At 39.2% G+C, this 72,089-nt stretch overlaps 1 protein-coding gene and 1 pseudogene across 2 annotated transcripts; one reads left to right on the top strand and one right to left on the bottom strand.

Annotated features, from left to right (window-relative positions):
* The window catches only part of LOC110302032 (serpin B4-like), a 5,208-nt pseudogene extending 2,069 nt beyond the window's left edge, over positions 1–3,139 (top strand).
* Positions 3,140–23,569: 20,430 nt separating this feature from the next.
* Positions 23,570–49,479, bottom strand: Serpinb13 (serpin family B member 13). Of its 2 annotated transcripts, none has more exons than XM_021174487.1 (7): positions 49,315–49,479; positions 48,758–48,823; positions 28,443–28,571; positions 27,963–28,080; positions 25,670–25,812; positions 25,334–25,489; positions 23,570–23,971 (listed from the first exon to the last, which is right to left on the bottom strand). In XM_021174487.1, the coding sequence occupies exons 1-7, from the start codon at positions 49,477–49,479 to the stop codon at positions 23,570–23,572; spliced, it is 1,179 nt and encodes a 392-aa protein (XP_021030146.1). The 2 variants fall into 2 exon arrangements, with proteins under 2 accessions (XP_021030146.1, XP_021030148.1); XM_021174489.2 differs by having other exon boundaries at positions 48,767–48,823.
* Positions 49,480–72,089: the final 22,610 nt, after the last annotated feature.

Raw genomic sequence — 72,089 nt, 5'->3', positions numbered from 1 at the left:
TTAGTCTGCATCCTACGTCCTCCATATATAAATGGCCATAAATAAAAGTAACACCAGGCCGATTCACATAGGCAACACTTGCTTAAGGAGCACCAGCTTCATAATCAAAATTCTAACTGGGTGAATTGTCCAAGAGCCTAGTGACCTATGTGTGAAGCATAGGCTCAGGGACACTTCCATGAGAGAATGTAGGTCACCAGAACTTCCCATGAATCTTTAGTAATGAATCAGCACTGACTGGATCACAGAGATTACAGTGGAGATGTATGGCAAATAGGATGCTTGTGGAATGGGCAGGCCTGGGGAAATCCTGGAGAGAACTGGGGAGGTAGCAGATAATATAGCATTTCCTCCATTGAGGAATGCCCTCAGAGGAGATCACAATGGTTGAACTTAGTGGTAGGATGGCTCATCAGCCAATCAGCTCTTTCAGGAGATTTTACTATGAAATTTGCAAGTCAGGCCCTCTTTTCCACTTGTCATCTGCCAGATGCTATATTAGTGTAAGGTTGCCTTCAGTTTAGTATGTTTTCATATTGCCTGCCTATTACCTCAGTAAAAAATCTTTTTCTTCATAGCCTAACAGCTGCCATCATGATCAGCAGTCAGATTATAGTATCATCACAACTAATAAAATTTGAGTGTTTAAAAATTGTCCTTAATTCTTTTTGGTTCCTTCACATCTCAAAGACATTTTTGGAAGACATTAAGAAGTATTAAGAAGTGAACATGGAATCACTTGATTTTGCACATGCAGCAGAAGAAAGCCAAAAGAAGATTAATTCCTGGGTGGAAAGCCAAACAAATGGTATTGTGTGAAAGCGTCATGGAGGAAGCACCAGAGATTATTGGATTGTCTCCATGTATATGAAGTGAACCAAGAGGAAATATGGATAATTTAGCAGAAAGCCAATCAGTTTAAATACAACAGGAGATTTGTAGTTATTGGTATCTGACAATCTGAGGCCTTCACTCAGACAATTTTCATATCATATCAATTTATCTAAGTTGCAGGCAATTCTGGGAAACTAAGAATAATTGTTAGAAAAATTCCCCTTCTCTTTTGCCAGTCAGAAGTGCAAGGCATTTCTTGTCTCTACAGCTGGATCTCAGACCATTTCCTCTACACTGACATTTGGAAAGAATTTATTACATTGTCTTTACCACCTAGCACAGAGATCTCTCCATATACCTATACCATATCAAGCCTTGGGTAGAAGGCTAGAAGAAGAAGGATAAGAGTAAGTTGACAGCATAGATCCAAACAGTGTGTCTCAGTACTCACTGAGAGTTGACCATTATCACCCAGACAGAAATACTGACAGCCTTTCCTATGACAAGAACTGATGTGTCCATTCCAGATAGCTCACAAAGCACATTGAGGAAGGCTATATCCTATGAACAGATCAACAACTTCTTGTAATGACTTGGGTGAACAGTGATGAGTGATCAGTGGTGAACTCTTGTAAAGCATCCTTCAGGAAAGCTCCTTGTACTGATGATAGACACTTTGTTCTTTCCCTTGAAGGAAAAATCAAAGACTTATTTCCTAGTGGGAGCCTGAACAGTAGCACTATACTGGTTCTGGTGAATGCAGTGTATTTCAAAGGACAATGGAATCACAAATTTGATGAAAAGCATACCACAGAAGAAAAGTTTTGGCTGAACAAGGTACTGTTGGCAGTTTATTTACATAATGACATAGGGTGATGTGTGGATGGTTTAATTTCAGTAAAAGTGAAACCATGGAAAGTCCAAAATAAAATATATCGTGTGTTTTATTTTTATAACTTTATGTGAATAGGAATAACTAAAAAAATCTTTTGGATGGACTTCACTAAACATCAGGTTTATCGGTTTAAAGAATACTAATGTGTTTTGTATCTGCACAATATTATCTGTCGCTTCCTGTGTCTCCCTTGATATGTGTGTGACATGCTGATTTGTTTCAGAATACAGGTAAACCTGTCCAGATTATGAAATAAACAAACAAATTTAACTTCATGTTTCTGGAGGATGTGCAGACCAAAATTGTGGAAATACCATACAAAGGCAAAGAGCTAAGTATGATTGTCCTGCTGCCAGTGGAAATCGATGGTCTGAAGAAGGTAAGGCTTGTGTCTCCTTTTCTTCCTTTAATTACCTGATTTCTTCCTAATGTATCAATGCATGTAAAACACTAAGAAAAATAATTAAGCATGACAATAATGAAAAGTTTAAAGGGAGATATTGTGTCTCACCCTGTAATCTATGTATTTTACACACATCCTGAATCACACTGAAGATTTGTCTAATCAGGAATTAAGCAGAGTTATGAATATATTAAATATCAACATGATGATACTCATATGGAGCAAGTAAAACTTGGTTGAAAGAAATATATAGCACTCTAGAAAGTGTTTATAAATATTTTGAATGGTAAAGAAAAAACATAGAGCACTATATGGTAACTATAAAATATAATACTATGTACATGAAAATATAAAGAATATAAAAATAATATAGGTGGCTAGGAGCATAAACAATAATGTATACAGTTTATTTGTACAAAATGATGATTCTGCTTTTTGAATATTGGAAATAAAATCTAAGTTTAATTATCTAAATAAATATATCTAAACCAAAAAAATCAGTACTTATTTATTGCTAAAGGTTTCACTTTATTTCATTGTTCATGTAAGTTACAGTCTTTCAGTTAATTATGGCAATCTTTTTTCTTCCACTTTTAAAGCTTGAAGAACAACTCACTGCTGAAAAGTTACTAGAGTGGACAAGAGCAGAGAATAATGCATATGAGCGAGTTGTATTTATCTTTGCCTCGGTTCAAAGTGGAAGAGAAAGAAGTATGACCTCTCAGTTCCATTGAAACACATGGGGATGGTCGATGCCTTTGATCCACAGAAGGCTTACTTCTCTGGCATGAACAGCACTCAAGGTCTTGTGGTGTCTAAAGTTTTACACAAGTCCTTTGTGGAGGTAAATAGAGGGAACAGAAGCTGCTGCTGCCACTGGGATAAAATCCCATAATTTATCTTTACAGATTACAGAAGATTTCTATTGTGATCATCCATTCCTGTTCTTCATCAAGCACAGCAAGACCAACAGCATCCTCTTCTTTGGCAGATTCTCTTCCCCTTAAGTGAGGTGTCTCTGCCATGCTTCCAAAGAAGATAACTAAGCTAAATGAAGCCTGGAAACAACAGTTTCTCTTGCATTTATTTTATTTCCCATCTCAGAGTTCTTGCTAAGAATGCATGGGTTGGTGTAGTATACCTCTATTATTTCTAATTTCTCTTTCTTTTCTTCTTCTTTTTTCCTATACACACATACAAATCTGGTTTCTCTGTATAAACATTCTCTGGGGGAAAATGAAGGGATATATTAACATAATTTCTTCTAATCTAACATGTACCTATGGTCTGTGTTAAGTGAGCTAGAGTAAACCATACCATGTTTAAACTGATTACTATGAACAACTACATTGCTTTACTTGACTTTAGGAGATATCTCTCCACTTTGTAAGCTTATAAATGTTGTGATTTTACAAAAGACATTTTCAATAAAATAATAATCTTTTCAATTTATTTATTATTTTATTATCTTTTCAACAGAAAGTGTCAATTATTCAGGAGGAATATGGAGAGAATTTTCAAAGCAAATTCACCTATGCTAAATCTGGTTTTGTGTGCATATATATTTCTACACATGTTTATTTTTTTAATTTTAAGAGCAAGAAAACTTTGTGGATTTATGGCTTATGTCTTATAGTACCAGGGAACAACTCAAGACCACTTGAATACAGATAAATTCTCTACTACTAAGCCAAGCCTCAAGCACAAATAAAAATTTAAATACTACAATGTGAAATAATGATTTCATCAAAGATGAACAGATTAGAAACATATTAATATTGATATAATTTACTATATCGGCAGCCCTGGTGAGAGATCTGTGCTGTCCAATATAATAATTATTAGTCATCTGCCTTCACATATAAATTAAATGAAGATACCTTAAATTAATTAGTCCACTTTCTTCTTACTAGCTGATGTGGGTAGCATGAGGGACCTTGAGCCATGGAATAGTCAACACTTTTATCATTCAGATTCCATTACCACAGAACACATAACAGCTCAGCTTAAGAATCTAGATAATTCCATGACAAAATTTAACATCAGGACCTTAAGAGGGCTCTTAGTAAATAAAGATAGAAGAGATTGACTATTTAACAGTTAAGATAGAGCTATCCAAATTTCAAATCCAATCTCAAGTTGAATAGGAATCAGTGGCAAGTTTGTACCCAAAATACTATAAGAAAAACAAATGGTTTTCATTCTTAACAATTCTAGACAAGGTAGATAAAAGTGTCAGTCCATTTATAGAGTGTGGCACAGTTTGTGTTTTTACAAAGAACAAATAATAACCAGTACATACATGTATAAATAGAATCTATCTCTGGAGGAATGTTTAAGAAACTGCATCACCACAGCTGAGCAGACAGAAGTGGGGAATCTGGAATATCTGCCTGACCTTCAGGGATGTGTGAGATGAGAAAGTTCTCACAGTGCTTTAACCAAAAGACAGCTCAGCAACTCTGTTAATCTATTTCAAATGCAAGTTGACAGAGCAGGAAGAACCTGCTGCCTTCTCTAACTCTTCTGCTCATCTTTTAACCACCTCTCCTAGCTTCTAAACTTTAAAGAGGAGTGCCTCTTCTCTCAGCTCACTGGCACTGACTTACAGAAACTGTTAGACCTATCTAAAACTATGCAGATATAAGGAGTCTGACCCCCCCCCCCAGATGGTCCCAGATCACGTAAACATTGACTTTCAAAATTATTAGATATCAACTTCCCGTTCATTGCTCTTGAAATACTCCCATGTGTACTAGGAATGGACAGAGCTCAGGACCTATTTCCTTAGAAGAGAACAAAATCTTCCATTCTTGCTTAGTCTCAGAAAGACTTACAGCTATCAGGCACAACGTGATAAGCATCAAAAATTTATTTATTTTGATTTTGGGAGTATAAATAATTTGTAGTTATTTCAGTCAAGCATATTTAATATTAAAGATTTTTATTTTAGTAATCTTTGTATTAGCAAATATGGCTAAAATGAGAATGTATTTATAAAATTGATTCTATCTGTTCATAAATAGTGACGTGGCCTCAAGGCATTTCAGCTGAGAGATGCTGGTAGTGGGAAGTCATGGGTAAGGTAAAGTGCTTTGCTTGGGGTGCACTCAGCAGTTCTGTGATGGAGCATAAATAGCATCTTCCCTGATGTAGTTTTAAAACAGAACATTTGCAACTCATCTCTAGAGAACCACTGACCTTAAGACTAGACCAAATCTATCACTTCCTAAAACACAAATTCTCCCAAACCATGTAAAATTGATGTGATGTTGTCAACATAAAATAACATTTTTGAAGAGATGGTTGATTACAACCAAGTTGTGGTATAGATTAGAACTTATAAATAAACTGTGGCTTTTGAAGACTTCATTGGGAAGAGGTTGAATATACAGTAACTCAAAGTGGAATTCTATATTTCTTTAACAAAGCTTTTGGTATCACATGAGAAATATTAAAATGCAAACAAACAAATATGTCTTTGAATAGCTGCCTTCTGTGGGTTGAAGATGGCAGTTCACAGAACAAAGAAGTGACTCACACATGTTATTATCATCTCAGCAATATTCAAGTCTCCTTTTCTAATGCTTCTGTTACCAAGCAACTTTTTAAGCTGTAATTTGTTGGTGAGCGTACCTGCCTAGCCAGAAGATGTTCCAAGATGACTAAGCACAGCTTACAACTTAGCTCTTCTCTCTTAAGTCAATAAATGCATCTGATTTTAGTTCGCACACCACATACATGCCTTTGAGTAACGTGAAAACCCAATTCCAGAAAGTATTTATGATCCATCTCCAGTTTATGCTCTCTCACACGTTAACCTCTAACTGAACTGACTACAAGTCTCTTTAAGATTAACTACATTACTGATGTTAATCTTCTTACCTCTCTCTTTCTAGTAGCAAACTGGCATCCTTCAAGGCAAGAACTGTCCTGGATCCATGTTGCATTCTATGCTACAAGTGCTTAAATATATACATTGAATGTAATTAAGCTAGATCTATAGAATCTGGTTATCTATAGAAGCAGAAAAATGCATTTGGACCTATAAATTTTAAACTATGTCTTTAAACATCCTGATTCACCACTGGAAAAATTGTCATCCTATAGGGGAAAATTGTTAAAATTCCTGGATTCTACACAGCATGTTCCCTGGTAGTTAAACTAATACAACTAGCTGAGACTGAAATGTTTGAATATTGAGTACCTGTTAGTAAAATATATTCCATATCCACTCTAGAATCACTGAGTAATTCTAATAGGCCTGCCTTTATATGTTACTTGACCTTTTTCCCTTACTGCTTTTAATATTCTGTCTTTACTTAGTTCATTCGTTGTTCTGATTATTATGTGTCAGGAGGAATTTCTTTTTTGGTCCAGTCTATTTGGAGTTCTGTAGGCTTCTTGTATGTCCATGGGCATGTCTTTCTTTAGGTTTGGGAAGTTTTCTTCTATAATTTTGTTGAAGATATTTGCTGGCCCTTTAAGTTGAAAATCTTCATTCTCATCTACTCCTATTATCCATAAGTTTGGTCTTCTCATTGTGTCCTGAATTTCCTGGATGTTTTGACTTAGGATCTTTCTGCATTTTGCATTTTCTTTGATTGTTGTGCCCATGTTCTCTATGGAATCTTCTGCACCTGAGATTCTCTCTTCTATCTCTTGTATTCTGTTGCTGATGCTAGCATCTATGGTTTCAGATTTCTTTCCTAGGGTTTCTATAACCAGAATTGTCTCCCTTTGGGTTTTCTTTATTGTTTCTACTTCCCTTTTTAGGTCTTGGATGGTTTTGTTCAGTTCCATTACCTGTTTGGTTGTTTTCCTGTAATTCTTTAAGGGATTTTTGTGTTTCCTCTTTAAGTGTTCTCCTGTATTTCTTTAAGTATGTTATTAATGCCCTTCTTAAGGTCCTCTACAAGCATCATCAGATATGATTTTGAATCTGAATTTTGCTTTTCGGGTGTGTTGGGGTATCCAGGACTGGCTGAGGTGGGAGTGCTGGGTTCTGATGATGGTGAGCCGTATTGGTTTCTGTTGGTAAGATTCTTACATTTGCCTTTGGCCATCTGGTAATCTCTGGTGTTAGTTGTTATAGAAGTTTCTGGCTGGAGCCTGTTCCTCCTGTGATTCTGTTAGCATCTGTCAGCAGTCCTGGGAGTCCAGATCTCTTCTGAGTCTCAGTGGTCAGAGTACTCTCTTCAGGCAAGCTCTCCTCTTGCAGGGAAGGTGCACAGAGGTCCGGCATTCAGACCTGCCTCCTAGCTGAAAATGAAGGCCTGAAACAGGGCCTGTCCCAGAAGATGTGTTGCCTCTGCAGTCTGCGCGCTTGCCTGCACAGACTAGTCTCCGAAGGACTCAGAACACAAAATGGCTCCATTACCTGCTCAGGTGGTCAGATCCCTCCCAGGTGGTCACCTCTCCTCTGACAGCAAAAGTGCCCTATGTCTGGAACCTGAAATGAGGGTCTGTTGCAGAAGCTGTGTTGCTTCTGCAGTCTGCTCGCTCTCCCTCCACAGTCAGGGAGCTGACCTGCACATACTGGTCTCACAGTGACCAGGGAGACAGATGGCTCCCTCACCTGCTCTGGTGGTCAGAGTGCTCCTGGGCAGCCACCTCTCTTCTGGCAGGGAAGGTGCCCCCGGACGTCTGCAACCCAAAACAGGGCCTGTCCCAGAAGCTATGTCTCTTCTGCCTGTCCCAGAAGCTGCTTCACTTCTGCAATCTGCTTGCTTTCTCTCAGCAGTCCTCGAGCTGATCTGTGCAGACTGGTCTCAGGGGGACCCAGGAGACAAGATGTCTCCCTCACCTCCTATGGCTATCTTTTAACTATAGACTTAAGGTATTTCTCATGCTAAACTATATAATCAACTATCATATTTACAAGGTCGTCAAATTTTTGAGTTTCCTTTCATTGTCTTCTAAATATTAAGTCTCCTAAACAGAAGGAAAAAGCCCTTCTTGCTCCTTCCATTCCACAAAAAGTTTGTATTCCCTAAGCTCATCTTAAATACTTTCATGTTAACAAATGTATCTCTTCTGTAAACTTTTTTTTTCCACTGTTTTTTTTTATTACATATTTTCCTCAATTACATTTCCAATGCTATCCCAAAAGTCCCCCATACCGCCCCCCACTTCCCTACCCTCCCATTCCCATTCTTTTGGCCCTGGCATTCCCCTATATTGGGGCATATAAAGTTTGCAAGTCCAATGGGCCTCTCTTTCCAGTGATGGCCGACTAGGCCATCTTTCGATACATATGCAGCTAGAGACAAGAGCTCCGGGGTACTGGTTAGTTCATCATGTTGTTCCAACTATAGGGTTGCAGATCCCTTTAGCTCCTTGGGTACTTTCTCTAGCTTCTCCATTGGGAGCCCTGTGATCTTGACAAGTGGGACCTCATGAAACTGCAAAGCTTCTGCAAGGCAAAAGACACCATCAATAAGACAAAAAAACCACCAACAGATTGGGAAAGGATCTTTACCTATCCTAAATCAGATAAGGGTCTAATATCCAATATATATAAGGAACTCAAGAAGGTGGACTCCAGAAAGTCAAATAACCCCATTAAAAAATGGGGCTCAGAATTGAACAAAGAATTCTCACCTGAAGAATACCAAATGGCAGAGAAGCACCTGAAAAAATGTTCATCATCCTTAATCATCAGGGAAATGCAAATCAAAACAACCCTGAGATTCTGTAAACTTTTAAGCTATCAGAAACCCACTCAAATCTACCTCAGGAACCAGAGAGTAGACAGCCCAGAGTCCCAAGATAGAACCTAATACAACAACAACAACAAAAAATCAATTAAATGATAACTAATAATAGTCAGCTATACTCATAGATGGTGCCTAGTCCAACTGTCATCAGAGAGGCTTCCTCCACAACTGATGGGAGCAGATGCAGAGATCCACAGCTGACTCCATATTTTGACACATCACCACTGAGAGCCCCAAATCAATCCTCTCTTCTTCCTCTGAACATCATAATGTTGGTAAGAAAGAACCGGAGCTCCCTCTGGTGGCAAGCAAAGGAAATTCAAAGCAAGCAAGCCTGTAACACAGCATTCACCTTCCTCACCCTTGTTCCAACCTTTAAGCTTAATAGAAGTCAAAAATGTTGACCTTATTAGAGCTTCTTAAACTTTCTTGTGGCTGTCTCTATTCTCCCCATGAGGCCTCAGTGTATAACAATCTCTGCAAACCCCCTTGGTACATGGTACATGTGAGGCATCTGCTATCACATCACATCTCTTTGTGTTGGTAGGGTTTTCCAACTTCCAAGAGTGATCTCTACATCGAAGTATATGACACCCTTTCAATTTTCATTATAAATGTTATTAAAATTGTCAATCATGAATAAAACATGAAAATGTACATACCAAGCTAACACTCAAAAACAAAGGCCTGATTGGCTGTCAATTGAGGACAAATTGAGCTTTAAAACAACCCCTAAAATGATGAGATGTACACTGGAATTTGAATGAAAGAGATCAGACAGCTGAACTCTGAGGAGTTCTGACACAATCAGGATCAAAGGAAGGACAGTCAGCGGTCAGATATAGCAAGGTCAGGTAGGACTAAAGATAACCAGATGGGAGGAAGCAAGCTTAAGAACATAAGCAACAGAAACCAAGGTTATCAGAGCCCAATTCTCCTGCCATACCAAGTCCTGGATAAACCATTCCACCTTCTGAAGCAAGATTTGGATCTAAAATCACGTCTCATGATGATGATAGAGGACTTTAAGAAGGACACAAATAACTCCCTTAAAGAAATACAGGAGAACACAGGTAATCATGTAGAAGCCCTTAAAGAGAAAACACAAAAATCCCTTAAAGAATTACAGGAAAACACAATAAAACAGGCAAAGGAAATGAACAAAACCATCCAAGATCTAAAAATAGAAATAGAAACAATAAAGAAATCACTAAGGGAGAAAACCTAAGAAAAAGAACAGGAGTCATAGATGCAAGCATCAGCAACAGAATACAAGAGATAAAAGAGAGAATCTCAGGTGCAGAAGATAACAGAAAACATTGACACAACAGTCAAAGAAAGTACAAAAAGCAAAAAGGTCCTAACCCCAAACATCCAGGAAATCCAGGACACAATGAGAAGACCAAACCTAAGGATAATAACTATAAAAGAGAGCAAAGATTCCCAACTCAAAGGGCCAGTAAGTATCTTCAACAAAAATTTTAGAAGAAAACTTCACTAACCCAAAGAAAGAGATGCCCATAAGTAAACAAGAAGCCTACAGAACTTCAAACAGATTAGACCAAAAAAAGAAACTCCTCCTATCACGTAATAGTCAAAACACCATATGCACAAAAGAATGAAAGAATATTAAAAGCAGTAAGGGAAAAAGGTCAAATAACATATAAAGCCAGACCTATCAGAATTACACCAGACTTCTCACCAGAGACTACAAAAGTTAGAAGATCCTGGGAAGATATCATACAGACCCTAAGAGAACAAAAATGCCAGCTCAGGCTACCATACCCATCAAAACTCTCAATTACCATAAACGGAGAAACCAATACATTACATGACAAAACCAAATTTACACAATATATTTCTACAAATCCAGTCCTAAAAAAGATAATAGGGAGCATCTGTGGGAGACATCTTGGATCCCAGACTCCACCAAGACTACTCTGCACAGAGGATAGGTGTCCACCAGACCCGGGGGGGCTTTGCCTGAGCATTTGTGGGAAACAACTTGGTTCCTGGACTCCACCAAGACTAGTCTGCACAGGTGAGAGTGTGGGCTACAGAAGCTAACAGCTTCTGGGACAGGTCCTATTTCAGGCCTTCCTCTTCTGCCAGGAGGCAAGTCTGAATGCCAGATATGTGTGCACCTTCCCTGAAAGAGGAAAGCCTGCCTGCAGAGAGTGCTCTAACCACTGAAACTCAGGAGAGAGCTAGTCTCCCCGGTCTGCTGGTAGAGAATAACAGAATCACAAGAGGAACAAGCTCTAACCAGAGACAACTATAACAACTGACTCCGGAGTTTACCAGATGGCGAAAGGCAGGCATAAGAATCTTACTAACAAAAACCAAGACCATTCCCCATCATCAGAACCCAGAACTCCCACCTCAGCAAGTACAGGGCACACCAACACACCCGAAAACCTAGACCCGGATTTAGAGGAATATATCATAATGATGGTAGAAGACATCAAGAAGGTCTTCAATAAGACCTTCTTCTCACTTAAAGAAATACAGGAGAACACTGCTAGAGAGTTGCAAGTCCTTATAGAAAAACAGGAAAACACAACCAAACAGGTAGAAGTCCTTAAAGAAAAACAGGAGCCGGGCGTGGTGGCGCACGCCTTTAATCCCAGCACTCGGGAGGCAGAGGCAGGCGGATTTCTGAGTTCGAGGCCAGCCTGGTCTACAAAGTGAGTGCCAGGACAGCCAGGGCTACACAGAGAAACCCTGTCTCGAAAAACCAAAAAAAAAAAAAAAAAAAAAAGAAAAACAGGAAAACACATCCAAACAGATGATGGAAATGAAGAAAACCATACTAGACCTAAAAAGGGAAGTAGACACAATAATGAAAACACGAAGTGAGGCAATGCTGAAGATAGAAACCCTAGGAAAGAAATCTGGAACCATAGATGCTAGCTAGCATCAGCAACAGAATACAAGAGATGGAAGAGAAATCTCAGGTACAGAAGATTCCATAGAGAACATGGGCACAAAAATCAAAGAAAATGCAAAATGCAGAAAGATCCTAAGTCAAAACATCCAGGAAATTCAGGACATAATGAGAAGACCAAACCTACGGATAATAGGAGTGGATGAGAATGAAGATTTTCAACTCAAAGGACCAGCAAACATCTTCAACAAAATTATAGAAGAAAACTTCCCAAACCTAAAGAAAGACATGCCCATGAACATAAAAGAAGCCTACAGAACTCCAAATAGACTGGACCAGAAAAGAAATTCCTCCCGACACATAATAATCAGAACAACAAATGCACTAAATAAAGATAGAATATTAAAAGCAGTAAGGGAAAAAGGTCAAATAACATATAAAGGCAGGCCTATCAGAATTACACCAGACTTTTCACCAGAGACTATGAAAGCCAGAAGAGCCTGGACAGATGTTATACAGACACTAAGAGAACAAGAATGCCAGCCCAGGCTACTATACCCAGCCAAATTACGAATTACTGTAGATGGAGAAACCAAAGTATCCCACGACCGAACCAAATTCACACATTATCTTTCCAAGAATCCAGCCCTTCAAAGGATAATAACAGAAAGAAACCAATACAAGGACGGAAACCACGTCCTATAAAAAACAAGAAAGTAATCCTTCAACTAACCTAAAAGAAGACAGCCACAAGAACGGAATGCCAACTCTAACAACAAAAATAATAGGAAGCAACAATTACTTTTCCTTAATATCTCTTAATATCAATGGATTCAACTCCCCAATAAAAAGATATAGACTAACAGACTTGCTACACAAACAGGACCCAAAATTTTGCTGCTTACAGGAAACCCATCTCAAGGAAAAAAGGCAGACACTACCTCAGAATGATAGGCTGGAAAACAATTTTCCAAGGAAATGGTCTGAAGAAACAAGATGGAGTAGCCATTGTAATATCTAATAAAATCGACTACCAACCCAAAGTCATCAAATAAGATAAGGAGGGGCATATCATACTCATCAAAGGTAAAATCTTCCAAGAGGAACTCTCAATTCTGAACATCTGTGTTCCAAATACAAGGGCAGCCACATTCATTAAAGAAACTTTAGTAAAGCTCAAAGCACACATTGCACTTCACACAATAATAGTGGGAAACTTCAACACACCACTTTCACCAATGGACAGATCATGGAAACAGAAACTAAACAGGGACACAGTGAAACTAACAGAAGTTATAAAACAAATGGATCTAACAGATATCTACATAACATTTATCCTAAAACAAAAGGATGTACCTTCTTCTCAGCACCTCATGGTACCTTCTCCAAAATTGACCACATCATTGGTCACAAAACAAGCCTCAAGAGATATAAAAATATTGAAATTACCCCATGCATCCCATCAGATCACCATGGACAAAGGATAATCTTCAATAACAAAATAAATAATAGTAAGCCAACATTCACATGGAAACTGAACAACACTCTTCACAATTATACCTTGGTCAAGGAAGGAATAAAGAAAAAAATTAGGGACTTTTTAGAGTTTAATGAAAATGAAGCCACAACATGCCCAAACTTATGGGACACGATGAAAGCATTTCTAAGAGGAAAACTCATAGCCTCCAAAAAGAAACTGGAGAGAGCACACACTAGCAGCTTGAAAATACACCTAAAAGCTCTAGAAAAAAGGAATCAAATTCACCGAAGAGGAGTAGACAGCAGGAAATAATCGAACTCAGGGGCAAAATCAACCAAGGGGAAACAAGAAAAACTATTCAAAGAATCAAACAAATGAGGAGCTGGTTCTTTGAGAAAATCAACAAGATAGATTAAACCCTTAGCCAGACTCACTAGAGGGCACAGGGAAAGCATCCTAATTAACAAAATCAGGAATGAAAAGGGAGACATAACAGATCCTGAGGAAATCCAAAACACCATCAGACCCTTCTACAAAAGGCTATACTCAACAAAACTGTAGAACCTGGATGAAACGGACAAGTTTCTAGACAGATAGCAGGTACCAAAGTTAAATCAAGATCAGGTTAATTATCTAAACAGTCCTATATCCCCTAAAGAAATAGAAGCAGTCATTAATAGTCTCCCAACCAAAAAAAGCCCAGAACCAGATGGGTTTAGTGCAGAGTTCTATCAGACCTTCAATGAAGATCTTTTCCCAGTTCTTCACAAACTATTCCACAAAATAGAAACAGAAGGTACTCTACCCAACTCACTCTATGAAGCCACAATTACTCTGATACCTAAACCACAACAAGACCCAACAAAGATAGAGAACTTCAGACCAATTTCCCTTATGAATATCGATGCAAAAGTCCTCAATAAAGTTCTCGCTAACTGAATCCAAGAAAACATCAAAACATTTATCCATCCTGACAAAGTAGGTTTCATCCCAGGGATACAGGGATGGTTCAATATATGGAAATCCATCAACATAATCCACTATATAAACAAACTCAAAGACAAAAACCACATGATCATCTAGTTAGATGCTGAGAAAGCATTTTACAAAATCCAACACCCATTCATGATAAAAGTCTTGGAAAGATCAGAAATTCAAGGCCCATACCAAACATGATAAAAGCAATCTACAACAAACCAGTAGCCAACATCAAAGTAAATGCTGAGAAGTTGGAAGCAATCCCACTAAAATCAGGGACTAGACAAGACTGTCCACTCTCTCCCTACCTATTCAACATTGTACTTGAGTTCTAGCCATAGCAATTCGACAACAAAAGGAGATCAAGGAAATACAAATTGGAAAGGAAGAAGTCAAAATATTACTTTTGCAGATGGTATGATAGTATATATAAGTGACCCTAAAAATTCCACCAGAGAACTCCTAAGCCTGATAAACAGCTTCAGTGAAGTAGCTGGATATAAAATTAACTCAAACAAGTCAATGGCCTTTCTCTACACAAAGAATAAACAGGCTGAGAAAGAAATTCGGGAAACAACACCCTTCTCAATAGTCACAAATAATACAAAATACCTCAGCGTGACTCTAACTAAGGAAGTGAAAGATCTGTATGATAAGAACTTCAAGTCTCTGAAGAAAGAAATTAAACAAGATCTCAGAAGATGGAAAGATCTCCCATGCTCATGGATTGGCAGGATCAATATAGTAAAAATGGCTATCTTGCCAAAAGCAATCTACAGATTCAATGCAATTCCCATCAAAATTCCAACTCAAATCTTCAACGAATTAGAAAGGGCAATCGGCAGATTCATCTGGAATAACAAAAACCTAGGATAGCAAAAACTCTTCTCAAGGATAAAAGAATCTCTGGTGGAATCACCATGCCTGACCTAAAGCTGTCCTACAGAGCAATTGTGATAAAAACTGCATGGTACTGGTATAGCGACAGACAAGTAGACCAATGCAATAGAATTGAATACCCAGAAATGAACCCACACACCTATGGTCACTTGATCTTTGACAAGGGAGCTAAAACTATCCAGTGGGGAAAAAAAAGACAGCATTTTCAACAAATGGTGCTTGTTCAACTGGAGGTCAACATGTAAAAGAATGCAAATTTATCCATTCTAATCCCCCTGTACAAAGCTCAAGTCCAAGTAGATCAAGAGCCTCCACTTAAAACCAGTTACACTGAAGCTACTAGAAGAGAAAGTGGCTGAATACCTCGAACATATGGATACAGGGGAAATTTTCCTGAACAGAAAATGAATGGCTGATGCTCTAAGATCAAGAAATGACAAATGGGACCTCATAAAACTGCAAAGTTTTTATCAGGCTAAGGACACTGTCAATAGAACAAAATGGAAACCAACAGATTGGGAAAAGTTCGTTACAAACCCTACATCCAATAGAAGGCTAATATCCAATATATACAAAGAACTCAAGAAGTTAGACTCCAGCGAATCAAATAATCCTAATTAAAAGTGTGGTACAGAGTTAAACAAAGAAATCTCAACTGAGGAATATTGAATGGCCAAGAAGCACCTAAAGAAAAGTTCAACATCCTTAGTCATCAGGAAATGGAAATCAAAACAAGATTCTACCTTACTCCAGTCAGAATGGCTAAGATCAAAAACTCAGGTGACAGCAGATGCTGGCAAGGATGTTGAGAAAGGAATACTCCTCTATTGTTGGTGGGATTGCAAGCTGGTACAACCAATCTAGAAATAAGTCTGGTGTTTCCTCAGAAATTTGGACATAGTACTACGTGAGGACCCAGCTATATCACTCCTGGGCATATACCCAGAAGATGTTCCAACTTGTAATGTGACACATGCTCCTCCCAGCCATATTTAAAATAGCCAAAAACTGGAAAGAACTCAGATGTCCCTCAACAGAGGAATGGATACAGAAAATATGTCACATTTACACAATGGAATACTACTCAGCTATTAAAAAGAATGATTTCATGAAATTCGCAGGCAAATGGATGGTACTTGAAAATATCATCTTGAGTTAGGTAACCCAGTCACAAAAGAACACAAATGGTATGCACTCACTGATAAATGTATATTAGCCCAAAAGTTCAGAATATCCAAGATACAATTCCAGACCATACAAAGCTCAAGAAGAAGGAAGACCAAAACATGGATCCTTCAGTACTTCTTTGAAGGGGGAACAAAATGTTCACAGGAGGAAATAAGGAGACAAACTGTGGAACAGAGACTAAAAGAAAGGCTATCCAGTAACTTCCCCACCTGGGGATCCATTCCACATTCAGTTGCCAATCCTGGACACTACTGTGGATGCCAGGAAATGCTTGCTGATCGGAAAGCAGTATGACTGTCTCCTGAAAGGTTCTGCCAGAACAGGACATATACAGAGGTGGATCCTCGCAGGAAACCATTGGATTGAGCATGGGCTCCCCAGTGGAGGAATTGGAGAAGAGACCGAGGGAACTGATAGGGTTTGCAGCCCCGTGCGGGGAGCAATAATATCAAGTAGCCAGACCCCCTGGAGCTCCCAGCGACTGGACCACCAACCAAATAGTACACATCGAGGGGCCCATGGCTCCGGCCACATATGTGGCAGAGGATGGCCTTATGGAAGGAGCGGCCCTTGGACCTGAGGAGGTTCAATGCCCCAGTGTAGGGGAATGCCAGGGCTGGAAGGCAGGAGTGGATGGATGGGGGGGGGGCGGTACCCTCAGAGAGGCAGGGGGAGGGTAGATTGGATAGGGAGTTTCGGGAGGGGAGACCAGTAAAGGGGATAATATTTGAAATGTAAATAAAGAAAATATCTAATAAAAAAAGTGAGAAAGAACTACTTTCTCAGCTTCAAAAAAAACAAAACAAAAAATAAGAATATATATTTTATATGCATACACTATCAAATTTTCATTATCCATTCATCTGTTGATGGACAGCTAAGTTGATACCAATTCTTCACTATAGTGAAATAAGCAGAAGAATACATGAGGGTACAAGCAGCTTAATGAAATGGCATGGTGTTCTCTTCAAAGCTAGTAAGGGAATTTCACTCAAGCCAATTCTATGATGTCTAAACAATATTTTAAAAACCTGTGTAATTGAAGAATCTATCCCACTCTGGTAGTTTCTTTATTTTAAAAGCCATTAATTCAGGATGTTAATTACATTTGCAAAATCCCTCCTCAGCAATACCTAGTATTGGCAACACCTAGATAATCACCTTCCTGTATAACTGGAAAATGTGGGTATACCCAAGGGGACTTGAACTTGAAAGTCCATCTTAAAATACTGCCTCCCACAGGGATGAAGCAATGGTGGTTTTACATGTCACTATAAATGTAACATGATAATTAAGGGGCAGTAGTGGGAATGTTATGCAATATAGTCTACTGTATTTTCAACTCTAAAATAATCTAAGATAAATAAAATGTTTATATTCTAAATTTTGTTTCAAAACCCCACAATACCACTTAATTATGTTTCCTTCCTGCAAGTCAAACTAACAGAATTACTAAACTCAATTATCAGAGCAAATAAGAAAGCAAAGAGGATAGTGGAGACCGTCTTCAAGGGGGCACATGAAAGAGAAATGTAAAAATTGGTACTTATTGGACACTTATTAATTTCTAAGCATTTTCTGAAGCCCTTTTGTATGAGTTACCTTTCTTTTTACTGAGACAAAATGCCTGTTACAAACCATTAAAAGGAAGAAGGGTTTGTGTTCCCTTACAATTGGAAGGCAAAGACCATTGTGGTAGGGAAGGCATTGCATCAGGAGTATCAGAGCTCACAGTCAGGGTGTAAACTGTAGAAAGGAACAGGCACTGCCTATCCAGCCTCAAATCCTACCACCAACAAATGACTCCTTCCAGTAAGACACTGTCTAAAAGTTCCACCCCTTCCAAAACAATACCAGTACTTGGGGATGAAGTGTTCAAACGCAGTGCCTTATGGAAAACATTTTAGACTTAAATTGCAATCTGTATTATTTAAACTCCAAAACAATTTCATATGCTATTATTTTTAGAGTGATTTACATTCTATGGATTATAAATTGTGGCATACTAGGTGGTATGGCATTTGGTAAATGGTAGAATTTGAAATCAGACTTCGGTAATGAGCTTCTGGAATCTTCCTTTGGAAGCATATCTTCAGTCATAATCCTCCCATTCCACAGCACCCCATTCCTTCAGTCACTCTGCCCCTTTCTCAGAAGGAAATAACTGTAAATAATGCAATATGGCCAGCCATTTACATTTGACCTGAAAACTTCTCTAAATGTTACTCATCACCACTCAAACCAAGACACGTTGTTTTAAATCAACTTGCAGAAAGAGCACTTGATTCTCAGAGACCATGGGACTTATTTTACTCTATGAATCTCAGAGATCATTTTAATTAGTTTATGTTCCTTCACAAACATAAAGTTGGATCGATTTAACTGAAACCTTTCTAATATTGTTATCCATAAAGTTGGGTTGATTACACTGAAACCTTTCTAAATAAAGCTATTTGGTTTTTAGCAGAAGGCATCTGAAAAAAAATACTTAATATTTACAATGAGAAATTATTAGGAAATGAAGAATAAGATATAGTTGTTAGCCTCAAAAGTATACTATTTCATCAAGGGGTAAATGTACAATTAACTAAACTGTGTTCTAGGAGATAAAAGAGCAAACAATTATGCACCAATGAAGAAGGAATAATTCTAGTGGTGTACATGGGGGATCGGGCAAGAACACTTCAAGCTGTGTACACGGGGGATCAGGCAGGGGCACTTCCAGCTCTGTACACAGGGAATCAGGCAGGGGCACTTCTAGCTGTGTACATGGGGGATCGGGCAGGGGCACTTCTGGGAAATTTCACTAAGTAACATCTAGGTAGTGAACTCCCTCGGTTGTCTATCCAATTCAAACAAAACTATTTGGAAGATGTGAAGTATGCAATGCATAAATTGTCTTCAATGAAATTGAGAGTCAGTTTTCATTTGAAAACACTACTTAACTAGTAAATATTTGGGGTTTAATTCTACAACAACTTACTGCTTTCCCTCTGGTTTATGCCAAGTGAAAAATATGAGCTGAGATTTTTATTCTCTAAATGATTTAACTCTGCCATCAATGCTGCTAATTCCTACAAGTGATTCTGCTTTCTATTCATCATTCTTTTTTAAAATTTTTATTAGATATTTTCTTAATTTACAGTTCAAATGCTATCCCAAAAGTCCCCTATACCCTCCCCCAGCCCTGTTCCCTCTATTCATCATTCAAAGCAGCTAGACTTCAGCTACCTCCCAGAACAGTCACACATTGTCAGGATTAACCTAGGGGATATCATATATTCCTCAAAATTCCTTCAATACCAGTATATACAATGATGAGAAAAAAACAAGTATAGTTTAAGCCAACATTTCTGTGTTCCACCTAAAAGAGTCCAGTGAAAGAAAGCTTCTTTCCCATGATCTTCACATGAATTCCCAATCCCCATGCCCACCTGAAGTAGACTTTTCGTAGATTGGCCACAATGATCAACTAGACCATTTGAGAGCCTTGCTATGATTATAGCAGCTTTACCAGATTAGCACCAGCTGGCAGCCATGTAGTGTGTAGCAAGAAGCTCTCTGCTATTGTCAAATAGTATGCTGCCAAACAATGTGACTTGGGGTTTCCATCACCTTTCTTACAACTTTCAGACATGTTGAACGTCCATTGAACATACTTGGGAACTCAAATAAGGAGAGCCCAAATATAAAAATGGGTGTAGAGTGGAAAAAAACCCTTATGTGTAGCTAACTTATGGGAAACATTGATCAACACCCAGGATGGCAACTGTAGCTAGCAACACTTATTCCATCTGTTTCCTTGTTGGCCTGTCCCTATTGCATTTTGAGTCACTATACTTCTTACAGTCTGATTAATAGTGATGATGAATCATCCCCTCTCTTTCTTCTCTGCCTTTTTATTAGGCTGAGAAGAGGTGGCCATATGAACAAGAGAAGCAGCAGAGCTGGTTTCGCCTTCTCATCCCCTGCCAGAAAAGATGTCTGGTAGCAATTGCTCAGGACCTTATGTAAGTGGAACATTCGTTCCTTACAGACTTATATGCAAATCCACCAACAGGTAGTACTTAACTGCATCCAATAGAATAATAAGGATACATATGATGATCAAGTGTGTGCTTTATTTAATACCCAATGTACATGTCCATTTAAAAAAAAGAAAAGAAAAGGATGCTTTACAAAAACATCCTGAAAATCCCCATGAATCAGGAATGGAAAAGGATGTAATAAGGAACATCTAGAAAAGTAAGCTTTAGTCTGCGACACCCGCATGAAACCAATTAGAACAACTCAGGATGCAGGGGATATCAACATGGAAGAACCAAAACAGTGTGTGAAAATGTCATAAATACGCAAGTTAAGAGTAAACAATCAGAGATGAAATTAAGACAGTGTCACCTCTGACGGCATCGGAAAGTCAAAGCAAGGTCAACAGAAGAAGGCTATGTGCTGAATGCACATATTTCTCACATATAAATATTTTCAAAGAAATGAAATGGCTAAATAATTGAGGAGCTGTTTCACATCAGTGGGTGAGAAGACTCAGTACAGTCAAACAGCGGCATAAATCACCAAAACAGAACTGAGAGCACAGATGCAAAAATGTATACTTTTAATCAGTTGAGTTTTTAAAAATAAAGATGCCAAGAAAATTTTACATCACTGTGATTACATTTTTTTTAAATGAACAGTTTTATATCAATGTGCAATAAATAAGTAAACTAGACTGAGGCTCCAACCTCACACACACACACACACACACACACAAAACACACATACAGAGACTGCAAATGGACTGTTGATGTATATGGAAGAACCAAAATCACAAAACTTGTAGAATAAAACAAAATGAAGTGTTCTTTGTGTAGGAAAGGAGATCTTAGATGTGATACCAAAAGTGTAGTCTCAAGTAATAATATTGATGAGCTAGCCTCTGATCATAGCTTACAGGATGGAACTACAGGTCAAGCATGGTGGCACATACCTTTAATCCAAGTACACAATGAGTCATGAACAGCCAGGGCTATGGAGAAAGACCATATCTTAAAACAGAAAGAAAGGAAGGAAGTGATGAAGTAAGAGAGGGAGGGAGGGAGGGATGGAATCACGAGGGAGGAATGGAGAAAAGAAGGAAAGAAGAAAGGGAAGGAAACTCTAGTAAGATACAATGCCACATTCAGTAGAATATACTTGTTAAATTTTAAATATTATAATAAATATTGACAAAGATGTAGAGAAACTAATTAGTTTTGGTTTTGGTTTTTTAGATAGTATCCTACAGGCCTGGAACTTGGTCTTAGATCAGACCGACCTCCTCTCTCAGATAATCTCTGCCTTCCTCAGTGCTGAAACTAAAGCTGTGCACCACCACACCCAGAATAAATCTATTATACTTTGCTGCAGGGTTGTAAAGTAGGGCAATTCAAAATTTTCTCAAAATGGTAACCATAAAGATGGCATGTGGCCCAGCATAATCCAAGAGACATGGAAAAATATCCATGAATAACAAACTTACACACACAATTATTCATAATGGCTAATAAGTCAAAGGTAAATATTTATCAACTGATAATTGCCTAAACAAAATCTGATACATCTGTTCATGGAATAGTAAACATAATAAAACTGAGCACTGATAGGTGAAAAGACTTGGATGAATCTTAAATCACTGTGGTAAGTAAAAAAGAATCAGATAGCAAACAATCACCTGTTATACAGTGTTGCTTGTGTTAGGTATTCAGACAGAAAAATCCATAGACCAGACACCGAATAATGGTTTCCATTAGTTAATGGACAAAAGGATGAGAAGTCACTGTTAATGGGTTTGGAGGTTATTTCTGAAACATTAAAAATCAGTGAATTCATAACTTGTGTAATGATAGCTCAAGAAAAACAAATGTTCAAAACATCAGCCATGTGAACTTACTAAAACCTGATAAAACTGAACCCTGAACTATGTCTAAAGTGCAGTGTCAACAAAACACATAGAGCTTTTCAAATGCCATTCTAAGAAAACGTCATCTCATTACCAATAAACATGCCAACGTGAACTGGGGGAAGCCTATGGTCTCAAACCAAAAGAACTACAAAAGATGGCTGAGAGTGGGAGGAATAGTCTTCCCCAGGGAATGCACACCAGCGGGCTCCCCAATACCAAACGATCAGCCCTGAAACCACACATATGACTGACCGGACAGACTGAGCAGATTATGTTTCGGAATGTATATACATGTGGATATGTGTATGTAACAATTAATGAAAAAGAATGTCACAGATTTGAAACAGAAAAAGAGGAGTATATGAGAGGGCTTGAAGAGAACAAGAACTATTGTAGGTATATTATAGTCTGAAAAATAAAGAAGAAAAGATTAAAAAGAAATGTCATCTGACTGTAGCCATTCCACACTCAAGAATCCAAAACAAAAATTAAAGAAAGAAAAAAGCTGCTCTTCTAAGGCACAGTCCAAAAATTTACTTTCCAAAGGTCAAAAGAATTATAGGGTTTAAGCCGGGAGGTGGTGGCGCACGCCTTTAATCCCAGCACTTGGGAGGCAGAGGCAGACGGATTTCTGAGTTCGAAGCCAGCCTGGTCTACAAAGTGAGTTCCAGGACAGCCAGGGCTATACAGAGAAACCCTGTCTCGAAAAAACCAAAAAAAAAAAAAAAGAATTATAGGGTTAGAATATTGATCAGGTACACTTACAGTCACAATTATTTCTAGTACCAAAATGTTTCTAAAACTGACAGTGGGGGATAGACTGTCAGAATGGAGGACAAAACCAAGGAAATCTCTCTGACTGGCATACTTAGTTAATTTGTTCTGGCATTTAACGTCTGTATTCCACTGGAATGTTTCTAAATTATTTCCTGAATAATTTAGAAACATTCCTGAATACAGGTCCTCAGGACCTAACGGGAAAGGAAAAAAGAAACACATTAGCTAGTAAATTGTTGTTTTATTTTACTATGCCTTACAAAATGCCAAGATAATAGAAGTGTATGAATCCTAAAGTCTTCCATAACTCTTCATTTAAAAAACAAAAAACAAAAAACAAAACCTCCTCCCTCAGGGCATGACAACTTTTGAAGGAAAATAAGGTAAGAACTGATCTTAAGCTCACTGGCCTCCTGAGTGGTGCACACATGATTGAGATTAACTTTTAAACAAATTAAGAAAACGTGCTATTGCTACCATTGTGCAAAGGACTTTGAAGCACAAATATGAACCCCATGGTCTGTCAACCCTGAGTGCTACTTAGTGCTCTAATGTTTCAGTTTGACTATCTTAGGGAGAAGAAAACTTGCCGAAAAAGAGAATGCTGTCAGACTCTCTGTGTCTGATGAAGAACAAGAATGGATGGTTACAGTGCACGAGTTCACAGCTTGCAGCTGACGAGACCTTGAGGCCCACTCCAGTGCCTGCAGTGGCCTCAACGCCTTCCTCTGTTACCACCAGGAACGATCTGTGCAGGAAATTCTGGGCATGTAGCCCAGAGCGCGCCGACATTCCTGAGTAGTCGGCATGCTCGCTGAAGGCACTGTGAATGCCCACAGCTTCCAGCACGGGTTCCAGATCATAGCTCTCCTCCACCTGCAAGCGGGGCAGGCGCAGGTCCACCCTCCTGTGCTCCAGGTGTCCGGGGCTGGTCCACTCCACCAACTTCTCAGGAGACATTTTATCCATTATCTACAGTTGGAAAAGGGTTCAAGAACATTTTAGAATCCACATAACCATCTTGAGCCAGCCAGAAAGCATGACTCTTAGAAATAAATGCAGACCATCCATTTCACTCTACTGTCTACATAAAAGACTATTGTCTCATAGTCTCTATTTTCCTGTCTTATATTTATCTGTCTATAGCATGAAGTGAATTTTTCAAACAAGAAATTTCAAAATCTACATTTCCATTTCTGCTCTCCTCTAGTTTCTCTATATGTGTGAACACATGCAATCACAGGAGATATCTACTTTTTATGTATTTAACTTTTTACACTATAAGTCTCCTGTAAACTGATAAAGTTACATAATACTTCTGTCAAGTCCCTAAGTGTTAGACAACAGTCAACATTATTTACTCCCCTTAAAGACATCTAATATGTATGAAGCATCCTAACAATTGTTGATAAAATCTGTAGATAGAAATTTAACAATTACTATAAATTTCAAATTAGGCACCCTAGAGTAATTCAACATTGAAAGTGAAATTGCTGATATGACTAACAAGGTCAGTTTTCAGCTTCTAAACCACTTCTTTAGAGTGATACCCAGAAAGGGGTGTGTGTGTGTGTGTGTGTGTGTGTGTGTGTGTGTGTGCATGTGTATGTGTGTGTAAAGCTCCAATGCATGTCCCATGTTGTTCCACAATATTATTCAACTTACAAAGCTAGCAACCTTCCATAGCACATATTAAATTCAATGAGTGCTTTCTATGCCCTCCACACGCCAGGCTGCACTTCCCTAGTCATAGAAAAAAAATGTCACATATTAAGCCCCAGAAGCTAATCTAATAGATGAGAATACTGAGTAACAAGGAAGTCTGGGAGACTTACGTTTGGAAAATAACTTATAGAATAAGTATTTGGACCTACACCTTCCTGGTGTCCAAAACACAAAACACTAGCCTTGACACTGTTTTGAAAAAGAAGGGAGTTGAACCTAAATCAAAAATAAGGATCAAAAGAAATCTTAAATTCAAAATCTGCATGCAAAATCTCTGTATTCACAGACATACAGTTTTCCAGGCGAAATGTTCATAGGCATTGATTACTCCTCAAAAGGCTAGAGAGACCCTTCAGAACCCCCCAATACAACTTAAAATATTCATTTAGTTTATCTCAATACAATTCCATAATAGTTATTCTCAATAAGTCTATTCTTTGACAGAGATGATCTGGTAGCCACTTCACAAAATGAGAAATACTTCCAAAATGACACAGCGAGGCATCAAATGTTCAGAAGCCTTGTTCCCAGGTTCCCTGGGTACAAGGGATGCAACACAGAGTGATAGAAAATGGTATAGACCAGGAGATGCATAGGTTTATGGTTTACCTTATCCAGACCATCTATGTCATTGGGCAGAAGCACAAACATGCTGATATCATTGTTTTTATATGGAATCCCCACAATTTTCGCCTGCAGGTCCTCTAAGAAGGTGAAGTTGAAGGAGCTGCACAGAGCCATCATCTGCACAGGTTTACTTAGGTTCTTCAACAGATAAACAGAAACAAAGTTGTTAAAAATCAAAGTCATATGGCACCCAAGTAACCCATGGAAATAATACAACCTCAAGCAGTGGCAAAAGTCTGAGTAACTGAATAATCACTTGGCCAAATAACATTAGACTGTACATGTCAGATATAAGCAGACATATATAAAGTACCATACCTTATTCAGCCAGAAGTCCTCCTCCTTGGTGTGTTCTTTCTTAAATTCTCTGTCCCACAGGCCTTTAAAATAAACTGTATTTATTAGCACCAGCTTGGTGGAGCTGTTCAAAGAGCCTTCTGGAAACAGGTCCTTGACTTTTACTGGGGGAAAAAAGGAACAGAGAAGACTGGTTTGTCCTGCAAATCATGAACTGTGTGTGTGGCTGCTGTGGATATGGGCGGACTTGGCTAGTCATTAACACAGTAGCCAAGTGAACACCTGAGGGGCCTTGCTCACCAAGGGTCAGTGGGGACTTTCTCATACTGTCTGTTTCCATAGAGTTGTACTTATTACCAACTGAGGCAACTTATTTATACTCTTTCTGTACCTCAGTTTCCACACTTATAAAATAAAAACATGACCTGCTTCATGGGGTTGTTGAAATGAATAAATGGATTAGTAAGTGTGGACCTGTGTTCACTACCTGGCATGTCCTATTCACTCAGTTTTGGCTATTTATTCTTACCTTTTGAATAGAGTCCTCACAGCTATCATTTAGAAGTTACTTGTTTTGTTTTGTTTTGTTTTAACAATTTGTGGTATATACTTGAGATTGGGTGCTTGCCTGTGTACCACAAAGTCCAACATCAGATTGTCTTCCACTATCACACTTCACCTCGACAGGGATGTTTTCTGAAGATGGATCTTAGCACTTCAAGTAAGCTAGCTGGCTAGCAAGTGTCTACCTCTCTCCACCCTGCAACCCACAATGCTAGTTACAGATACACCCCCGCTATCCTCAGCTTTGGCATGGGTTCTGCAGATCTGAACCCTGCTATTTCTGCTCTGTTGGTGTCTTCTCAGCCTCAGAAATTTACATTTTGGATTCTTGTTCAGTTCTCACCATACCAGATACTGGAAAAAAAAATCTGTTCAGCTGACTTTTCAGCATAACCCTATTTTCTGATTGCTTTAATTTTCTTTAGATAAAATACAAAGAAAAATATTCACTGATAGGATAGATTTCATTAATAGAGGTAATAGAAAATAGAAGATATTACTTATTGCTCCCCAAAGAGTATTTCCATCTTAATGTTTCTTATATGCTTGATTTATTTTTTATTAGATATTTTCTTCATTTACATTTCCAATGCTATCCCAAAAGTCCCCCATACCCTCCCCCCTCCCCTACCCACCCACTCCCACTTCTTGGCCCTGGCGTTCCCCTGTACTGGGGCATATAAAGTTTGCAAGTCCAATGGGCCTCTCCACTAATGGCCGACTAAGCCATCTTCTGATACATATGTAGCTAGAGACACGAGCTCTGGGGGGTACTGGTTAGTTCATATTGTTGTTCCACCTATAGGGTTGCAGATTCCCCCAGCTTCTTGGGTACTTTTTCTAGCTCCTCCATTTGGGGCCCTGTGATCCATCCAATAACTGACTGTGAGCATCCACTTCTGTGTTTGCTAGGCCCTGGCATAGCCTCACAAGAGACAGCTATATCTAGGTCCTTTCAGCAAAATTTGCTAGTGTATGCAATGATGTCAGCGTTTGGAGGCTGATTATGGGATGGATCCCCAGGAATGGCAGTCTCTAGATGGTGCATCGTTTGGTCTCAGCTCCAAACTTTGTCTTTGTAACTCCTTCCATGGGTGTTTTGTTCCCAATTCTAAGAAGGGACAAAGTGTCCACAGTTTGGTTTTCATTCTTCCTGAGTTTCATGTGTTTTGCAAATTGTATCTTATATCTTGGGTATTCTAATGGGATAAGAAGAGAAGGACGGGGAGGGATTCTCAAATCTTCTACTGTGGAAAGTTCTGAAAGTTTAATAATTCCTACAAGATTCCCAAGTGTGAAAGAGACCCAAGTGACCCTAGCTGTAGGCAGCAGATGGGTCCTGGCAGAAGAGCTGTATGAACTTCTCTTAACAATGCAAGTGGAAACCCTCTATGCCATTTGCACTGAGGGTCCCAGACTCAGAAAGAAAGAAAGTCTGTGGTACAATGAATAAGCTAACGGTGAGCATGAGCATGGCACCATCCCTAAGACTGCAAAGGTAGTGTGAGTCACAGCCTGTGCAAACAATTCCCCACAGTTTCGTCTCTCCACGAATACAGAGGCCATTCCCCCCTATGCGGCACCCTAGATAAACTTTATGCTGATTCTTGACTGTACAATTCTGCCAAACCCATCTCTAGCTCCTCCCAAAGCTCAACCATCTGGCATCTGTGTTGCATCAAGCCCAAGGCTTTGGTCACAGCCAGTGTTCAAAAAGTGTTTCTTGGTGAAAACCCAATTCATACTCTACCATTTGTTTGGCTTTCAACCCAGGAATTAATCTTCTTTCGACTTTCATCTGCAGCATTTACAAAATCAACAGGCTCCAGAGATGCATGGTAATATTTTTCAACATAATCTATGTATTTCTTTAGGAAAGAAATAGAAAGAGATTGAAGGATTTACTTATTAAGCACAAATGCTTTTTAACTAAATGTGTCTGTCCGTTAGGAGAACTAATCTCAAAACCTGGACTTTTAGATCCTGAGAAAAATATTTCTCATTACCTCTTCCATGCATGGTCATGCAGATACAATTAAAGAAAAAACCAGGTACAGACTCAGAAGACTAAGAAAGGAACTGCTTGTCTGGAAAGCAGACTAGACGACTAGTGAGATAGTCCCATGGCAAGCAGCCAACATGGCAGCATAGCCCCAGAACTCAGTGCTAACAGGGATACTGGCCATTTGTTGGTACCACATATAGATGTGGCAAACAACGCAAAACTTACTTGAAGGAAGAGGTATGTTTTTTCTCCGAACAGCCTGTTGCTTATGACCAGGTCATAATCATTAGAAAATTTGCTTATTTCAGTCAACAGCTTTTGGAGTTGATGATGTATTTCTTCACTCTTCTCGATCTTCAAAATCAAGACAAAAAAACTCAGTGAGTTATCTTGGCAGAGGCAAGTCTAGATTCTGGTTAAAAAAGGATCTGACTATAGTCCTTCCTCTGGGGAACAAATTTGAAAGAAGAATAGCGATGTCCATTGGTCCCCAGATGCCATTTGACTTTCTGCCAAGTCAGATGCAAGCCATAACCAATCTCAGCTTCATAAAGCCGCTTTCTCCACCAGCCCCAATGCCACAGATCTGTCTTTTCTGATCCATTTTGCACTTTGGGTCTGAAATGTAACTGTGTACTAAGTGTTTCCTGCATTTGTTTTATCTATTTATAGATGCTAAATATTTGACAAGGGTAAATAATTCCCCAGATAATCCCTCTCCACTAAAACTTGGATATTTCTGATTTAAATAGTGGATAATAAAGGTGATTCTTGATGGAGTAAATCATCCTTTATCAGAGCTACAAACTTGACTAAAATGAAATTTTTCCCTATTTTTGGTTTTTGGTTTTTTTGGTTTTTTTGAAAAAAAAATCAAAGTCTTCTGGATATCTTCTATAGGATGTACCATGTTTCTAATTGTAGTATAGTGTAGGCATTGCATGGCACATTGAGTGAACCAAAACACTCCATTAGAACAGAGCCGAGCATCATCTCAGCCTATTAAGTGGACTCTCATTGTCTTAATTCACAGAGGATATAAGGAGTTACAGCTTAGTTTGAGAGTGAGCAATCCATTTCTGATTCCACACAAGAACTGAAAAGCCATTTTCTTGTGCAATACAATGCCTAAATGTTTATTTAATTCACTATTGTATCTCTTATTTTCATCGCTCAAGCTCCAACTGCCTATAACAGTTCTAGAAAAAGTAACAGCTGAATTTTGCAAATAATAACTATTTGAAGGCATTTAAATTGAAAATGTGTGTCCACACTTTTCTGGCAGTGTCTGCAGAGTTGAATTTAACATTTGTTGCCTCCTTCCTGTTAGGAAACTTTAAGTGGCTAACAATCAGTTGTTGATAGCTTCAGTTGATTGGGACATGCAGTGAACCAGTCAATGTATCACACCCTCTGGGATTTAAGAGCTTAATGTTCATTCATTTTCTCATTGAGCCATTTGTGACTAAGCTGACCTAAAAATAATTGAAGAGAAGAAAAGCCTGTTTTCAAACAGGTTTGGAAGTTTTAGTTTACACTATCTTGGTATCCTAGGAGGTCACAACCAATAACATTAAAGTGGTCTAAAGTTGGTAAAAATCACAAAATCTTATCCCAGAAGTAAGAAAGATATCCTCATCACATCACAGGCTTCATTGCTTCCCCAAGATGATTAACCACCTGTAGAATTGTGTTCCAAAATCTAACTACATCAGTCCTCGATGTAACCCCAAGATCATCAACCATCATTTTCCAAAATTATAAACTGTTAACAAACAAGTCCCAAATCAAAACTCATGGGGAAATAATAACAACTACAACAGAGACACAGAAATTTAGATGTTCACATGAGCATCTTCAGATATTCACGTTACTCTATGGACAGAAAAAACCATTATCATGCATGGAGGATCTCAGTCCTTGAAAACATGTTTAAAAGAAAACATCTCCAACAAATGGTGCTGGTAAACCAGATGCCTGCACACAGAAAAATACAAATAGATCAATACTTACCCCCCTGCACAAAACTCAAGTCCAAATGGATCAAAGACCTCAACATAAAGCCAGATACACTGAACCTGATAGAAGAGAACATGAGGAATAACCTTTAACGTATTGACACAGAAGACAACTTCCTGAACAGAACACCAAAAACTCAGACACTAAAGTCAACAATCAAAAAATGGGACCTTACTAAACTTAAAAGCTTCTGTAGGGGAAAAGACACCATGTGAAAAGGACAGACAGTAGCCTACAGGATGAGAAAAGTTCGTCACCAACCCTTTATCTGACAGAGGGCTGATATTTGAGTTATATAAAGAGCTCAAGAAACTAGATATTGTAAAAACTAAATAACCCAATTACAAAATGGAGTATAGATCCAAACAGAATTCTCAACAGAGGAATCTCTGATGGCCAAGAATCACTTAAAGAAATGTTTAACATCCTTCCTTAATCATCAGGGAAATGCAAATCAAAATGCCTCCAACATTCCATATTACACCTGTCAGAATGGCTAAGATCAAAACTAAAATGCCAGCTCATGGTCGCAAGTATGGGAAGCAAGGGAAACAATCCTCCATTGGTGTTAGGAGTACAAACTTGTACAGCTACTTTGTAAATCAATATGGGTTCCTCAGTAATTCCTTGGGAACCTACCTCTAGGTCCAGATTACCACTCTTAGGCTTATACTCAAAGGACATTTTATCTTACCACAAGGACACTTGCTCAGTTATGTTTATTACAGCTTTATTCTTAGTAGCCAGAAACTAGAAACATCTTAGGTGTTCCTTAACTGAAAAATGGATAAGGAAAATGTGCTACTGATTTATATGCCACTGATTTATATGCCACTGTGTATTTACACAGTGGCATATAAATCAGCTGTGAAAAATGACATCATGAAATGTGTAGGTAAATGAATAGAACTAGAAAACAATCATCCTGAGTATTGTTGACCCACACTCAGAAAGATAAATATGCCACGTATTTACTTATATTTGAATATTAGCCATTAAATAAATGATGACAAATTTATAATCCTACAGTCTGTAGACTGAGGAAGGTTAGGAAAGAAGGGACTAGGGAAAACATATGGATCTCCCTGGAAGAGGAAAGTACAGTAGACTCTACAAGTGGACTAGGTACTTCTTGGGGCAGGAAGATGGAGATCAGACAAGGGATAGGGAAATGGGGTTGAGGGAGGGAATGCAGAAAGAGAGAGATGGAATTGAAGAGCATTTGAGGGGTCCTGTAGAAAGCTAGTACAATGGAAACATCATAAATAAATGATAAAAATATTTTTTTTCTACTGAAGTCTGCTAATAATGAGGGAGACAGAGTCTCAACTGACCATCTCTTATCACCAAATAAGGCTTCCAGTGATGGACCTGGATTGCATTCACTTTAGTTTTTGGCTAAGGTTTTCCTATGGAAATCCCCAAACATTCTAAGCTGTTGTCAAGAGAATGGGTTGCTCTTTGAAAACTGACATCAGGGCCCCATTGCTGAGAACAGCATGTACCAACATGCAAACACTTTATGAATATGAAGAAGCCAAGCTGGTGCCTACATGGAACCTTCACTCCTACGCTGGAACGCCCTTGGTTTGGAAAAGTACTCTGCAGGCTTACAAAAGGGAAATGTAAACAGTAACCCAGAAAACCTTTGATCTGTCCTGCCTGCAACATATGCTAGGGCAATGGTGGCACAGACCTTCTGGAAAGTAGCCTATCAATGTCTGATTTGACTTAAGGCATCTCCACAAAATGATACTCACTCCTGAGACTTCTCATGTGACCAAGAACCTGAGACCTAGGGTACAACTAAATACTACTTACTGATCAAAAAACAATCATCAGAGAAATGCAAATCAAAACAACCCTAAGATTCCATCTAACACCAGTCAGAATGGCTAAGATCAAAAATTCAGGTGACAGCAGATGCTGGCGAGGATGTGGAGAAAGAGGAACACTCCTCCACTGTTGGTGGGATTGCAAGCTTGTACAACCACTCTGGAAATCAGTCTGGCGGTTTCTCAGAAAATTGGACATAGTACTACCGGAGGATCCCACAATACCTATCCTAGGCATATATCCAGAAGATGTCCCAACCGGTAAGAAGGACACATGCTCCACTATGTTCATAGCAGTCTTATTTATAATAGCCGGAAGCTGGAAAGAACCCAGATGCCCCTCAACAGAGGAACAGATACAGAAAATGTGGTACATTTACACAAGGGAGTACTACTCAGCTATTAAAAAGAATGAATTTATGAAATTCCTAGGCAAATGGATGGACCTGGAAGGCATCATCCTGAGCGAGGTAACACAATCACAAAGGAATTCACACAATATGTACTCACTGATAAGTGGATATTACCCCAAAAACTTAGGATAGCCATGATATAAGATACAATTTGCTAAATGCATGAAACTCAAGAAGAACAAAGACCAAAGTGTAGACACTGTGCCCCTTCTTAGAATTGGGAACAAAACACCCATGGAAGGAGTTACAGAGACAAAGTTTGGAGCTGAGACCAAAAGATGCACCATCTAGAAACTGCCATACCTGGGGATCCATCCCATAATCAGCCTCCAAACACTGACACCATTGCATACACTAGCAAGATTTTGCTGAAAGGACCCTGATATAGCTGTCTCTTGTGAGACTACGCCGGGGCCTAGCAAACACAGAAGTGAATGCTCACAGCCAGCTATTGGATGGATCACAGGGCCCCCAATGGAGGAGCTAGAGAAAATACCCAAGGAGCTAAAGGGATCTGCAACCCTATAGGTGGAACAACAATATGAACTAACCAGTACCCCGGAGCTCTTGACTCTAGCTGCATATGTAACAAAAGATGGCCTAGTCGGCCCTCACTGGAAAGAGAGGCTCATTGGACTTGCAAACTTTATATGCCCCAGTACAGGGGAATGTCAGGGCCAAAAAGTGGGAGTGGGTGGGGAGGGGATTGGGGGGGAGGGTATGGGGGACTTTTGGGATAGCATTGGAAATGTAAATGAGGAAAATACCTAATAAAAATATATTAAAAAAATCAAAACTAAAAATAAAAAAGAACACACCAAGTGTACACACACACACACACACACACACACACACACAAAACAAGGAGCTTGTTCTTTGAGAAAATTACCAAGATAAATAAACCTTTAGCCAGACTAACCAGAGGGCACAGAGCCAGTATCCAAATTAACAATGAATTGTATCTTAACACAATTATTCTACTTGTTGAATATTAACAGTTGAAAATATTAAAGTCACATTCTACAAAAAAGAAAAAACAACTGGGGGCAGGGACCTTCAGTGTCTTAATGTGGATTCTTGTACAATTTTGAAGGCATAATCAACATAATACCAGTGTTAGACTAAATCCACAACACACTACAGCTTCCATGATGAGATGTTTTCTATGTTTGTTTTGTTTATTATTTTTGTTTGTTTTTTATTTTCTTTTCAGGGGAGGAGGTTGCAAGGGCAGAGGATGGATATGAAGTGGGACTAGGGTGCATGATGTGAAACTCACAAAAAATAAATACAAAGCTTAGAAGAGAAAATGAATTTAAAAAAAGAAAAGAATGGAAATCAAATCTCTAAAATAAATAAATAGGACCAATAAAATGACTCCTAGTGTTAGTCTGCTCCACTATACACAGATCGGTGTCTTATTCTGTCAATATCAGGGAGGCTTTCTCCTGCAGCAGATGGGAACAGATATTGAGACCCACAGCCAGAAATTATACAGAGAAAGTATCCTTGAAACACATAGTTCTACATGGAATATCATCATTAAATCCCTCTCATCAGAGCTCAGAAAACCCTGGAAAGAGGAGGTGGAAAAGTGTGAGAGCCAGAGAAGATAGAGGACACAGAAGAACAAGGTTTTGTATAAAAATATTTAATATGAATATAAGAACCAACAATTTTCTAAAAATATTGAAGATGGTCCAATGAATTTTCCAAAATTTCCGAATGTGTGGTTTTTTCATTATATAGAATGCTAGAAGAATTTGAGAAGATCCCCAGAGTCTCTACCTGCACTCACTGGGAAAAGCCCAGGTGGCAAGATTTCAAATGCTGTAGACCAATAGAGGACAATGAGGAATGCCAAGAAATGGGAACATAATTTAACCAAAGTAAAAATAAATCTCGAGAAACTGACGGTAAAAAAATAGAGACACATGAAATACCACAGAAATTTTCAAAACTACAATCATAAGACATTCAGTAAATTAAGAGCTCACAGATACATAAGTGACTAAATCAAGGTAACTAAACAAAACCAAGGAGAAGGTGCATAGACAAAATGATAATACTAGCAAAGAGAGAGGAGAAAGTGGGGAAAAGCCTTGAAGATATGGGCACAGGGGAAAAATTCCTGAATAGAACAGTAATGGCTTGTGCTGTAAGATCGAGAATTGACAAGTGGGACCTCATGAAACTACAAAGCTTCTGCAAGGCTAAAGACACCATCAATAAGACAAAAAAACCACCAACAGATTGGGAAAGGATCTTCACCTATCCTAAATCAGATAAGGGACTAATATCCAATATATATAAAGAACTCAAGAAGGTGGACTCCAGAAAGTCAAATAACCCCATTAAAAAATGGGGCTCAGAACTGAACAAAGAATTCTCACCTGAGGAATACCGAATGGCAGAGAAACACCTGAAAAAATGTTCAACATCCTTAATCATCAGGGAAATGCAAATCAAAACAACCCTGAGATTCCACCTCACACCAGTCAGAATGGCTAAGATCAAAAATTCAGGTGACAGCAGTTGCTGGCGAGGATGTGGAGAAAGAGGAACACTCCTCCATTGTTGGTGGGATTGCAAGCTTGTACAACCACTCTGGAAATCAGTCTGGCGGTTCCTCAGAAAATTGGACATAGTACTACCGGAGGATCCAGCAATACCTCTCCTGGGCATATATCCAGAAGATGTCCCAACCGGTAAAAAGGACACATGTTCCACTATGTTCATAGCAGCCCTATTTATAATAGCCAGAAGCTGGAAAGAACCCAGATGTCCCTCAACAGAGGAATGGATACAGAAATTATGGTACATTTACACAATGGAGTACTACTCAGCTATTAAAAAGAATGAATTTATGAAATTCCTAGCCAAATGGATGGACCTGGAGGGCATCATCTTGAGTGAAGTAACACAATCACAAAAGAACTCACACAATATGTATTCACTGATAAGTGGATATTAGCCCAAAACTTAAGATACCCAAGATTTAAGATACAATTTGCTAAACGCATGAAACTCAAGAAGAATGAAGACCAAAGTGTGGACACTGTGCACCTTCTTAGAATTGGGAACAAAACACCCAGGGAAGGAGTTACAGAGACAAAGTTCGTAGCTGTGATGAAAGGATGGACCATTTAGAGACTGCCGTATCCAGGGATCCATCCCATAATCAACTTCTAAACGCTGACACCATTGCATACACTAGCAAGATTTTGCTGAAAGGACCCAAATATAACTGTCTCTTGTGAGACGATGCTGGGGCCTAGCAAACACAGGAGTGGATGTTCACAGTCAGCTATTGGATGTATCACAGGGCTCCCAATGGAGAAGCTAGAGAAAGTACCCAAGGAGCTAAAGGGATCTGCAACCCTATTGTTGGAACAACATGATGTACTAACCAGAACCCCGGAGCTCTTGTCTCTAGCTGCATATGTATCGAAAGATGGCCTAGTCAGCCATCAATGGAAAGAGAGGCCCATTGGACTCGCAAACTTTATATTCCCCAATATAGGGGAATGCCAGGGCCAAAAGAATGGGAATGGGTGGGTAGGGAAGTGGGGGGCACTATGGGGGACTTTTGGGATAGCATTGGAAACGTAATTGAGGAAAATATGTAATAAAAATATTAAAAAAAAAAAAGAAATGTATTAGAGGAGATCAAAATATGTAAATATGTTTTGAGAGGCTACTAGATTAAAGAAGAGAATTACATGTAACATGGATTTGATATTAGTGGAGACTTTAGAAATATCATTATAAAAAAAAAAAGTGACCTCTGGAACTAAAGAATAAGACACTGAGTTGGAAAGAAATCAATAAAGAAAGTTTCAATGAAGAATTACAGGAAATGATGGCTGCTGAACGGAGGAGAATCTGTATTCTCCAGAGATATCCCCCTGGTAGTTTATTAAATACCAAAGTATCTTCTCTAAGCACAGGTGAGCAACACTACATGGATGTGTGTGTGTGTGCCTGCAATGATAATAATTAAAAATAAGAGGCTGTGAATATGAGAGCTGAGAAAATAACAAAGGAAGAGTTGTGTGGAGGAATGGGGAAGAAATTTATATAATCTAAGTACTCATTTATTAAATTTTCAAACACATTATTTCTTTATTTGTTTTTTAAATCAAACTCATTAGAGCACTTGACTAGGGAAGAGAAAGAACTTTGTACCAAAAGGCTGGGCCTTCAAAGCTGCCAAAATAGAAGAGCAAAAGGAAAACAAGTATAGGAAAAACTGAAGTTACCAAAAGACTTATAAGGCATTAAATTGAAGGACACACACACCACGCGTGCGCTCATGCACACACACACACATTGTGGGAGTTTCCACTGAAAAAAGTTATAGACAGCATAAATAAATAGACATATGATGTGTCCCAATCAGTCTTCAGTGGTCAGTCTTCTGTTGCAGAGTCCAGGGGGAATAGCAAATAGATAAGAAAACAAACAGAAAAACTGTCTTATGCCAACAAATTTGTAAGAGGTGCAACATCTTATACTGTTTTTAATGGGGAAGTGGGGCATAGCCAACAAAAAATTGATCAAGTGGTGTTACACAAAGGAAACCCAGGATAGCTCAAGGACACCACAGATGAAAAGACAAAACACAGCAGCCTTGGAATTAATAATTCATCAGGGGCAAAAGCTAGTCCCCAGGAACTTAAAACTGAACCCCTTCCAGGTCCTTGCCCCATCTCCAAGCCAGAACTTGACAAGTTTGCTCCAGACAATGACACAGAACTATGTTCCTTTTCATCAGCGCCTCTGAGAAAACCTGGGATTGGCCTGGATCTCAACAAGTATAGACATTCAGAAACTCCAATATCTCCATCTAAGATAAAACTACAAAGACCTCTGGTGCCACACTTCATAACCACACTGTCAAAGACCATGAAAAGAGAAACTAGAAAGTAGCTAGTGTAAACACCTTGTTATATACAAGGGGTATTTATTCTATTGACAGATTTTTCAGGATAAAAATATTATGAAAGGATTAGTATACTATTTAAAATGCACTCAAAGAGAGGAAAAATCCTACAGAATATACCAAGGATACTCTATTCAGGACAGTATTGAACTGTCCTTTAAAAGCAAAGGGGAACATCAAATAGAGGACTAACATCCAAAATACACAAAGAACTCAAGAAGCTAGAATCCAGAGAACCAAATAACTCTATTTAAAAATTGGGTACAGAGCTAAACAGAGAATTCTCAACTGAGGAATCTCAAATGGCTGAAAAACACTTAGAGGAATGTTCAACACCCTTAGTCATCAGGGAAATGCAGATCAAGACACCAGTCAGAATGGCTAAGATCAAAAACTCTGGTGACAGCAGATACTGGCAAGGATGTGGAGAAAGAGGAACACTGCTCCATTGCTGTTGGGATTGCAAACTGGTATAACCACTCTGGAAATCAGTCTGGTGGTTCCTCAGAAAATTGGAAATAGTTCTACCTGAGGACCCAGCTATAACACTCCTGGGCCAAATAATGCTCCAACATGTAATAAGGACACATGTTCCACTATATTCATAGCATGCATATTTATAATAACCAGAATCTGGAAACAACCCAAGTGTCCCTCAACAGAGGAATGTGGTACATTTACACAATGGAGTACTACTCAGCTATTAAAAACAATGACTTCATGAAATTTACAGGCAAATGGATGGAACTTGAAAATATCCTGAGTGAGGTAACCCGGTCACAAAACACATAATATGTACTCACTGATCATAGCCAAAAAGAAGCTCAGAATACTCATGATACAACTCACAGACCATATGAAACCCAAAAAGAAAAAGATCACACCAAAGTGTAGATACTACAGTGCTATTCAGAAGGGGGAAGAAAATAATCTCTGGGAAGTAGAGCAAGAGAGGGATCTGGGAGGGAGAGAGGAAGGGCATGGAAGAAGGGGGGCAAGTTCAGATATGGGGGGAGATGGGGAGAAGTACAGAGGATCAGAAATTTTAAAGTAGGTGTATAGCAGTGGAAGATGGGGAACTGGGTTAACTACTAGAAAGTCCCAGCTGGCATACTGGCCACAGAGGAGGCGGCGCCATTTTCGGCTCCAGACAACCGGCCACCTTCCTGGTCAGAGCACAGGTGTCCGCCCAGCCCGAGAGGCTTCTGCCTCAGGTTCCGCGGGAGCCGCCTTGGTTCTGGGACTCCGAGGAAAGTAGTCTACACAGGTGAGAGTGTGTGTTGTTTCAGTGTGTACTGAAACAACAGCTTCTGTGACAGGCCAAAGCAACACAGCTTCTGGGAAAGATCCTGATTTGGGCCTTCATCTTCGGCCAGGAGGAGGTCCAAACACCAGATAACTGTGCACCTTCCCTGAAAGAGGAGACCTTGCCTGCAGAGACTGCTCTGACCACTGAAACTCAGAGGAGAGAGCTAGTCTCCCAGGTCTGCTCATAGAGGGTAACAAAATCACCAGAGGAACAATGTCTAAACAGAGACAACTATAACAACTAACTCCAGAGATTACCAGATGGAGAAAGGAAAATGTAAGAATCTTACTAACAGAAACCAGGACCACTCACCATCATCAGAACCCAGCACTCCAACTTCGCCCAGTCCAGGGCACCCCAACACACCTGAAAAGCTAGACCTGGATTTAAAAGCATATCTCATGATGATAGTAGAGGATATCAAGAAGGACTTAAATGACTCACTTAAAGAAATACAGGAGAACACTGCTAAACAAGTAGAAGACATTAAAGAGGAAACACAAAAAAATCCCTTAAAGAATTGCAGGAAAACATAACCAAACAGGTAGAAGACATTAAAGAGGAAACACAAAAATCCCTCAAAAAATTGCAGGAAAACACAACCAAACAGGTGATGGAATTGAATGAAACCATCCAAGACCTAAAAAGGGAAGTAGACACAGTAAAAAAAAAACCCAAAGTGAGGCAACGCTGGAGATAGAAACCCTAGGAAAGAAATCTGGAACCATAGATGCGAGCATCAGCAACAGAATACAAGAGATGGAAGAGAGAATCTCAGGTGCAGAAGATTCCATAGAGAACATCAGCACAAGAATCAAAGAAAATGGAAAATGCAAAAAGATCCTAACTCAAAACATCCAGGAAATCCAGGACACAATGAGAAGACCAAACCTACAGATAATAGGAGTGGATGAGAAAGAAGATTTTCAACTCAAAGGACCAGCAAACATCTTCAACAAAATTATTGAAGAAAACTTCCCAAATCTAAATAAAGAGATGCCCATGAACATACAAGAAGCCTACAGAACACCAAATAGACTGGACCAGAAAAGAAATTCCTCCCGACACATAATAATCAGAACAACAAATGCACTAAATAAAGATAGAATACTAAAAGCAGTAAGGGAAAAAGGTCAAGTAACATATAAAGGCAAGCCTATCAGAATTACACCGGATTTTTCACCAGAGACTATGAAAGCCAGAAGAGCCTGGACAAATGTTATACAGACACAAAGAGAACACAAATTCCAGCCCAGGCTACTATACTCAGCCAAACTCTCAATTACCATAGATGGAGAAACCAAAGTATTCCACGACAAAACCAAATTCACCCATTATCTCTCCACGAATCCAGCCCTTCAAAGAATAATAACAGAAAAAAAAAAAAAAAAACAATACAAGGACAGGGACCATGCCCTAGAAAAAACAAGAAGGTAATCCCTCAACAAACCTAAAAGAAGACAGCCACAAGAACAGAATGCCAACTTTAACAACAACAACAACAACAACAACAAAAAAAAAAAAAAAAAAAAAAAAAAACAGGAAGCAACAATTACTTTTCCTTAATATCTCTTAATATCAATGGACTCAACTCCCCAATAAAAAGACATAGACTAACAAACTGGCTACACAAACAAGACCCAACATTTTGCTGCTTACAGGAAACTCATCTCAGAGAAAAAGATAGACACTACCTCAGAATGAAAGGCTGGAAAACAATTTTCCAAGCAAATGGTATGAAGAAACAAGCTGGAGTAGCCATTTTAATATCTAACAAAATCGACTTCCAACCCAAAATAATCAAAAAAGACAAGGAGGGGCACTTCATACTCATCAAAGGTAAAATCCTCCAAGAGGAATTCTCAATTCTGAATATATGCTCCAAATACAAGGGCAGCCACATTCATTAAAGAAACTTTAGTAAAGCTCAAAGCACACATTGCACCTCACACAATAATAGTGGGAGACTTCAACACACCACTTAAACCAATGGACAGATCATGGAAACAGAAACTAAACAGGGACACAGTGAAACTAACAGAAGTGATGAAACAAATGGACTTAACAGATATCTACAGAACATTTTATCCTAAAACAAAAGGATATACCTTCTTCTCAGCACCACATGGTACCTTCTCCAAAATTGACCACATAATTGGTCACAAAACAAGCCTCAACATATACAAAAATATTGAAATTGTCCCATGCATCCTATCAGATCACCATGGACTAAGGCTGATCTTCAATAACAAAATAACTAATAGAAAGCCAACATTCACATGGAAACTGAACAACATTCTTCTCAATGATAACTTGGTCAAGGAAGGAATAAAGAAAGAAATTAAGGACTTTTGGAGTTTAATGAATATGAAACTACAACATACCCAAACTTATGGGACACAATGAAAGCATTCCTAAGAGGAAAACTCATGGCTCTGAGAGCCTCCAAAAAGAAACTAGAGAGAGCACACATTAGCAGCTTGACAACACACCTAAAAGCTCTAGAACAAAAGGAAGCAACTTCACCCAAGAGGTGTACAAGGCAGGAAATAATCAAACTCAGGGGTGAAATCAACCAAGTGGAAACAAGAAGAACTATTCAATGAATCAACCAATCAAGGAGCTGGTTATTTGAGAAAATCAACAAGATAGATAAACCCTTAGCCAGACTTACTAGAGGGCACAGGGAAAGCATCCTAATTAACACAATCAGAAATGAAAAGGGAAACATAACAACAGATCCTGAAGAAATCCAAAACACCATCAGATCCTTCTACAAAAGGCTATACTCAACAAAACTGGAAAACCTGAATGAAATGAACAAGTTTCTAGACAGATACCTAGTACCAAATCTAAATCAAGATCAGGTTAATGATCTAAACAGTCCTATATCCCCTAAAGAAATAGAAGCAGTCATTAATAGTCTCCCAACCAAAAAAAAAAAAAAATGCCCAGGACCAGATGGGTTTAGTGCAGAGTTCTATCAGACCTTCAAAGAAGACCTAATTCCAGTTCTTCACAAACTATTCAACAAAACAGAAACGGAAGGTACTCTACCCAACTCATTCTATGAAGCCACAATTACTCTGATACCTAAACCACAAAAAGACCCAACAAAGATAGAGAACTTCAGACCAATTTCCCTTATGAATATAGATGCAAAAATCCTCAATAAAGTTCTTGCTAACCGAATCCAAGAACACATCAAAACAATCATCCATCCTGACCAAGTAGGTTTCATCCCAGGGATGCAAGGATGGTTCAATATACGGAAATCCATCAACGTAATCCAGTATATAAACAAACTCAAAGACAAAAACAGAATGATCATCTCGTTAGATGCTGAGAAAGCATTTGACAAAATCCAACATCCATTCATGATAAAAGCCTTGGAAAGATCAGGAATTCAAGGTCCATACCTAAACATGATAAAAGCAATCTACAGCGAACCAGTAGCCAACATCAAAGTAAATGGTGAGAAGTTGGAAGCAATCCCAATAAAATCAGGGACTAGACAAGGCTGTCCACTCTCGCCCTACCTATTCAACATTGTACTTGAAGTCCTAGCCAGAGCAATTAAACAACAAAAGGAGACCAAGGGGATACAAATTGGAAGGAAGAAGTCAAAATATCACTTTTTGCAGATGATATGATAGTATATATAAGTGACCCTAAAAATTCCACCAGAGAACTCCTAAGCCTGATAAACAGCTTCAATGAAGTAGCTGGATATAAAATTAACTCAAACAAGTCAATGGCCTTTCTCTACACAAAGGATAAACAGGATGAGAAAGAAATTCGGGAAACAACACCCTTCTCAATAGTCACAAATAATATAAAATACCTTGGCGTGACTCTAACTAAGGAAGTGAAAGATCTGTATGATAAGAACTTCCAGTCTCTGAAGAAAGAAATTAAAGAAGATCTCAGAAGATGGAAAGATCTCCCATGCTCATGGATTGGCAGGATCAACATTGTAAAAATGGCTATCTTGCCAAAAGCAATCTACAGATTCAATGCAATCCCCATCAAAATTCCAACTCAATTCTTCAATGAATTAGAAAGGGCAATCAGCAGATTCATCTGGAATAACAAAAAACCTAGGATAGCAAAAACTCTTCTCAAGGATAAAAGAACCTCTGGTGGAATCACCATGCTGGACCTAAGCTGTACTACAGAGCAATTGTGATAAAAACTGCATGGTATTGGTATAGTGACAGACAAGTAGACCAATGGAACAAAATTGAAGACCCAGAGATGAACCCACACACCTATGGTCACTTGATCTTTGACAAGGGAGCTAAAACCATCCAGTGGAAAAATGACAGCATTTTCAACAAATGGTGCTGGCACAACTGGCGGTTATCATGTAGAAAAAATGCTAATTGATCCATTTCTATCTCCTTGTACTAAGGTCAAATCTAAGTGGATTAAGGAACTTCACATAAAACCAGAGACACTGAAACTTATAGAGGATAAAGTAGGGAAAAGCCTCGAAGATATGGGTACAGGGGAAAAATTCCTGAATAGAACAGCAATGGCTTGTGCTGTAAGATCAAGAATCGATAAATGGGACCTCATAAAATTGCAAAGCTTCTGCAAGGCAAAAGACACCGTCAATAAGATAAAAAGGCCACCAACAAATTGGGAAAGGATCTTTACCTATCCCAAATCATATAGGGGACTAATATCCAATATATATAAAGAACTCAAGAAGGTGGACTCCAGAAAATCAAATAACCCCATTAAAAATGGGGCTCAGAGCTGAACAAAGAATTCTCACCTGAGGAATACCGAATGGCTGAGAAGCATCTGAAAAAATGTTCAACATCCTTAATCATTAGGGAAATGCAAATCAAAACAACCCTGAGATTCCACTTCACTCCAGTTAGAATGGCTAAGTTCAAAAATTCAGGTGACAGCAGATGCTGGCGAGGATGTGGAGAAAGAGGAACACTCCTCCATTGTTGGTGGGATTGCAAGCTTGTACAACCACTCTGGAAATCAGTCTGGCGGTTCCTCTGAAAATTGGGCACTTTGCCCCTTCTTAGAAATGGGAACAAAACACCCATGGAAGGAGTTACAGAGACAAAATTTGGAGCTGTGACGAAAGGATGGACCATCTAGTGATTGCCATATCCAGGGATCCATCCCATAATCAGCTCCAAACGCTGACACCATTGCATACACTAGCAAGATTTTGCTGAAAGGACCCAGATATAGCTGTCTCTTGTGAGACTATGCCGGGGCCTAGCAAACACAGAAGTGGATGATCACATTCAGCTATTGGATGGATCACACGGCCCCCAATGGAGGAGCTAGAGAAATTACCCAAGGAGCTAAAGGGAACTGCAACCCTATAGGTGGAACAACATGATGAACTAACCAGTACCCCGGAGCTCTTGTCTCTAGCTGCATATGTATCAAAAGATGGCCTAGTCGGCCATCACTGCAAAGAGAGGCCCATTGTACTTGCAAACTTTATATGCCCCAGTACAGGGGAACCCGGGGCCAAAAAGGGGGAGTGGGTGGGTAGGGGATTGGGGGTGTGGGTATGGGGGACTTTTGGGATAGCATTGAAAATGTAAAGGAGGAAAATACCTAATAAAAATATAAATTAAAAAAAAAAAGAAAGTCCCAGCTGCAGTGACCCATGAGGCTCCCAGGACCCAACAGGGAGGACATTAGCAGAAATACACAAAAAGGGGGAGAAAGAACCTGTAGAGACCATATCCAGTGGATAGGCCTGGCCCACAGCTGAGGGAAGGGACAATCCACCCACCTCAAAAATATTAATCTAGAATTCCTTCTGTCAAAAGGAAATGCAGGGACAAAGAGTGGAGCAGAGACTGAAGGATAGGTCATCCAGAGACTGTCCCACCTATGGATCCATCCCATCTGCAGACACCAAACCCAGACACTGTTGCTGATGCCAAGAAGTGCTTACTGATAGCAGCCTGGTATAGCTGTCCCCTGAGAGGCTCTGCCAGAGCCTGACCAATACAGAGGCAGATGCACGCAGCCAAACATTGAACCGAGTGTGGGGACCCCAATGGAGAAGTTAGGGCAAGGACTGTAGAAGCGTAACAGTTTGCAACCCCATAGGAAGAACAACAATATCAACCAACCAGACTCCCCAAAGGTCATAGGGACTAAACCATCAACCAAAGAGTACACATGGTGAGACCCATGTTTCCAGCTGCATATGTAGCAGAGAACTGCCTTGTTGGGCATCACTGGATGGGAGGCCCTTGATCCTGTGGAGGCTCAATGACCCAGGTTATGAGAATTCTAGGGTGCTGAGGCAGGAGTGGGTAGGCAAGTGGGGAGCACCCTCATAGAGGCAGGGGGAAGGGTAGGGGATAGAGGACTTGTGGAGGGGAAATAGGAGGATAACATTTGAAGTGTAAATAAATAAAATAACCAATAAAAAATGAAAAAGTAAAAGCAAAGTGGAAATTAAGACTTTCCTAGTTAAAAAAAAAAAAAAAGTGAGAGGCCTGATTGAAAAGTACCCAATGGAGCTTTTCAACTTAAAATGAAAAGATGATAAGAAACTATATAAAAGCTTAAACTGTCTTGATACAATAAATATACAGAAAATATAGAATCCTGTAGTTCATAAGATGCTTTTTTATTTGGTAGAAAAAAATTAAGCATAAAAATCTATACTGCAAATGCAAGATCTAAGAAAAGGAAAGCTGTCTTTTTGTACCATAAAGGGAAGAATGCACATAAACGATGTAAAGAATAAAGTGTTGCATATGGTAGATGTTTGGTGATTATCAGTTTCAAATAACAGACTGCTATGAGGTTAAATGTTCTGACTATAAAAATGAGATAGGAATCAAAACTACTCTTTAATAAGAAACTCTCTAAGTAAATACAAACCTAAGTCACATTAAAAAAAAGAGAAAAAAGCCAAGGGCAAATTAATCCAAATTCTAACCTGTAGCGATAACCTCTTGTGCACTGTGGAAGCATCACCTGTCAATAAAATGCTGATCGTCTATCAGCAAAAGGCAGGACATAGAAGCTGGATGTTCTGCTAGAAATCCTGGAACTCTAGTCTTTCTACTCAGTGGGAGGAGATTTGCCTGGGACTCTGAGGAAGCTGGACACATGAAACTGAGGAAAGGTGACAAGTCTTGTGGCAGAAATAGAATGGTTTAAATGGGCTATATAAGTTGCAAGCTAGTCAGGGAACAAGCCAAAGCTTACAGACTGGGCATTTATTCATAAATAAATAAGCCTCTGAGTAATTATTAAGGAACTGGAGCACTGGTTGCAAAACCCGTGATTACACTACCCAGTAAATTAGGAGTGTTTCTGAATTACAGAAATTCATCCACAATTTTTGTAACAAAGGGAGACAGGGATCATTGCTGGTGACTATGAAGATCTCATTTTGAGTGACAAAGTATTCTAAATGTGATTGTGATAGCCACACAATTGTGGAATCTTACTAAGAACCACTGAATTATACAACAGAAATAGATAGATTTCAGGATACATTAATTATAGTTCAATAAATCTGTTTTGAAACAACTAGAAGTAAAGAGATTAACTTTAAAATATTTCATCTAATCCAAAATGTCCAGAATTTCATTTTTGTATATAAATATAAGATAAATAAATTATATGCTCATAGATCCCATAGACCTATGTTTCAACACACAGCACATAGAATTAATGATTTCTTTTCCCTTTTTTGGTTGTTTTTTTGTTTTTTTCAAGACAGGGTTTCTCTGTGTAGCCCTGGCTGTCCTGGAACTCACCCTGTAGACCAGGCTGGCCTCGAACTCAGAAATCCACCTGCCTCTGCCTCCCAAGTGCTGGGATTAAAGGCGTGCGCCACCACTGCCAGCTGAATTAATGATTTCTATATGAATATTTTATATTAAACTCCTGAAATCCTGTGAGTAGTTTATACTTTTAGCACATCTTAATTCAAACCAGATGCATGTCAAGTGCTCTCACTTGACTAGATACCATCCACAATCCAGGCATACCAAGAGACTCGTGTAGGATAATTTATACAATATTTGTAATAGAAAAGAGGAAAGGGAGGGAGGGAGGGAGGGAGGGAGGGAGGGAGGAAGGGAGGGAGGGAGGGAGAGAGGGAGGGAGGGAGGGAGGGAGGGAAGAAGAAAGGCCTATTAACACAAAAATAAATAAATAAATAAATAAATAAATAAATAAATAAATAAATAAAAAGCACCTGTAAAAGTGAGCAAACTAGCTCTACAGTGTTGGCCCAAAATAACCACACTGCAAAAATGATGACAAAAGCTATCATATGTAACAAAATAAGAAGTGCATTGGGCTATTGAATTCCTAACTCAGGAGAATAGAGCCTGTCCTTTCAAAAGAGAAGGTTTGTAGGGCAGTGTACCAGGGATTGGTAATCTCTGATTTCTCACACTAGGCGAGGTACTCATTGCATGACTGCTTCTACCTTCCTAGCTAATCTTGAGAGTTCAACATCACTTTGTAACAGAAAGATTCAGAAGACTCTGAATTCATGTGATAATCAGATGGTACACACCAAGGGCTGCCACTGGACCTTACTCATCTATTTCCACATCTATTAATAAAGAGATTGAATTGTCTAGCCTCAGCTCCCAAAATCTCCTGAGGAAGGGACAGATCTGGCTCATGGTGAAAGAGTGCAGGTTAGAGCTGCCTAAAGCTGTAAGTCAACTTCCAGACAGTTCTGAAGCTCTTCACCCAGAAGCAGGGCGTCTGTCCTAGGTCAGATGCCTTGTCTAATCCTCGGGAAGATTCTGCAGGCACTCCTATGCTAAGAAAGGGAAGTACACTGGAAGCCACTGCATATCACAGTTGATCTCACAGGGGAGCAGCTACCTGACCTAACTCAGTTAAACAGTCCCGAGAAAGAAGTCCACAACTGAAACTGAGCCTTCCAGACAACCCAGCATTGTGGGATTGTGAAACTAACAGATCTTTGAACAAGAGGTTCAGAGAATTGCTTTATGAAAGGCACTGGGCTATGATTACTGTTGGACCCAGTGTGCCCTTCTGAGGGCTCTGCTCACCCCTGATACTAAAACTCTGACTTAATGGGCCTTATCTCCACCCTGTATTTGGTAAGACCAAGTGAGAGATACCAGAGCACTAGATCTGGAAGAAGACCAATGGTCCTGTGCTGATAGTATTTAAGGAAATACTAACAGGAGGGGCAAAAAATTAATTCTATTTAGCAATAATTAATTCAAATTAGCATTACTGGGTGAATTAAATGCATTATCTAGATGATTCTATTGGAAATGTCACAGAGGATTAAAGAAAGTGAATTACTTGCGAAAGTCTCATAGTCCTGACAAGCCCAAGCCAGAACTTGACCCAATTCTCTGTAACTCCAAAGCTGTAATAACTTTTCAGTGTGTCAGTATTCATAGTGACTGCTGGATGTTTTGATTTCTTCTTATTGGAAATTTAGTTTTGTGCAGTCCAAATGCTGTGGTTGGAGGTGGTCTTTCTCCCCTGAGTTCCTGTTCTAAAAGCCTACACTAGGTATAATTGGTGTCAAGAGAGGGAAACATTTAAGGGACTTGGTGATTAGGTCACCCAAGACACTGCCCTCAGAAAGGGTAATGAAAGTCTCCCAGAAGAAGTTAGCTCTCTGAGAGTAGATTTCATAAAGCAAGACCAGCCACAAGCTCAGTCCCTTCTGTGTGCCACCAGATTTCATTCCGTTATATTAGTGCACTTCAGAAGACTCTCTACAAAACCAAACAGGTAAAAAGCCACCCAATCTGGGACTTTCAACCCCCAAACCAGGAGCTTTTGAGCAAGCTCTTATTTATAAAACTTTTAGCCTCTAGGACTTTGTTATAGCAGCAAAAAATAAACTAATATGCCTATAAATATGATTTGTCTTCAGTGACTACTACTTGAGAGTGTGATGTAAGCAACACTAGCCACTTCCACACTTTTCCTACTCCTTCTCTTACACCTGAAAGGTAATCAATCACACTGGAAGGTGTTTAACACACATGCCCTACCTCTTCTTCTTCAGACTTAATTCTCGAGCTTCCTGTGCCTTGTTCAGAGTAAAGTACCTAGCAGAGAGAAAATATTGTTATTATTGTCAAAATAGACAGAAATTTCACATGGTCAAGGGAAGGCTGATATTCATGTGTTTTCAGTGGTATACAGGAAACATCATCTCCTTGAAAAGCCAGAGAAATGTCTATGTTGCCCCCTGATATCTTCAGAGGAGCCTAGTAATGGGCTCCTTTGGGTCTTCATCTTTGATATGTCATTTAGGCCAAATAGAAATTCCATAAGTAATCACAGTTACCTTGGGCTTTCATATCCTCTTTAACTATGGAATAATGGCTTTTAAAAAGGCTGTTTATCATACCACTACTTAAAGAAATGCCAAGCATCAAGGAGCAAATGGAACCTGGACAGGGAAGAGGCCTTCCCTGACAGACTTGAAATTACTCCACATTCATCAGCAGGTCAAGTTGCACACATTTTCAAGGCAATGCTAGAGGGTTAAATCTCAAAACCAAGCCTCCTTCTGGAAGGAAAGGAAGCTCCCCACCTTCTGTAACTCAGAAGCAGTGACTCCTCGGGTCCCCAGGATGATCATGCCAATGGCTGTTGAGATGCCCACAGGGGAAAAGAAGACGTTGCCATCATTTGTTTTATTCAGTTCTTTGAAAACATCAAACAGGAACTGTGTGGTTGCAGTGCCTAGTGACTCCATGATGGTTTCCAAGTAATCTAGAACAGCAATAACAATCAACACCACTTCTGGACTGGGCTGCCTTATGCTCGAGTTATTCTTTTCTTCATTTATCCAGAACACTGTGATTCCTGACCCTCAGAACTACTGCCCACTCCCTGTCCTGCTCCCATAATAGAAGATGTAGGTCAGCATAAGAAGCATAACCTAGTTTCATCCAGTGGTTATCAGTTCTTCTTTCCCAGGGAGGTATGGTAATGCTTTAATGGTTTTCTCCTCTGGTTTACCTGTAGTCAGAATCTGCATCCCCTCCCCTCCTGAGCAGACCCACCCTTTGTCCTTCACAAGTGTAGCTTATCCAGCTGCCCAGCTTGTGGGAAGGCAGGATTCTGAAAGCATGGGAATCCCCACAGGCCTTACATTCAAGCAGTATTCTCCAATCCAGACTCATTATAATACAACAGTTGTATTCTTATCTGAAACTTTTCATTTCTCAAGACATCCAAATATAGTCCAATATAGGAGAACATGTTAGATCCCTAATCCCTGATTCCTAACCCCACAAAAATTTAATATGGTCTGAATTTTCTCCTAAAGGGTGGTGGAGTATCCATCCTCATGGGTTATGTTAAGGGTTGTCCTTTCTTACAGTTTTTAAAAATTTGTTTTGCATTTTTTTCAGTGAGCTAATCTTACTGTTATTAAAATCACAAAAAAAAATAAATTTCTAAGAACCATTAATATCAACCAAATAAACAAGTAGAGAATGGATATGCTTTATGTTTTCTTCAGCATTTATTTCATAAAGGTTTTTTTAAGAAAAAAATCAAAATGAGTAAGATACATAAAGCTCTCAACAGCCCTCACACTTTAGGTCTCATCCTTGTTATGAAGTCCACCATCCTGCATCTGCTGTTAGAGGTTCCACTTCGGTTCATTATAGGGATTCCTTACTCATAAATAAAAGGATTTAACTCATTATCAGACAAGATAAATTGCCATGAACATTTGGGCACTGAAATAAAATAACCTCAAGAACAGTCTATGCACAAAAAATATATATTTATTTCAAATCCACAACAGCCATATTCTCAAAGCAGAGGACTCAAACTGGATCTGAGAAAGAACTTACCTGGCTCTGAAGAGACAGCAGTGGCTGGACAGAGACTAGGAAGCTATGTAGAGTGAGTAGCTGAGGTCTTTAATTTATAGTGAGTGCTCTCTGCCTCTCCCTAGTCATTACAGTTTGCCTTTCCAGTGAAACAGCCTCTGGTTTCTCAACAACAGTTTCCCTAATAAAAATAGCAGGCAAGGTTTATGAGAAAACTAAGAGCTTAATTCCTTTTATTTGTGTGTGTGTGTGTGTGTGTGTGTGTGTGTGTGGTGATGAAGCTATGGAGTTAAAGTTATCAGCAACTGCGTTTTCAACTTTAACATGTACTTCAAGTACACCGGAAAGTAACTTCAAGATCCCTCAGAAATTCTGCCTGGAAACCAAGCATAAAGACATTCAAATCATTCAGAGAACGAAACAAGATTGAAAGCAGAGGTTCAAATTACTAAAGGGTAAAACTGTAATGGTCAGGTCAAGGGAATTATAGCCCATGAGGCAGGGGAGGAACCCAAAAGAGGCCCTTCATCCTTAAATGATAAAAGGGAGGCCCCAGGAAGACAAAAAGTGTTAGAGCAGCAGCACCTTAGAAATACAACACACTCGGCTGAGGGACTTGAGAAAAATACCTACATCCCAGCCTGAACCCAGAGTCAGCCTCTCTGTAGTGAGAGCCAGCTTCAGAATTTTTAATCACCTATGGTGATTAGGATGGATGCTCAGACAAGGTTTGGCACCACTTGTTTATGTAGTCTAATGAAGACATCAGTGAAAGCACACTTTATTTACCACAGACCAACAGTGTTGGGTCCTGACAAGCCATTTAGAATAAGAAGCTCTAGTTTCTGGTTGTATTATTTTGTAGTGCCAAATGCAAGTAAGAAGATAAACAAACATTATTATGCTAGGCATAAACTAGAAAAAAGAAGAAAAAAGAACATCTGGACAGGCAACTTCAAACTTGCAGGCAGACAGACACACACACACAAAACCACATATGATCCCAAATATTGTGTCCATTAATTAAGACTCCAATCAGAATGTATTCAATAAATAATTATTGAGTCTACCATGTACTAGACACTGTGTTAAATACTTCGTGAATAGTCAACAGCACCGTGAAGTTCTGGAAAACTATTTGCAAAGTAGGGAAAGCTTGATAGGAAACTGCACCTCCAAATTCCATTTTTGCCAACCCTGGCACATCCCAACTGGCTCTACCAGTTCATCAAAAGAACAAGAGAAACACTGACGACTGGATCCAGCTTCAGTATTTAAAAAGGGTGTGGTTAGTCATCCTTGCTGAGCAGCTGCTCCTGGAAGGGCGTTGTAATTCCAGTAACCCTGAAGATGGCACTTCTTAGAGATGCAGCCTTAAGGCATAGCTCATATACAAACTTTTTAAATAATTTTAAAGCAGCATTTAAGTAGCTTCTCTTTTGTAATTGTCACTGGATATATCCAAATTGAGTAAGCATTCAAAGAATCAGCACTTATAGTTAACCCTAACATCTGCCATATGGAAATGTTAGTTATAGTTAACTCTAATGTCAAAGATATGGTAATGTTAGGGGGTTAGTAGCCCAAAATCCTTGAGTCTATAATAATATTATATGCCTTAATACATCTATCCACACTTATCCTTTTCTCTGTGGCCCCTACACTTACAGCCCTACTGTGTAGCTATTTTTTTAATCCTCTGCTTCTGTAGAGAAACGTTTTCTCTGCTTTTGCCTCTCTGGCCTCTGGCCTTCCTAACTGCTCCCACCACTTCACAGTCTATATACATCTTGATGGCATCTCCCATTCCCTGACTGTATTCACTCTCCTTTAGAGGTCCACTCACACAGTCATTGTCTTCACCAGAAACTGCTCCTATTGTATGTATTGGGTTGAGGTAGAGGTGAAGAAAACTCACATCAGAGACAAAAGCTTTATTTCCTGAGCACTCGGGCAAGCAGCCAGTTCAGGATTTGAACCAGTTCCCTAAGGGAGATTGTACAGCATTTTTAAAAGATGGGAACACAAAATGAGAGGGCAATTGGTGAAGTGTTATCCAATTGAATGTTGACATTATGCATTAAACAAGAGATACCTGTTGGAAACTGGGCTGTATCCAGGGCACCTGGCTTCAAGGTCCTTAATTCATTGCCCTAGACATTAGGTCCAGAATTCAGAGTGATAAGGAGACAAAGGACAGGGTCAGCTGCATGTAGTTAATGAGAGCTTGGCAGGCATTGGTTATGTAGTTTTACAATGTATGCACCTTGTCTTAGAGACCAGCACTTTCTATATTCTTTACCAGTTAACAGACAATAAAGAAAACATTTGGAGAAGTGTGATAGGGGTTCGTTCCTAGGCCTGGGAACATGAACTTGTTTGACCTTGCCAATAAGATGGAGAAGTTGTCCCTGAGACAGATAGACTAAGACAACTATCTCCTTACAAATTGTCCCTGAGATGTCTGGACTCAGGCAACTGTTTACAACAGCAGAAGCTGTTCAGCTATTGGGAAGTCCCCAGCTCCCCGAGGGTCTAGGACCTTGAATTTAGTTTCTCCCTATGATTAAATTGAGTCTGAAAATGAAATGGTAACACTTAGGATAAGTTTCTTTGTTTGTTCCAAGCATAAACTAGTGGGCACTAACATGACTCCATCTAGCCACAAATTCCCATAAAGAAGACATGAATATAGAGGTTTAGCTGTGAACAGAAAGGCTTAGTGGATGGAGAAGAGGAGTGACCAAAGGAAATGGGGTGAATTGACACCAAATATGTACATATGTAAAACACATGTATGACTGTAACAATTTTTACATAAGGAACAAAACCACTCCACCAACCGACTGCCACATAGTCTTGGTTCTGTACTTACTCTGTGGTATCAGAGAATCAACTCTCTAGAGAAAACACATACTAATTAATGATTACCCTTGCTCTGCTTCCATTCCTCAAAGAAAGATCTGATCCCTCTGAAAAATTGGAAAAACAAAAATGAGTGTCTTTGGCTTTGATTTTAAGGTACTTAACCTAAGACAAACATGTTTTAACGTGTGTTTAAAACACACCATTGCTTTTACAAAAATTACAAAATTCTTCAACGATTCTTTTTTGTGGCAAATTATTTTTTTAATTAGATTTTTTATTCATTTACATTTCCAATGCCATCCCAAAAGTCCCCCATACCTTGCCCCACACACCCCTATCCACCTACTCCCACTTCTTGGCCCTGGGGTTCCCCTGTACTAAGGCATATAAAGTTTGCTAGAACAATGGGCCTCTTTTTCCAATAATAGCCAACTAGGCCATCTTCTAATACATATCCAGCTAGAGACAGGAGCTCTGGGGGGATACTGGTTAGTTCATATTGTTGTTCCACAGATAGGCTTGTAGAACCCTTTAGCTCCTTGGGTATTTTGCCTAGCTCCTCCATTGGGGGCCCTGTGATTCATCCAATAGCTTACTGTGAGCATCCACTTCTGTGTTTGCTAGGCCCCAGCATAGCCTCACAAGAGACAGCTATATCTGGGTCCTTTCTGCAAAGTCTTGCTAGTGTATGCAATGGTGTCAGCTTTTGGAGGCTGATGATGGAAGGATGCCCGGTTATGACAGTCTCTAGATGGTCCATCCTTTCATCTCACCTCCAAACTTTGTCTCTGTAACTCTAAGATCTTCTTTAATTTCTTTCTTCAGAGACTTGAAGTTCTTAATATACAAATTTTTCACTTATTTAGTTAAAGTCATGCCAAGATATTTTATATTATTTGTGACTATTGTGAAGGGTATTGTTTCCCTAATTTCTTTCTCAGCCTTTTTATCCTTTGTGTAGAGAAAGGCCATTGACTTGTTTGAGATAATTTTATATCCAGCTACTTCACTGAAGCTGTTTATCAGGTTTAGGAGTTCTCTGGTGGAATTTTTAGGGTCACTTATATATACTATCATATCATCTGCAAAAAGTGATATTTTGACTTCTTCCTTTCCAATTTGTATCCCCTTGATCTCCTATTGTTGTCAAATTGATCTGGCTAGGACTTCAAGTACAATGTTGAATAGGTATGGAGAAAGTGGACAGCCTTGTCTAGTCCCTGATTTTAGTGGGATTGCTTCCAGCTTCTCACCATTTACTTTGATGTTGGCTACTGGTTTGCTGTAGATTCCTTTTTCATGTTTAGGTATGGGCCTCGAATTCCTGATCTTCCCAGAACTTTTATGATGAATGGGTGTTAGATTTTGTCAAATGGTTTCTCCACATCTAATAAGATGATCATTTGGTTTTTGTCTTTGAGTTTGTTTATATAATGGATTACGTTGATGGATTTCTGTACATTAAATCATCCTTACATCCCTGGGATGAATCCTACTTGGTCAGGATGGATGATTGTTTTGATGTGTTCTTGGATTCAGTTAGCGAGAAGTTTATTGAGTATTTTTGCATCGATATTCATAAGGGAAATTGGTCTGAAGTTCTCTATCTTTGTTGGGTCTTTCTGTGGTTTAGGTATAAGATTGACTTCATAGAATGAGTTGGGTAGAGTAACTTCTGCTTCTATTTTGTGGAATAGTTTGTGAAGAACTGGAATTAGATCTTCTTTGAAGGTGTGATAGAACTCTGCACTAAACCCATCTGGTCCTGGGCTTTTTTTGGTTGGGAGATATTAATGATACTTTCTATTTCTTTAGGGGATATAGGACTGTTTAGATCATTAACCGAACCTGATTTAACTTTGGTACCTGGTATCTGTCTAGAAATTTGTCCCTTTCATCTAGGTTCTCCAGTTTTGTTGAGTATAGCCTTTTGTAGAAGGATCTGATGGTGTTTTGGATTTCTTCAGGATCTGTTGTTATGTCTCCCTTTTCATTTCTGATTTTGTTAATTAGGATGCTGTCCCTGTACCCTCTAGTAAGTCTGGCTAAGGGTTTATCTATCTTGTTGATTTTCTCAAAGAACCAGCTCCTCATTTGTTGATTTTTGAATAGTTATTCTTGTTTCTACACAGTTGATTTCGCCCCTGAGTTTGATTATTTCCTGCTGTCTACTCCTCTTGGATGAATTTGCTTCCTTTTTTTTTTTTTTTTTTTTTAGAGCATTTGGGTGTGTTATCCCGCTGTTAGTGTGTGCTCTCTCTAGTTTCTTCTTGGAGGAACTCAGAGCTATGAGTTTTCCTCTTAGAAATGCTTTCATTGTGTCCCATAAGTTTGGGTATGTTGTGGCTTCATTTTCATTAAACTCTAAAATGTCTTTAATTTCTTTCTTTATTCCTTCCTTGACCAAGGTATCATTGAGAAGAGTGTTGTTCAGTTTCCACGTGAATGTTGGCTTTCTATTGTTTATGTTGTTATTGAAGATCAGCCTTTGTCCATGGTGATCTGATAGGATACATGGGACTATTTCAATATTTTTGTATTTGTTGAGGCCTGTTTTGTGACCAATTATATGGCCAATTTTGGAGAAGGTACCATGAGGTGCTGAGAAGAATGTATATCCTTTTGTTTTAGGATAAAATGTTCTGTAGATATCTGTTAAATCCATTTCTTTCATAACTTCTGTTAGTTTCACTGTGTCCCTGTTTAGTTTCTGTTTCCAAGATCTGTCCATTGATGAAAGTGGTGTGTTGAAGTCTCCCACTATTATTGTGTGAGGTGCAATGTGTGCTTTGAGATTTACTAAAGTTTCTTTAATGAATGTTGCTGCCCTTGCATTTGGATCATAGATATTCAGAATTGATAGTTGCTCTTGGAAGATTTGACCTTCAATCAGTATGAAGTGTCCCTCCTTGTCTTTTTTGATAACTTTGGGTTGGAAGTCGATTTTATTTGACATTAGAATGGCTACTCCAGCTTATTTCTTCAGACCATTTGCTTGGAAAATTGTTTTCAAGCCTTTCATTCTGAGGTAATGTCTGTCTTTTTCCCTGACACAGGTTTTCTGTAAGCAGAAAATGTTGGGTCCTGTTTGTGTAGCCAGTCTGTTAGTCTATGTCTTTTTATTGGGGAATTAAGTCCATTGATATTAAGAGATATTAAGGAAAAGTAATTGTTTCTTCCTATTATTTTTGTTGTTAGAGTTGGCATTCCGTTCTTGTGGCTGTCTTCATTTAGGTTTGTTGAAGGATTACTTTCTTGCTTTTTCTAGGGTGTGGTTTCCGTCCTTGTATTGGTTTTTTTCTGTTATTATCCTTTGAATGGCCTGATTTGTGGAAAGATAATGTGTGAATTTGGTTTTGTCATGGAATACTTTGGTTTCTCTATCTATGGCAATTGAAAGTTTGGCTGGGTATAGTAGCCCTGACTGGCATTTGTATTCTCTTAGTGTCTGTATAACATCTGTCGAGGATCTTCTGGCTTTCATAGTCACTGGTGAAAAGTCTGGTGTAATTCTGATAGGCCTGCCTTTATATGTTACTTGACCTTTTTCCCTCACTGCTTTTAATATTCTATCTTTATTTTGTGCATTTGTTGTTCTGATTATTATGTGTCGGGAGGAATTTCTTTTCTGGTCCAGTCTATTTGGAGTTCTGTAGGCTTCTTTTATGTTCATGGGCATCTCTTTATTTAGGTTTGGGAAGTTTTCTTCTATAAATTTGTTGAAGATATTTGCTGGCCCTTTAAGTTGAAAATCTTCATTCTCATCTACTCCTATTATCCATAGGTTTGGTCTTCTCATTGTGTCCTGGATTTCCTGGATGTTTTGAGTTAGGATCTTTTTGCATTTTGCATTTTCTTTGATTGTTGTGCTGATGTTCTCTATGGAATCTTCTGCATCTGAGATTCTCTCTCCCATCTCTTGTATCCTGTTGCTGATGCTCGCATCTATGTTACCAGATTTCTTTCCTAGGGTTTCTATCTCCAGTGTTGCCTCACTTTGGGTTTTCTTTATTGTGTCTACTTTCCTTTTTAGGTCTAGTATGGTTTTGTTCATTTCCATCACCTGTTTGGTTGTGTTTTTGTGTTTTTCTTTCAGGACTTGTAACTCTTTAGTAGTGTTCTCCTGTATTTCTTTAAGTGAGTTATTAAAGTCCTTCTTGATGTCCTCTACCATCATCATGAGATATGCTTTTAAATCAGGGTCTGGCTTTTCGGGTGTGTTAGGGTGCCAGGACTAGGTGAGGTGGGAGTGCTGCATTCTGATGATGGTGTGTTGTCTTGGTTTCTTTTAGTAATATTCTTACGTTTGTCTTTTGCCATCTGGTAATCTCTGGTGTTCGTTGTTATAGTTGTTTCTGGTTAGAGCTTGTTCCTCTCGTGATTCTGTTAGCCTCTATCAGCATTCCTGGGAGATCAACTCTCTCCTGAGTCTCAGTGGTCAGAGTACTCTCTGCAGGCAAGCTCTCCTCTTGCAGGGAAGTTGCACAGATATCTGGTGTTTGGACCTGCCTCCTGGCAGAAAATGAAGGCCCGAAATAGGGCCTGTCCCAGAAGCTGTGTAGCTTCGGCCTGTCTCAGAAGCTGTTAGCTTCTGTAGTCCATGCTCTCACCTGGGCAAACTAGTCTCAAGGGATCCGGGAGCCACAATGGTTCCCCCAGGTGCTCTGGCAAAGCCCTCCCAGGTGGGTCAGACACCTCTTGTCTGGCAGGGAAGGTGCCCAGATGTCTGGAGCCCAAAACAGTGTCTGCCTCTGAAGCTGTCCTCTAGGGATCTTGGGGGTGTCCGCTGACTCTGTGCCCAAGGTGACCCGGTGTCAGTGCCGACTAGAAGAGACTTGTGACCCTGGTCCGGCCTGGTTTTCTGCTTCCATAATTAATGCTTTCTCAGGTCCTGCGCGATTGGATTGGAACAGAAGTTGTGTTCCACTCACCAGAGGTCCTAAGATCGAGTGGAGAGTCCTCTAGGGACCTTGAGGGTGCCCACTGACTCCGCGCCCAGGTGACCCAATGCTGATGCAGACCTGAAGGGACTTGTGACCCTGGTCAGGCCAGGTTTTCTCCTTCCCTAATGCTGTCTCAGGTCCTGCGCAATCGGGATGGAAAAGAAGTTGTGTTCCACTCAGCAGTGGTCCTAAGATCATGTGGAGAGTCCTCTAGGAACCTTGGGGGTTTCCGCCGACTCTGTGCCCCAGTGTCTAGGTGCTGGCGCCAACCAGAAGGGTTCTTCAGTGATTCTTATATATATATTCCTTTACTTAAATTTTCGATTCAACAAGACCTATAATAATTCTTTTTGGATATAGATTTGAGTTCTTTTTTTACATGCTGTGCAAGGAGTTTATCACTTTTCATGTCCCTTGGGAGTGTTTGTAGGGAGGCAGAAATATATTTAAAGAAAAATGTTATCGCTTTGTGATCCGAAGAAGGAAATTAAACTGAAATATGACTTGAAATATTTCTGAAATGTAAGATTTTATGCTTATCAATGTAATTATACATAATTATAATCACCATGAAAATTTGTTTATTGAAATGTTTTTCTTCAAATAACTTAAGGTTGATACACAGAATCTAAAGGAAAGAATTCTGATCTTAATGGGCACTAAATATTATTTATATACACAATAAAGAAACACAAAGCCAACCCCAACACACCATCACTATCTCCATTTTAAATGGTATGTACTCACAAGTAAAATATGAGTGTTAATTAATTAACCAATCAATTATTATATAATTATTAATTATTAATAATTATCTAATTATTCAAAAGAAATATTACAATTATACTTTCAAAAATTGAGACAAACATAAATAAAGGACAAATTTAAAACAATGAATTTAAGCAAGATCAATATAAAAATCAAATATACTAACAACATATATTAGAAAAATGTTATCATAATTTTAAAAACATCAAAAAGCTTTTGAAGGCTGGATGAAATATAACACCTGCAATCCCAACACTCAGCAAACTAGGGCAGGAGTGGGAGTCAGACTAGCCTGCTCACATAATAAATGCAACTTACAAAACAGAATGTAAAAATAAACATATACTGGGAAATTCAAAAGCTATGTAAACCTTTTAAAGGAAAACATACAAATAATTCTTGTGCTTAATTTATGATTTGGAAGATTCCATCACTTAAAGATGTGCATTTTGTCCAAACTGATCATCGTACTCTCAGACACAATTCCAGGCTTTATTTTTCAAAACACTGGCAAAGTGATGTCAAATTTATAGGAACGAGGAAAGGGCCAAGAATAGGCACACTGCTCAAGAGTAGGAAGGAAGAGGGGTCAGCTATCCTCTCAGACTGCAAGACCTGTTACTAACTAACTAAGCCTGTCAGATGCATGAAGGGTGGGGCAGCACAGAGTCACATGTGCACACTTGACTTAAGCTGATGCTGTAGGGCAATGGGGAAAGAATGCACTTTCCAACAAACTATACTGAATCCACCAGATACAAACTGAGGAAAAGAAAATCTTGACTACTTTCAGATGCCATATGCAAATTTCCATTATGAATAGGTTACTAGGCTACAATGAGACACACAAACATATGGGCAATAATATTAAAGGTTGCCAGGTTGTGCTGCACAAGATCTAAACAGTAATTACATTTTGAAGAAGAGGAAGAAAGGCAGCACTAGAAAAGGGCAGAAGGTGGACATGTGAAAGAAAATGTTCTGTATTTTTACCCAGGGAGTGGCTACATACTCTCCACTTTGTGGCAGTGTTTAAGCTATGCTTGAAATTTTGTTTCATTTTTGGTTCCATATTTGGAAACAAGCTCTCTCTATGTAGTACAGTCCTTTCTCCTATTTTTAGTTTGCCTACCTCTTTCTCCTGAGCACTGACTGAGATTGCAGAATGTACCACCACGTCCAACCACACACACATATTTTAATAGTTCCATATCAGTGTAGCCCATCACTGTGGTAGTTTGAATGAAAATGGCCCCAACAGGCTCAAAGGGAGTGGCACTATTTGACAGATTTGGAAGTGTGAACTTATGGGAGGAAGTATGTCACTGAGGGTGAATGGACTTTGAGGTTTCAAATAACCCATTCTCAGCCCAGAATTTCTCTCTTTCTACTGCCTGAGAATTCAGATACAGAACTCTCGATTCCTTCTCCAGCACCAAGACTACTTGCATGGCACCATACTTGCCGCCTTGCTTATCTCTATGCTGATAATACACTAAACCTCTAAAACTGTAAACAAGTCACTGATTAAGATTCTCTCTCTTTCTTTGTCTCTCTCTATCTCTCTCTCTCTGTGTCTCTCTCTCTTTCTCTCTCTCTCTGTCTCTCTCTCTCTTTCTCTCTCTCTCTCTCTCTCTCTCTCTCTCTCACACACACACACACACACACACACACACCTTGATTAGATTCATTAATAAGTCCTTCGTAGTTTGTTTGTTTGTTTGTTTGTTTGTTTGTTTTTGATATTATGAATCAGTCTGGGAATTTTCCATCATTTACTCAACAAATGTTGAATGTCTACTTTATATTAGATTCACAGTAAATGCTACTAAAGTACAGCAATGGTCTGATTCAGGGGTTTTGTATCATTAAACCCATATCATCCCAATGAGATATATACAATACTATACCAAAAGACAGTTTCTACTATACTGTAGTGTTATGAATTAATTAACGGCTTGAATTTGTTAAATTATTGATGGTAAGTAAAGTAACCTTTTCTATGGGAGAGCACACTAACCTCCTTGATGAATTCTCTCTTGTTAAATTTACTACTTATTTCCATATGGATTCTTCTAAAAACAACTGTAAAATTGTTAAATGACATTTTAGTGTCCCTATACCAGTAGTTATTCCTGTGATAGAACTGAAGCCACTTAATTTCAAATTTCAGTGAGTATAATGCACCAAAAACAGTAGTAATAAGAAAACACACACAATAGTCACAAATAATATAAAATATCTTGGCGTGACTCTAACTAAGGAAGTGAAAGATCTGTATAATAAAAACTTCAAGTCTCTGAAGAAAGAAATTATAGAAGATCTCAGAAGATGGAAAGATCTCCCATGCTCATGGATTGGCAGAATCAACATTGTAAAAATGGCTATCTTGCCAAAAGCAATCTACAGATTCAATGCAATCCCCATCAAAATTCCAAATCAATTCTTCAACGAATTAGAAAGTGCAATCTGCAAATTCATCTGGAATAACAAAAAACCTAGGATAGCAAAAACTCTTCTCAAGGATAAAAGAACCTCTGGTGGAATCACCATGCCAGACCTAAAGCTTTACTACAGAGCAATTGTGATAAAAACTGCATGGTACTGGTATAGTGACAGACAAATAGACCAATGGAATAGAATTGAAGACCCAGAAATGAACCCACACACCTATGGTCACTTGATCTTCGACAAGGGAGCTAAAAACATCCAGTGGAAGAAAGACAGCATTTTCAACAAATGGTGCTGGCACAACTGGTTGTTAACATGTAGAAGAATGCGAATCGATCCATTCCTATCTCCTTGTACTAAGGTCAAGTCTAAGTGGATCAAGGAACTACACATAAAACCAGAGACACTGAAACTTATAGAGGAGAAAGTGGGGAAAAGCCTTGAAGATATGGGCACAGGGGAAAAATTCCTGAATAGAACAGTAATGGCTTGTGCTGTAAGATCGAGAATTGACAAGTGGGACCTCATGAAACTGCAAAGCTTCTGCAAGGCTAAAGACACCATCAATAAGACAAAAAAACCACCAACAGATTGGGAAAGGATCTTCACCTATCCTAAATCAGATAAGGGACTAATATCCAATATATATAAAGAACTCAAGAAGGTGGACTCCAGAAAGTCAAATAACCCCATTAAAAAATGGGGCTCAGAACTGAACAAAGAATTCTCACCTGAGGAATACCGAATGGCAGAGAAGCACCTGAAAAAATGTTCAACATCCTTAATCATCAGGGAAATGCAAATCAAAACAACCCTGAGATTCCACCTCACACCAGTCAGAATGGCTAAGATCAAAAATTCAGGTGACAGCAGATGCTGGCGAGGATGTGGAGAAAGAGGAACACTCCTCCATTGTTGGTGGGATTGCAAGCTTGTACAACCACTCTGGAAATCAGTCTGGCGGTTCCTCAGAAAATTGGACATAGTACTACCGGAGGATCCAGCAATACCTCTCCTGGGCATATATCCAGATGTCCCAACCGGTAAAAAGGACACATGCTCCACTATGTTCATAGCAGCCCTATTTATAATAGCCAGAAGCTGGAAAGAACCCAGATGTCCCTCAACAGAGGAATGGATACAGAAATTATGGTACATTTACACAATGGAGTACTACTCAGCTATTAAAAAGAATGAATTTATGAAATTCCTAGCCCAATGGATGGACCTTGAGGGCATCATCTTGAGTGAAGTAACACAATCACAAAAGAACTCACACAATATGTATTCACTGATAAGTGGATATTAGCCCAAAACTTAGGATACCCAAGATATAAGATACAATTTGCTAAACGCATGAAACTCAAGAAGAATGAAGACCAAAGTGTGGACACTATGCCCCTTCTTAGAATTGGGAACAAAACACCCAGGGAAGGAGTTATAGAGACAAAGTCCGTAGCTGTGATGAAAGGATGGACCATTTAGAGACTGCCGTATCCAGGGATCCATCCCATAAGCAGCTTCTAAACGCTGACACCATTGCATACACTAGCAAGATTTTGCTGAAAGGACCCAAATATAGCTGTCTCTTGTGAGACGATGCCGGGGCCTAGCAAACACAGGAGTGGATGTTCACAGTCAGCTATTGGATGTATCACAGGGCTCCCAATGGAGAAGCTAGAGAAAGTACCCAAGGAGCTAAAGGGATCTGCAACCCTATTGTTGGAACAACATGATGTACTAACCAGAACCCCGGAGCTCTTGTCTCTAGCTGCATATGTATCGAAAGATGGCCTAGTCGGCCATCAATGTAAAGAGAGGCCCATTGGACTTGCAAACTTTATATGCCCCAATATAGGGGAATGCCAGGGCCAAAAGAATGGGAATGGGTGGGTAGGGAAGTGGGGGGCGCTATGGGGGACTTTTGGGATAGCATTGGAAATGTAATTGAGGAAAATATGTAATAAAAATATTAAAAATTAAAAAAAAGAAAATGTGTATATAAGCACTCTAAAAAAAAAAAAGAAAGAAAACACACACACATTTAAATAAAGCATTTTGAGGGGAGAGATTCCTCCATCTTGCCTCAGCTAGACCCATCTTTGGTTTAACTGACTCCACTCTTTCTACTTCTCCTGTGAGAAACCCCATGAGAAAGTACACAGCCCTGTTCTAGAAACTCAGGGTAGAAGTGCCCAACGTGGGTTTCGGCTTCTGCTAAAGTGCTTGCTTGCTTTAGCTCCCCTGCAACTACCAATCAAGATGTCATTTTTCCTGTGTTCTTTGCCTTTAAAAGCTCCTGTAAAATGTATTCAAAGCTACTCTATAAGAAATGTTAAACCCTGTCTCAAAAGAGAGAGAGAGAGAGAAGAAAGAAAGAAATGTTCTCCAGGAAATAACTGGCTGACTTAATTCAGACTCTAAATGTGGACATTGGTCATGCTGCACAGTCTTTGGGTAGTTACCCTGTAACATTTCATATATATGTGAACTATTGCCACCATCTCCTTCACACCTTCTCTAAAACTGCACTTATCTACACAAACAGAAGAGGGCAGTCTTGAGCAAAAACAAAAACAAAACAAACAAACAAAAAAAATATGGCACCCCCTCCATAATTTTCATAACATGTCATTCAACTTTAGTCTGAATATATTACATAGTTAAGCACACAGAGGAAAGGGCACCTTAAAATATATTAAAATTTTCAAAAATAAAATAAACTCTAAATCGCCTAAGAATATGAACATAGGGAAATCTGGGTGTGAATAATGAAGTCTGAGTCATATCTTGAAAAACGGCAGGAGGGAAGCAGTAAGATCAACACCTCTCAGCTACTGAGAACCCTGCCAGTAAGGTAACCACTGCAGAAGCCTGAACTCCAGATAGTGACATCAAGAAGGAATAGGGACATGAAAATGTCCCTTTAGCATAGATGTGAATAACAAAAAGAAAGGTATGTAAGTATCATTGTCTTAAACCAGGAAATGAATTTATAGAAAGAAATAATTCTTTTCTGAAATGCGAGTAAACAATTGCCTGCAGGGTAAAGTACAATACAGGCATAGAGAAAAGCTATAAGAACAGCCTAGAAAACAAAAGCAAAACATAGGTGAAAAGGTCACATAGAACAAAAATAGAGAAGCAAAGAAGCCTAAAATATGTGCAGTTGGAGTCTGGGTAAGATAAAAATAAAATAGTTAAGTGGAAATTTTATATAAACCTATGCTCAAAGGAAGTATCTCAAAAATAAAATAAATCCTGACTCTAGATATTGAAATTGCCTAGTAATCTGTACCTGGGAAAGCTAACAGCAAATGATGAAAACTAAGAAAATTCCATATAGTTGGTTCTTTAACATTTCCAAAGAGAGAGAGAAAAGGGAAGGGGGTGAGAAGGAGGAGAGAGGGTAGGAGAGAGGGAAAGAGGAAGGGAGAGAGAGAGAGAGAGGGAGGCAGGAAGGGAGGGATTAAAAGATGGAGGGAAGGTTGGACCAAGTCATCCACTATAAAATACAGAAAAGAGTATTTAAAATTCTTGAGAACAGGCAAATTAATGGAATATATAAATATTTTGACAATCATACAGTGTGTGTGTGTGTGTGTGTGTGTGTGTGTGTGTGTGTGTGTGTGTGTGTATACACACGCGCGCGCGCGTAAGTGCTAGGGTTTCAGATATGGGTGCTGGGAATTAAGTCCAGGCCTCCTGCGTGCTAGGCAAGAACTTTACCAACAGCATCACATCCACAGCCCCTCAATGGAACAATATATTTAAAGAAACTCTAAACCATGGATTCTACAGCTACATATGCAGCTGTAGCCATGAGTCCCACCATGTGGGTTTTTTGTTTGTTGGTTTTTTGGTTTTTTGGTGGTGGTGGTGGTGGTGGTGGTGGTGGTGGTGGTGGTGGTGGTGGTTTAGTACCTGGGAGCTCTAGGGGTGCTGGGTGGTTCATTTTGTTGTTCCTCCTATGGGGCTACAAACCCCTTCAGTTCCTTGGGTACTTTCTCTAGCTCCTTCATTGGGGACCCTTTGTTCTATCCAATGGATGGCTGTAAGATCCACTTCTGTATTTGTCAGGCACTGGCAGAGACTCTCAGGAGACAGCTATATAAGGCTCCTGTCAGCCAGCTCTTGTTGACATCTACAATAAAGTCTCAGTTTGGTGGTTATATATAGGATGGATCCCCAGATAGGGCAGTCTCTGGATGGTCATTCCTTCAGTCTCTGCTCGACACTTTGTCTCTGTAACTCCTTCCATAGATATTTTGTTCCCCCTTCTAAGAAGGATCAAAGAATCCACACTTTTGGTCCTCCTTCTTGAGTTTCATATGTTTTGCAAATTGTATCTTGGGTATTCTGAGCTTCTGGGCTAATATCCACTTATCAGTGAGTGCATATCTTGTGTGTTCTTTTGGAATGGGTTACCTCACTCAGGATGATATCCTACAGATTCAATCATTTGTCGAAGAATTTCGTAACTTCATTGTTTTAATAACAGTATAGTACTCCATTGTGTAAATGTACCATATTTTCTGTATCCATCCCTCTGTTGAAGGACATCTGAGTCGTTTCCAACTTGTAACTATTATCAAAAAGGTTTCTATGAACATAGCGGACCATGTGTCCTTATTACATGTTGGAGCATCTTCAGGGTATATGCCCAGGAGTGGTATTGCTGCGTCCTCGGGTAGTACTATGTCCAATTATCTGAGGTACTGACAAACTGATTTCCAGAGTGGTTGTACCAGCTTGCAATCCCACCAGGAATGGAGGAGTGTTCCTCTTTCTCCACATCTTTGCCAGCATCTGCTGTCACCTGAGTTTTTGATCTTAGCCATTCTGACTGGTGTGAGGAGGAATCTCGGGGATGTTTTGATTTGCATTTCCCTGATGATTAAGGATGTTGAACATTTTTTCAGGTGCTTCTCAGCCATTTGGTATTCCTCAGTTGAGAACTCTTTGTTTAACTCTGTACCCCATTTTTAATAGGGTTATTTGGTTCTCTGGAATCTAACTTCTTGAGTTCTTTGTATATATTGGATATTAGCCCCTGTCTTATTCAGGGTTTCTATTCCTGCACAAACATGACCAAGAAGCAAGTTGGGGAGGAAAGGGTTGATTCGGCTTACACTTCCATACTGCTGTTCATCACCAAAGGAAGTCAGGACTGGAACTCAAACAGGTCAGAAAGCAGGAGCTGATGCAGAGGCCATGGAGGGATGTTCTTTACTGGCTTGTCTCAGCCTGCTCTCTTATAGAACCCAAGACTACCAGCCCAGAGATGGCACCACCCACAAGGGGCCTTTCCCCCTTGATCACTAATTGAGAAAATGCCTTACAGTTGGAGCTCATGGGGGCATTTCCTCAACTGAAGCTCCTTTCTCTGTGCTAATGCCAGCTGTGTCAAGTTGACACAAAATTAGCCAGTACAGCCCCCTATCGGATTTAGGATTGGTAAAGACCTTTTCCCAATCTGTTGGTTGTATTTTTTTCTTATTGACAGTGGCCTTTGGCTTACAGAAGCTTTGCAGTTTTATGAGGTTCCATTTGTCAATTCTTGATCTTACAGCACAAGCCACTGGTGTTCTGTTCAGGAATTTTTCCCCAGTGCCCATATGCCAAGCTCTTCCCCACTTTCTCCTCTATAAGCTTCAGTGTCTCTGGTTTTATGTGGAGGTCCTTGATCCACTGGGACTTGAGCATTGTACAAGGAAATAAGAATGAATAGATTCCCATTCTTCTACATGCTAACCACCAGTTGAGCCAGCACCATTTGTTGAAAGTGCTGTCTTTTGTCCACTGTATGGTTTTAGTTCCTTTGTCAAAGATCAAGTGACCATAGATAGGTGTGTGGGTTCATCTCTGGGTCTTCAATTCTATTCCATTGATATACCTGTCTGTCACTGTACCAGTACCATGCAGTTTTTATCACAATTGCTCTATAATACAGCTTGAGATTAGGGATGGTAATTCCACCAGAAGTTCTTTTTATTGTTGAAAATGGTTTTTGCTATTCTAGGTTTTTTGTTATTCCAGATGAACTTGAAAATTGCCCTTTCTAACTCTGTAAAGAATTGAGTTGGAATTTTGATGGGGATTGCATTGAATCTGTAGATTGCTTTTGGCAAGATGGCCATTTTTCCTATATTAATCCTGCCAAACCATGAGCATGAGAGATCTTTCCATCTTCTAAGATCTTCTTTGATTTCTTTCTTCAGAGACTTGAAGTTATTAGCATACAGATCCTTCACTTGTTTAGTTAGAGTCACACCAAGGTTTTTTTTTGTTTGTTTGTTTGTTTGTTTTTTTGGTTTTTCGAGACAGGGTTTCTCTGTGTAGCCCTGGCTGTCCTGGAACTCACTTTGTAGACCAGGCTGGCCTCGAACTCAGAAATCTGCCTGCCTCTGCCTCCTGAGTGCTGGGATTAAAGGCGTGCGCCACCACGCCCGGCACACCAAGGTATTTTATATTATTTGTGACAATTGTGAAGGGTGATGTTTCCCTAATTTCTTTCTCAGCCTGTTTATCCTTTGTGTAGAAAAAGGCCACTGATTTGTTTGAGTTAATTTTAAATATCCAGCTACTTTGCTGAACTTGTTTATCAGGTTTAGGAGTCCTCTGGTGAAATTTTTGGGGTCACTTAAGTATACTATCATATCATCTGCAAATAGTGATATTTTGACTTCTGCCTTTCCAATATATACCCCATTGATCTCCTTTTGCTGTCTAATTCCTCTGGCTAGAACTTCAAGTACTATATTGAATAGGTAGGGAGAGAGTAAGCAGCCTTGTCTAGTCCCTGCGTTTAGTGGGAGTGCTTCAAGTTTCTTTCCATTTAGTTTGATGTGGTTACTAGTTTACTGTATATTGCTTTTACTATGTTTAGGTATGGGCCTTGAATTCCTGATCTTTCCAAAACTTTTATCCATAAGGGGTTTTGGATTTTGTTAAATGCTTTCTCAGCATCTAATGAGATGATCATATGGGTTTTTTTTCTTTGAGTTTCTTTATATAGTGGATTACGTTGATGGATTTCTGTATGTTGAACCAGCCCTGCATCCCTGGGATGTAGTCTACTTGATCATGATGGATGATCATTTGGATATATTCTTGGATTCAGTTTGTAAGAATTTTATTGAGTATTTTTGCATTGATATTCATAAGGGAAATTGATCTGAAGTTCTCTTTCTTTGTTGGGTCTTTGTTTGGTTTAGATAAGAGAGTAATTATGTCTTCATAAAACTAATTGGGTATACTACCTCTGTTTCTATTTTGTGGAATAGTTTGAGGAGTATTGGTATTAGGTCTTCTTTGAAGGTCTGATAGAACTCTGTACTAAACCCATCTGGTCCTGGCCTTTTTTTTTTTTTTTTTTTGGTTGGGAGACTTTAATGGCTGCTTCTATTATTTTAGGTGTTATGGGACTGTTTAGATGATTTGTATGGTCCTGATTTAACTTTGATATTTGGTATATGTCTAGAAAATTGTCCGTTTCATCCAGGTTTTCCAGTTTTGTTGAGTATAGGCTTTTGTAGTAGGATCTGATTATTTTTTGGATTTCCTCAGATTCTGTTGTTATGTCTCCCTTTTCATTTATGATTTTGTTAATTAGGACAAGCTCCCTATGCCATCTAGTTAGTCTGGATAAAGGTTTATCTATTTTGTGGACTTTCTCAAGGTCTTGCTCCTGGTTTGGATGATTCTTTGTATTGTTCTTTTTTGTTTCCACTTGGTTGATTTCAGCCCTGAGTTTGTTTATTTCCTGCCATCTACTCCTCTTGGGTGAATTTGCTTGTTTTTGTTCTAGAGCTTTCAGTCAAGCTGCTAGTGTATGCTCTCTCTACTGTCTTTTTGGAGGCACTCAGAAATGTGAGTTTTCCTCTTAGAACTGCTTTCATTGTGCCCATAGGTTTGGGTATGTTGTGGCTTCATTTTCATTAAACTCTAAAAAGTCGTTAATTTCTTTCTTTATTCCTTCCTTGACCAAGGTATCACTAAGAAGAGTGTTGTTCAGTTTCCAAGTGAATGTTGGCGTTCCATTATTTATGTTGTTATTGAAGATCAGTCTTAGTCCATGGTGGTCTGATAGGATGCATGGGACAATTTCAATATTTTTGTATCTGTTGAGGCCTGTTTTGTGACCCATTCTATGGTCAGTTTTAGAGAAGGTACCATGAGATGCTGAGAAGAAGGTATATGCTTTTGTTTTAGGATAAAATATTATATAGATATCTGTTAAATCCATTTCTTTCATAACTTCTGTTAGTTTCAATGTGTCTCTGTTTAGTTTCTGTTTCCATGATCTGTCAATTGATGAGAGTAGGGTGTTGAAGTCTCCCACTATTATTGTGTGAGGTGCAATGTGTGCTTTGAGCTTTACTAAAGTGTCTTTAATGAATGTGGCTGCCCTTGCATTTGGAGCATAGATATTCAGAATTGAGAGTTTCTCTTGGAGGATTTTACCTTTGATGAGTATGAAGTGTCCCTCCTTGTCTTTTTTTGATGACTTTGTGTTGGAAGTCAATTTTATTCGATATCAGAATGGCTACTCCAGCTTGTTTCTTCAGACCATTTGCTTGGAAAATTGTTTTCCAGCCTTTCACTCTGAGGTAGTGTCTGTCTTTTTCCCTGTGATGGGTTTCCTGTAAGCAGCAGAATGTTGGGTCCTGTTTCTGTAGCCAGTCTGTTAGTCTATGTCTTTTTATTGGGGAATTGAGTCCATTGATATTAAGTGATATTAAGGAAAAGTAATTGTTGCTTCCTATTATTTTTGTTGTTAGAGTTGGCATTCTGTTCTTGTGGCAGTCTTCTTTTTGGTTTGTTGAGGGATTACTTTCTTGCTTTTTCTAGGGCGTGATTTCCGTCCTTGTATTTTTTTTTCTGTTATTATTCTTAGAAGGGCTGGATTTGTGGAAATATAATGTGTGAATTTGGTTTTGTCGTGGAATACTTTGGTTTCTCCATCTATGGTAATTGAGAGTTTGGCCGGGTATAGTAGCCTGGGCTGGCATTTGTGTTCTCTTAGTGTCTGTATAACATCTGTCCAGGATCTTCTGGCTTTCATAGTCTCTGGTGAAAAGTCTGGTGTAATTCTGATAGGCCTGCCTTTATATGTTACTTGATCTTTCTCCCTTACTGCTTTTAATATTCTATCTTTATTTAGTGCATTTGTTGTTCTGATTATTATGTGTCGGGAGGAATTTTTTTCTGGTCCAGTCTATTTGGTGTTCTGTAGGCTTCTTGTATGATCATGGGCATCTCTTTCTTTAGGTTTGGAAAGTTTTCTTCTATTATTTTGTTGAAGATATATGCTGGCCCTTTAAGTTGTAAATCCTCATTCTCATCAAATCCTATTATCCGTAGGTTTGGTATTCTCATTGTGTCCTGGATTTCCTGGATGTTTTTAGTTAGGATCCTTTTGCATTTTGTATTTTCTTTGATTGTTGTGCCGATGTTCTCTATGGAATCTTCTGCACCTGAGATTTTCTCTTCCATCTCTTGTATTCTGTCCCTGATGCTCGTATCTATTGTTCCAGATTTCTTTCCTAGGGTTTCTATCTCCAGCGTTGCCTCACTTTGCGTTTTCTTTATTGTGTCTACTTCCCTTTTTAGGTCTAGTATGGTTTTGTTCATTTCCATCACCTGTTTGGATGTGTTTTCCTGTTTTTCTTTAAGGACTTCTACCTGTTTGGTTGTGTTTTTCCTGTTTTTCTTTAAGGACTTGTAACTCTTTAGCAGTGCTCTCCTGTATTTCTTTAAGTGAGTCATTAAAGTCCTTCTTGATGTCCTCTACCATCATCATGAGATATGCTTTTAAATCTGGGTCTAGATTTTTAGCTGTGTTGGGGTGCCCAGGACTAGGTGGGGTGGGAGTGCTGGGTTCTGATGATGGTGAGTGGTCTTGATTTCTGTTAGTAGGATTCTTACGTTTGCCTTTTGCCATCTGGTAATCTCTGAAGCTAGCTGTTATAATTGTCTCTGATTAGAGCTTGTTCCTCAGGAAACTCTGTTAGCCTCTATCAGCAGACCTGGGAGGCTAGCTCTCTCCTTAGTTTCAGTGGTCAGAGTATTCTCTGCAGGCAAGCTCTCTTCTTGCAGGGAAGTTGCCCAGATATCTGGTGTTCGAACCTGCCTCCTGGCAGAAGTTGTGTTCCACTCACCAGAAGTCTTAGGATCCCATGGGGAATCCTGTGTGGGTCCTTGTGGGTGTCCGGATACTTTGCGGGCAAGGCACCCCAGTGCTGGAGTGGACCGGAAGGGACTTGTGTCCCAGCTCAGGCCGGGTTATCTGCTTCCCTAGTTAATGCAGTTTCAGGTTCCCCACCATTAGATTGGAGCAGATGCTGTGTTCCACTCACCAGAGGACTTAAGATCCCGTGGGGAATCCTGTGTGGGTCCTTGCGGGTGTCCTGAGACTCTGTTGACAAGGCATCCCGGTGCTCAAGTAGGAAAATTGTTTTCTAGCCTTTCACTATGAGGTAGTGTCT

The sequence above is a fragment of the Mus caroli genome, unplaced genomic scaffold, assembly GCF_978045245.1.
Source record: "Mus caroli unplaced genomic scaffold, Mus_caroli_1 scaffold_1, whole genome shotgun sequence".
NCBI lineage: Eukaryota > Metazoa > Chordata > Mammalia > Rodentia > Muridae > Mus > Mus caroli.
Note: the sequence above shows the minus strand (reverse complement) of the source record. Positions and strands in the feature narration are given on the sequence as shown.

Coding starts and splice junctions, on each gene's coding strand:
- Serpinb13 (XM_021174487.1), bottom strand. CDS start 49,479: ATGGAGTCACTAGGCACTGCAACCACACAGTTCCTGTTTGATGTTTTC. Junction 48,824..49,314: donor CTGCTTCTGAGTTACAGAAG/GTGGGGAGCTTC, acceptor TCTCTCTGCTAG/GTACTTTACTCTGAACAAGG. Junction 28,572..48,757: donor AAGAAGAAGAGGTAGGGCAT/GTGTGTTAAACA, acceptor TTGATTTTGAAG/ATCGAGAAGAGTGAAGAAAT.